The 72089-nt window shown below is 38.1% G+C and overlaps 2 protein-coding genes across 2 annotated transcripts; one reads left to right on the top strand and one right to left on the bottom strand.

Moving 5' to 3' along the window:
- The first annotated feature begins 20095 nt into the window (after positions 1-20095).
- Positions 20096-20515, top strand: LOC149841079 (uncharacterized). The gene has a single exon (XM_090005186.1). It carries the CDS (start codon positions 20096-20098, stop codon positions 20513-20515), a length of 420 nt encoding a protein of 139 aa, XP_089861312.1.
- Positions 20516-45541: 25026 nt separating this feature from the next.
- On the bottom strand, positions 45542-47026 carry LOC149841078 (zinc finger protein 8-like). The gene has a single exon (XM_090003578.1). The coding sequence runs from the start codon at positions 46630-46632 to the stop codon at positions 45757-45759; it is 876 nt and encodes a 291-aa protein (XP_089859704.1). The 5' UTR covers positions 46633-47026; the 3' UTR covers positions 45542-45756.
- Between the last annotated feature and the right edge of the window lie 25063 nt (positions 47027-72089).

Genomic DNA, 72089 nt, shown 5'->3' with positions numbered 1-72089 from the left:
ATGATATCATGAGCAGCTTGCAGTTATTATTGAATTGATGAATGGGAGAGTCAGTCATCAGAGTGTTAAGAAAAGTACCATGACATGGATCATGGATCTAGTCGACCAAGCTCAAGTCAAGGAAAGGAAAGCTATATACAGGAAAGAACTGTTGCAGCTGAAGGAAAGAGTTCATGCCAAGGAGGATTGCCATCTAGTGAAGATTAAGATAAGGCATGTGCAGCTAAGGATCAGCTAATTAAAAGTAATAATCGTAAACCTCCTATTATAGCTCCTCTAATCAAGAGTCCTACAAGGAAAGAAAGGAATATGTAAACAGTGTGGACTCTTCTCTATTTAAGTGATGAAATAAGCATCAACTAACAGAGAGGAAATGTGAGGTTTCTATCCGTTGACTTAGGTTCTACTCTAGAGCTGAAGCATGCTAAACATGTTGTCTTCCTTATTCTTGCATCGGTTTATGGTATCAGAGCTTCAGTGACCTGAGGACCATGTCTGGTTCAGTTCCATCATCCCCTAAGCAAACCAAATAGATCAACAACTCCGGCCATGCTTCAGGTCAGATGAATCCTTTCTTTTCCCTTCAATGTCACTGGAGGTCCAACAAGTGGCATGGAGTCATCCCCTGCCGGCATCAAATAATCTGAATTATTTTTTGACCACCAAGTTATCTGATAATAACTTCATACTTGCTCAAGAGTTACAATCTCAAAGAATTTATTGATGGCTCGTTACCATGCCCAAGATCAATCTTGCTTACATTCATTGGCAGCTAGCGTATATATGGACCAGTTACTGTTGAGTTGTCTGCTATCGTCACTCACAGAAACCGTCCACAGCCAGGTGGTCAGTCTGTCCTTGTCAAGTGCAGGAGCTAAAGAAAGGCGGCGATAGTATTTCCACTTATTTTTCATAAGGCCAAAGTTCTGGCACATCAACTTGCCCTTTCATCAAGACCCGTTTCAGAGGAAGATCTGATTATGAGCATCTTAGCCGGTTTACATGCTTCCGAGTATGGTTCTTCGAGAACAATAAATACTCATAGAGATCCTGTGTCGTTAGATGAGTTGTTTGGTCACATCACACATGAAGCTGAAATCAATGCTTCAGAACAGCCGCAAGTTGTCACTCCTTTTTTTTAATGAAAAATATGATTCTTTATTCATAGATGAGAAGAATTACAGCAGGGTATAACCGAGTGACGAGGTGTCATGCGGTCAAAATTAGAGGGACCGAAGGTCCATTAAGAGTTTTATATCAAAATCCGGCCACTTGAATGAGCATTTCACGGAGGGCAGCCTTGGCGACAATGCTATGGTGATGATATCCTTCCGCGTGCAATCTGCGATTCCTCTCCAATCATATGAGACGTACAAAGCAACGCAAGCAAAGGTGGCCTTTTGTCTTCGATCTTTGAAATGTGAAGCAATTCCATTGGGGGACAGTTCCTTGCGCAGCAGGATCAGGTTATTTGTCAAATGACATTACTATCATCTGACAATCCTGACCATTGAAAAAGATGATAAAGATCAGGGACACTGGGCTGACCAAGTTTCCCACTCAACTCAGACGGTGTTATGCCGTTATGTTTGAATTTTAAAAAACAACAAAAAAACATAAATGGAAATTCGATCAATCTCCCTCTCTCTCTCAACGTCACTTTCCTTCTCAGATCCAACCCCCTTTTGCATATGATTCCAGTGATCCAGTGACTTTTTAGGCAGACTAGAATGAGTAGGTGGTCCAAGCAGCAAGACAGAATCTCTCTCTCTCTCTCTCTCTCTCTCTCTCTCTTGCTGTGGAGAAAACACCATGGGTACTGAACCTAAGGGGGTTTCTTTTTTTCTTTTTTCCTTGTTGTATTGTGCAACCCTTGCATCTTCATTTCGATGGTGGAGTGATTGATCCATTCATCCTTGTGCAACCATAAGCCGGAGCACCAAGATTGACCGTGATCTTCATTCACCACCATGACGAGAAAGCACCAAAGCTGTGACGCCCTTGACCGCGCGCCAGAAGGAGATCATAACAGGAGCAATTGATGCCAGGTAAGCTAGAGAGCTCCCACCTGATGACTAGAAGCCAGAAAAGAATGATCATGCACACCTGTCAATCTAGGGTTTTTGGCTTCATTTGCAAGGGCTTCTTCATAATTTTTACTAATATCAATTTTCTTATTATTTGGTTTACTGTGACTTGTCTTATTTTCTTTATTTCTATATGGGGGACAACTTGGTTATTTTTCGTTCAAATTTTAATTGTAAAATACAGTGTCATTGCTCAATTGTTGCCTTTGTGCTACCCTCTCGATCTTGTTGAGGTTTTCTTATATTGTTTATTTTTCTTTATATTGCATATTTCCCAAATGTAAAATACATTTGTTTATTATGTTTAAGTTGGTAATTGTTGTTTTAAAGATTAATCTGATGATCTTATTTTTGGTTTTGAATGATATGTATTTTGGTCCAGTTGTGAGGTCTGATTTTTCGTCGGATTTTTCTCCTTTAAGAAAGATTGTGTTTATGTGTGCGTAGAAAATAGTTATTGATTTCACAGTTGTTAAAGTGGAGATCTCGACTTAAAAAGTGGATATTCATCTCTCCTTTACTGTGAAAATGTTACAATATACATACATCCATACTTGTATTCCATGATTTGTGGGATTCAAAAATACAAAAAAGAAAAAGCGTTGCATAATGGTGTTGATGAGATTATAAGATGTGATTTCTCCATATCACTCCTCCGTGAGTTTAGGAACTTGCATGAGTTTGGTAAACCTCCATCTTCATCCCCTTTTATAATTTTAGCTTCAAATGTTACCATCAAATCTTCAAAATTGTGCCAGCTTAACAAACAATCACATATCAACGATAAATCGTTAACATTCTCCCTAAAGGTGGAGCATGTGGAACCAACATGCCCAATTGACTAACTAATGTATTGATCTGATCCTTCCCAATGGCCTTGGTAAGAACATCTATTCTTTGAAGCTTGCTTGGATCGAACTGAGTACACATCATGTCGTTTTGAATTTTCTCTCGAATGAAGTGACAATCTAGCTTGATATGCTTAGTTAGCTCATGAAAAACAAGATTAGTTGTAATATGTAGAGCAAACTAATTATCACAATATAAGTGGGTTAACTAGAGATGAGGAATTCCAAGGTCTATAAGAAGATATTTGATCCATGTAATCTCACTTGCTGCAAATTGGTATTCTGCTTCTGCGAAAGAACGAGATATGGTAGCTTGCTTCTTAGTCTTCCACGAGATAGGATTGTTTCATAGAAAGGTATGAAATCTCGTAGTTGATCTTCTAGAAAATGGGCAGCTAGCCTAATCAGAATCTAAGTAGCATGATAGTTGAAGCGCAATGCTTGATCGAAGCAACATCCCTTTTCCAAGAGTCACAACAACAACAACAACTACGCCTTCATCCCAAAACAATTGGGGTCGGCGATATGAACCAACAAAGAAAATCATTCTGGGTCTTCCACATGAATCCTTCTCCTCCATTCATTTCTATCCAATGCCATGTCCTCGGTGAGGTTCAAAGCATTCATATCCTTTCCTATCACCTCCATCCATGTCTTCCTAGGCCTACCCCGACCTCTTTTAACTAATATATTTTCCCATTTCTCCATCCTTCTAACTGGAGCATCATTAGGCCTTCGTCGAATATGTCCAAACCACCGTAAACGATTCTCATCTTATTTTCAATGGGTGCAACGCCTACCTTCTTACGTATCTCCTCGTTTCGAAGCAACATCCCTTTTCCAAGAGTACTTTTAAAATATCTAAGAAGTCGTATGGCTGCATCCCAATGAAGTTGAAGGGGTTCATGCATAAATTGGCTCAAAATATTCATTGAATAAGTAATATCCCTCCAGAGCTCGCGTGCCTGCCCCGCCTCCCTCCTTCTCGATAGCAACCTCTTCACAGGCCCCCGTCTCTGCATTGTCGCAACCAACATCAGTGCTTCCTCAATGTCTCCAACAACACCCTCACCAGCGAGTCACAAGGAGAGAGTGTCGGGTGAGAGAGGCGCACTCGAGAAAGTCCCTGTTACTTTTGTAAAAGGAGGGAGGGTGGAATGAAAATATCACATGTATATGGATGCGGCGGATGCGCGAAACGCCATCTGCTGCGTTCAACGTTTGTTGAAAATCTCTGTTCCCAATGAGATTTTCGTCGTCCGAATCATGCTGAAACGACGCATCAAACATACCCTAAGAGGCACATATGAAGAATATGAAGAAGGATATTGCAACTTTTGGTTTTTCAAAAAAGAAAAAGAAAAAGAAAATGAAGGTTTTAAGGCTTACTTAGCTACATTTATGGTCAAAAGATATAATTTATAGCTCGTACTGGACTGCATAGTTAGTGGTCTCGCTTGATATATATCTATCTAACAAACAAACTGTAGATAATAAAAAAAGGAAAAAAAGAAAGACATGGGCGGACTAGCACTTATTTCTTATGGCTTTTTTTATAATGACTTGAGCATATGAATGGCTTTTATCTAATCATGGACACTAATGGCTTTAATTAATGTTGCCAATGAAGAAACTTCTTAAATTCTTTTACCACTTGCTTGAGTCTAAGCCTTGAAAGAACATATCGTACAATATCGGTCCTTTAATCCTTTGGATGGTAAGTTTTGTACTTTATATTTACATAAATGCTTCTAACTACTAACCTGAGAAAATTAAGTTTTGCATTCTTGAAAGATCGATCCTTACCCTAGGATCCATTTCAATACCTCAGTCTCAAATCTGAGGGGTGGGTCCCGTTTGGGAAACGAATCTATGATCCGACCCCTTTATGTGTGGGCAAAGATTGTTGTATTTCCCATCAAATGAGTTGTTTGAATGCTTCGGATCTGGGCATGAGCCCTACGGCACATAAGTGGTTCCTCACACAAGACACAACACTAGACCCACGGATCTCAAATCTGAGGTTCTCAAGAACACAGCCAAGGAAATCATTTGTATTGGAACCTTACAGGTGGGACCTTCACTGGATCCAGTTGTCCAGAACCAGATTCGTCTGGGAGGTACTGACATTGGGTTCGGACCTGAGTCTGACTTGTTCTACCATACAAAAAAACCATACCTGGATTGTATAAGTATTACATAAACCAGACCTGGCCCATATAAGGGAAAATAATATTCTGTCATTTTTACATTGAAAAATTACATATCTTAATAGGAAAATGGGATCGGATCTAGATCTATTATGAAATTTCATAAACCATACACAACTTTGTATACTAATCGCCCACTATGTGTCTGATTTGGATTCTTACGAACAATGCTGCAGATGACACTCATTTTTAACATAATATCATAACTGACCACGGAATAGAAAATATAATAAACATGGCCAATTTACAGTTTTCTTAATAGTTTTTCTCTTTTGTTTAGTCAAAATCATGGTGCCTAATATTTTCAGGCGACAACTTACATGGCACCTGATTTTTTCAGGCGACAACTTATACAAGTAGTTTGAGAAAGACACCTAATTTTTCAACAGTCAAAAAGTAAAAATCATAGTTTAAAAACTTGCATGACCCCATGACTCGGTTTACTCGGCCCAGATTGCCCAGTCACCGGGTCAAAAAATGTGTAACTTGGTTTTTACAAAACTCGACCGAGTCATGGGCTGAGTCGGGCAAGCCATGGGTGAATCATGCATATATATATTATATTTCATATGATAAAAATATTATGTATATTATATATAAAAACTGATTATACATGTATTAATAAAATTATACATTAAATATATTATAAAAATATCATATAATGTATATTATATATAATATATTGGTAAAATACTATAAAATATAGATAATATATACATATATTTTATATAAAATATAAAGTTAACATGACCCAGCCAAGTCACCGAGTTGACCGGGCCGAGTCACGAGTCACTCAAGGATGAGCCGAGTGACGAATCACCAGATTTTAAAACCCTGAGTAAAACCATCAAGAAAAAATCTAACTGGCCAAAGTTGCCATATTTTGATTCGAGAATTGGCCATGTTTGCCATATTGTTTTGATCTTGGCCAAAACACGGAATGATGCCAAAAGTTGGCGCTATATATGTACATCTTTGCCAGAAATTCTTAATCGAACCTCCTTTATTACCAAACCCAGATGCTATCGGTTCTTGTATGGGTCAGATTGGTTCATACCCAAAGCCATTGGCACCCCTACTTAATCAGGAAAAGGTTCAGGTGCAATGTGATTGCACACTGCTGCACCTGATCACCCACAGCAGATGGTGGTGATCATGTGCAGCATTACACGAAAAATGTGCAATCGCGTTGCACCTGATCTGCTCTCTACTTAATTATCGCCCTAATTATTTTGCTAGTAAGGAGGTTATGCTCAAGCTAGCCAAAGCGAAAAACAAACGACTAGCTTAAATTATTCTGCACAGTAGTGCGTAAAAGGCTAGACGATTTGTGGTAAATAAACAGTAAAAACTATTGTTTTTTATTTTGATATTCAAATACATTACCACTAGGAAAAAAGACAAGATTCAATGTGGGTGAAAAGTACTGATAAATGAATGAGTTCAGCTCAGTACAAGAGCAAGCATCTTTTAATGTCAGTCACTGCCCCTTTTTTTATCCTTTGTTTTGGGCCTCTTGGCTTTAACTACAGTATTTGTAAACAAAAAAAATACTAATTTTATAGTATGGTGATTAGTGATGGTGGGGAATAGGCAAATAAATCTTAGTGGAAGAAAATAAATATTTGTTTCTCTAATATATAATAGAAAATTATCTCCAACATTTAAGATCCATGCTCATTTTTTATGCATGTTTTTGGGCCTTTTTAGAAAAGTCATTGAGGGGCTGTGCCAATTTTTTTGTTACTCCACCTCCTGTTTTGAAACTTGATTACAGTGTGAAGGTAAAAAAAAACAGCCAAAATCTGTAATTGTGACCGTTCACGTTAGCGCTGTTGATTCTGCTCATTTAGAAAGTGAAACCATGTGGGGCCCTTGCACATGAGGGGGATTCAGAGGATCGTATCCTATGACATGGGATGCATCATAGCCATTCAACCTAATCCATTTGGATGGCTAGGATCATATGTACGAGAATACAGACGGCCAGGATATATGCATTCGGTTGGATGGCTAAGATTGACTATGATAAGCAACATCATGTCACAGGATAAGATCCTTTTTCGGATTTAGCTGGGCAGGTTTTGGGTGTCGTTTATCTTGAGGATGGATGGTACTATTGACCCGTTGAGGTTCCTTGGGCAGTATTCTGTCCAAGGCCTTTTAGAACGATCCACTCTCCATTGCCAGAGTTTGTGAATCAGATTTAACGAGACAAAAAAATAACAAGTACCCCCCAAACCTGATTTAATGATCAAACTCCAGCTTAAGGTCGTTCATGGTGTCTTGGACGTCATTCTGGAACCGAGAAGACCTGATCAGACCCGGATCCAATCTATATAGGTGCTGGTCGTAAAACCTGAACAAACAAACAAGCATCAAATGGGAGCCCATGAATAAACCCATTGTACACGGCACCACGTGGGCAAACAACCCCACAACTGACATGCTCAGAGGCTATACTACAGGCAGCTCAATTATAGAGAGAGAGAGAGAGAGAGAGAGAGAGAGAGAACATTCACCATTCAACATTACCAAAATACATCCAACAGAATATTGGATGGGAGAGACAAAAGAGAAACATAAGAGCAAGAGAGAGAGAGAGAGAGATGCCTGCCATGAAACTCTGCATTGAAGCTTTTGAATTAGCTTATATCAAATAGACACTACAAAAGAGACACGAGACGCCATTCTTGCGCAGTTTTTTCATTCAGAATAACACACAAGCTAGGACACGACACTGGACAAAGGCTGAGTATAGACGTAAGTTTTGAACAACCAAATTTTCTGTGGACACCTACAAATCACAACACGTACTTGGTAAGGTAAAGTAAACAGCGAGCAGCTAGCCTTTACATTCACCAATAATCACAGCATTGTTGCAATACCAGCAATGTCTCTCTCTTTAAGCAGCAGAAGTCAAGCAAGGCAAAAAAGGAGAGAGAGAGAGAGGGGGGGGGCAACCGGCAGAGGCAAGTCAGAGCAGGAAGACGAGGAGGAGGAGGAGGAAGAGAACGATGGCGATACCCCATACGGAGCCTCCTCCGCCGGAGGTAACTCGGTGGGCGAAGTGGGAGTCGGGAAGGAGGGAAAGCCAGTGCACCACCATAACTAGCAGCAGAGGGGAGACCATCACCAGCCTCTTCAACTGCTCCGCGGCGGCCACCACGATGGCATCATACACAACGTACCAGAAGAACCCCATCAATGTCACAAGAAGGAAGCCAAAGAAGAGCCGTTCATCCGTCGAATCTCGACTCGGGGGAGGCCCAGCAGCCTCCGAGTCGATGGCAACCATTACAGAGAGAGAGAGAGAGAGAGAGAGAGAGAGAGAGAGAGAGAGAGAGAGAGAACGCAGAGTGTGAGTAGGGAAGGATGGTGTGCTATAAAGAGGGGGGAGTAGATGATGACGACCGTGCAATTTTGTCGGATTATGTGACAATTGTGCCCCAGAAATTGGGCTTTTGATTAGCACACCAACTCTCTTTGACGAATATACCCCCTTTGTTTTCCAGAAAGGGCACTTTTTTTTTTTGCATTAAGCCTGGATCTGGATCTAGGCGTGGGTAAATCTAGGTCCGAATTCAGATGGCTTGCCTAGTCACCAGTACAGGTGTGTACAAATTTAAATTCCAAAGATTGATCAAAAAGATAAAAAAAAAACGTTGTATTTAAATTGTGCATATTTTTTTGTATCAGGGTCACAAATATCAGCCGTTTTTTTGAAATTCTTGTGATTTTTTATTGTGAGATTTTCTAAAACTGATAGAATGTAGAAAAAATTGTTTGATATTTTCAAGATATCGCCTATTTCCAAACATCTTGTTTTAATCATGAAATTAATGTTTTGAAAGGGATATATTTATTTTTTAATATTTTATTATATTTTTATATATTTTAGAATTTAAATATATGGATTTTTTCTGAGAAAAACAAAATTTAAATTTATTGATACCGAAAGTAATCCCGATAATGAGATCTGTGCTTATTGTTTGTATGATGAAATCACAAGCATAATATAACTTCTTGTGAAGGGTATTTTAGTCATAGAATTTTCTAGCAGGTACTCAGTCGCGATGCCATTACAAGATAACGATCCCATGGGAACGATTTCTTATACTCCATAATCGGTTGGAGGTATGGACTGCTTATCTAAAAAATCTACGGTCTGGATTCGAAAATATTTCAGTCATACATGCTTAACACGGATTGGTTTTAGTGTTGCAGCTTGACGGTTTCCAAGTTGCGCTCATTCCAAGTACATGACCACCCTGATTACGTAATCATCACTCTTTTCTTTATTATCGGATCATTGATAACGGTTGCAATTAATATTTAAAAAGAAAGACTCGGAAACTGATTTCTATTAGCTACAACTCGGATCGGATTTCGTCCCGGGAAGGTCACTAAGAGTCTCTCAGCAGCCTAGAGTAAACTGGCCCAATCCAATTCCACTATAGCCCACAGTAAAAAAGTTAAAAAACGGCAATCTATCGGCATTGAATCTGGTGATCTTGTAATTTTTTTTTCTTGTCTTTTTACATGTAAGTTTTGGCACAAAAAATTTACATTTAAAAAATATAATGTTGAGTTTAATCTTTACCACTCGCTCACTTTGCTCTTTCACTCTATCAGTCTCTTGTCAATTGTTCACTTCGGAGTGTCGGTCTGTTAAGTAGGATCCTATGAAGGACTTAGACTGATGAGGATGGCTCGAGAAAGTCAGTGTCGCATTTAGATAGCGACATGTCATGCTGAGAACCATAGTGACAAATATCGCGAGATTTATGAAAAAAACATAAATACCATGATTTAAACGCAATATTTATGTTTTAAATGGCTATTTATTGTGAAAAAATTATGTATTTTTATTTTTAAATAATTTTTATTAATATTTTCTTATAAAAAATAAATTATATATTTTTAATTTATTTTTTTATTGCCAAGATTTTGCCAAAAAATGTGGGATTTATGATTTTTTTTCAATTTCTCATGAGTTTTTAAAAAAATGAGAAATTACCGATAAAAACGTTTGTCACTATACTAAGAACTCCGAGGGATTGTGCTTTTGTGTCTGATTGTATCCAATCCAAAGCTACTCGCTTTCTAGATGATTCCCTTAGAAGAGAGGGGAAGAGTCTTGATAAGGGGATTGGATCCCTTCAAACCAGGAGAATGTGTGATGCTAGTATTTCATCACTTTAATTTATCTTAACGGTAATTAAATACCATTACTTTAAAATATATTTTTTATTACCTTAAATTCAATAACATTAGTTGAGAGTGAGAGAGCCATTTTTCATTATATTGACGATAAAATGTAAATATTACGATAAAGTCATTATATTTTCATTTAAATGCAAATATTAACCAACTCATTTGCGAGTCCTACCAAGCTGAGTCAAACAAATTTGGCAAATGAAGGAACTCATCTCGGCCGATTTGAGTTGCAAAATAAGAGTAAACCAGATCCATGGTGAGTCAAGTGGGCTCAAATATGTTGGGATGGGGAAGATGGTCAAGGTACTAAAGAACTGTGGTTTAGTATTGTGGGATCAGCCAAATCGGGCTAAGACAGTCAACCTACTAAAGACGATTGCAAAGGTGGGCTCTTCCCAACCCAACAACAGGATTGACAGACAGAAAGTAACTGGCCCATTATGGCCCAAATTAGAGCCCATGTCCCAGCATAGCCCCATTATGGCCCAAATAAATGAGCTGTGTGGACTCATACTATACAGCAAAATCGCAGTCCCAAACCTAGATCAGACAAACTTACATTGCCCAGTAGGGATGCCAAAAAATCATGAAAAGATAAAAAAAAACAATAAAAGGTACAACTCCAACTTTTTTGATATTTACATAGAGAAACTACTCTCAGGATCAGAGACCTAACCACACTGGCTTTTTCTGTCGTACTTATGGTTGCTGTCCTGATAGCTTAGAGCTCCAGCTACAAAGGTGGGCATTTGCATGTTGCGGAAAGTGAGCTGTTTCTGCAAAAACACATCACTCAGGAGTGCATTTTTTATGGGGCTTATAATGACAACACAAATGGTGGATGTGCCATTTCCAAGGAAAACCCTTAACGTGCATACCATTTTACACACTGGATGTGGGCTTTTCGTGAATCCGGTTTTCGTAGGGGGTTCGATTCCATTTATGTAGTAGATGAATCCATGGAAGGTGTTGCCCGATGTTAAGATAAATGAAGGATCATGATGACTGTTAGCATCAGCTGATTTCTATTCCACATAAACCGGGAAGTTCATGCATCTGCTTATGCAGCTAGCAACTGAACACCTCAAAAGTAGTTTACATATGAAGCTACCAGTGGCAATTTCTGTTCCACCCAAATCAAGAAGATCACACATGATGCTTGCAGCCGAACTCTTCAAATGATGCTGGCAGCCAAACTCCTCAAAGATGGTCCTCAGAAGGTCATGCTATACATGTGTAGTTGGTAGCCAAATGATCAGTTCCTATAATCTCGAGATTAGTTAACCCAACCTGTATTATCCTGTCTTCCACGTACCTGTATGTTCACTGAACTCATGTTATCCTATCTACCACCTGTATATAAATAAAAATTAGTCAAAAGTGATAAATAGTTATGGATGTACTTATCATGTATAACTATTCCCTTAATAAAAACAAACACTCATATCTCATGTATGTGTGACTATGAGTCTTTTTTTAATATAGTTGTTCCTTCTTTCATGGTATCAGAGCACCATTCTTCAACGAGCAAATCAATGACGTCTATTACATCAAATTTATTAGTCTCAATGACACCCACTACATCAGCAATTCAGTGGAATGCAGTGGCAAGTCTCATCTCAATTAAACTGAATCAAAATAACTATCTTCTCTAGCATTCACAGCTGGAGTTAGTCACGGTGAGTCAGGACCTTTTAGGTTTTGTTGATGAGTAGTCTTTTCAACTCATCAAATTTGTCACTGATAAGAAAGTAAGACAGATAGTCAATCCTGACTATCATATATGGTAAAAAGTCGATCAACTGACTCTGAGCTGGATCAAAGCTACCGTCTCTAAAGCAATCATTGGACAAATCATGAGATCTAAGTCTACCCATGATGCCTGTGTAGCACTGGAGAAAGCCTATGGTTTGCAGTCACCATTGTAAATCATGATATTAAAGAAAGCGCTAACCTTTATCAAGAAAGAATCAATGAACATGATGGCATATCTTGACAAAATTAGATTCCTATCTGATTCGTTGGCTGCCTCACATAATCCAGTTGATGACACGGATCTCATTCAGATAACACTTAACAGGCTGCCCGTTGAGTATGAAAGCTTTGTAATATCTGTTACAACTAATACTATCATTCATGAATTTGCTGATCTGTGTGATCTACTTATAAATCAAGAAAAGCGCATACTCCTCTTGCACTCCAAACTGTATGAATCTCCAAAATTAACTCAAACTGTCTTTTTGGCAATTCACAGTAGAGGCCAAGGACGTGGTTCATATATAGGCCGCTGAAATCAAGGAAGGAGAAATCGATACAATTTCTCCTTAAACAACACCTTCAATCAAGGTAACTCACATCAACGAGCACCTGTAACCTGTCAATACTGCAGCAAACGTGGTCACACTGTAAAAAATCGTTGAGACATCTTGAAAGCTTTTTCGGTTATATCCATGCAATAGAGTGAGGACGAATATTGGTACTCAGATATTGGTGATACTAATCATCTGATGATGAATGAGCAGAACCTTGCAAAAAAATCCCCATATCAAGAGAGTGAGTCCATCGATCATGATAGGAAACAATAAGACTCTTCTTATTTCTCATACATGAGACATGGTTATGTCAACTAGAGGATCTCAATTTGCTTTACAGAGTGTCCTTTATGTTCCGACCATTGTAAAGAACTTATTGTTTGTTGGTCAATTAACTATGGATAATGATTGTATTTTTTAATTCACTCCATCTCAATTTATTATTATGAATCGTCAGGCAAGATTCAACTTTTAAGACCGAAAATCAGTATGGGTCTATATCCAATCAAGGCAAACAATGATTCTTAATTGATGACAACATATGCGGGACAATGCAAATCCTTTGATACATGGCATCGGTGGCTTGGACATGCCAATAAGACAATTATGTCATTTCTTAAATTTAGCAATGTTATTTCCTTTAATAAGCAGAAGCAAACAAACCCGTGTGGTAATTGCCTCATTGAAAAGGCTCACAAATAGTCTTTTGGTCACTCCCAATCCAACAGTTCACAAGCTCTAAAACTTTTGCATGCAGATGTCTGAGGCCCGACGCCTGTGGATTCTCGGGATGGTTTTAGATACTATTTGCAATTAGTTGATGATTACTCAAGGTTCTGCTGATTATTTCACATAAAAAATAAATCTCAAGTGTTTGATAGTTTCAAAAACTTTAAGTCCATTGTTGAAAATCAAGTTGGCTTTGCTATTAAATCTTTTCAGTCTAACAATGGTGGAGAATTTACAACTTCTAAATTCGAAAGCTATCTTTGACAAAATGATATATTTCATCATTTTTCATGCTTGCATACGCCTGAACAAAATGCACTTGTCGAATATAAGCATAGGCACATTATTGAAACTGGTCTTAGCATGCTTAGTGGAACACATTTAGCCTCTACCTATTTACATCATCAACCAACTGCCAACTCTAGTCCTAAGACACCACACATCATATGAGCTTCTCTTCTACTACAAACCCAACTATACTCACCTGCGAGTATTTGGTTGCCTTTATTATCCCTTACTCACACCCTATAATAGGTCCAAATTTTAGCCTAAAATGATACCATGTCTTTTTCTTGGTTATGCATCATGTCATAAAGGTTATCTTTGTTTTCACCCTCCAACTGGTCGCACTTATATATCTCGACATGTCTATTTTGACAAATCCTCCTCCCACAGTTCTTAGTATACACCAACCTCGCCTCCCCCGTCACCTTCATGCTTAACTCAGTCGGGCATTTCCCTGTCAGTTGCACCTGGCACCTTCCCCTCATCTGTGCCATCCCCTTCCTTATCATCATCATCCGCAAGTCAGACACCCGAGTCCAGTCCTGACCTCCCTTCTGTGTCCCTTGTACTTGTCATGAATATTGGGCTTGATTCTCCTTCTTCTTTAAGACTTTTAGTCCCGTCGTTAAGCCTACTATTCGAGTTATTCTATCCATTATTGTCTCCTCTAACTGGGTTATGCATCAGCTTGACTTCAACAATGCTTTTCTCAATGAATTTCTTGGTGAAGATGTGTACATGAGCCAGCCTCCCAGATTCATAGATGTTAATTTTTCCAATCATGTCTCCAAAATCGACTGTGCTATCAACGGTCTCAAGCAAGCCCCACAGGCATGGTACCAATGCTTAAGCACATACTTACTTTCTCATGGATTTGTATCATTCTATCCAAACATCGATTTCAATACATATTTTTATCCTTTTATCCAAATATTGATGATTTTTTAAAGGATGCTATCTAGTTCTTATAGTACATGGTACATTTCTAAAAGGAAGATACACGTGTATATTATTGTTGGCCCATAATATTGATCCTTGTGATGAGATATTTTTTATAGCATTTGTTGTCCTTGATAAGAAGTCAAAGGATTCATGGGCATGGTTTTTGAATTATTTAATGAAAAAACTCATACGATTCAACAAATATAATGAGAGAATACAACTTACAACTATCTCAAATAGGCATGAAGGTCTAGAGTGTGTTGTCTCCCACACATCGACTACATGTTGTGTTGGATATTGCATGAAGCATTTGACGAAGAACTTTTATAAGAAATTTGGTTTACCACCCTGTGTACTTTGGTGAAGTGCAACTCGAGCAGCCACAAGATGACAATATAATTATTTTCTTCAAAAAATTTTGGGAACAAGATGAAGCCACATACAATTATGTTGTTACTGACGTGAAACTGGAATATTGGGCTAATGATTACTTAGCAAAAATATATGGGTACTTAACGTCTAATATAGCAAAGATCTACAACTCATGAATTCTTGCCATATGTAACAATCCACTAATTTCTCTTATTGAAAAACTTTGTCTCATGCTAATAAAGAGAGAAAAAATGTTTGAAATGAACTTAAAAGAATTTTCTGAAACTAAATCTCTATGATATTTAGAAGAAACAAGCAAAGGAAGCTAATAATGATTTTGAAAAATTAGAAATAAACAACCGTGAAGATATGTGTTTGATCACTATGTAAGATTGTAAATACATACAATGAATGATAAAGATCAATTTATTGTCCTTTTAGAAAATCTTTGAGAAGATTTTGAAAAATGTCATTTGAGTAACAAAATATTCAAGGGAAGAAGTAAAACCCATTGAGAAAACTTGCAAAACGCTCATAGAAGCTTGTTGAGGTTTTTTCTTGAACAATTTAAGTGCATTCCAAGAAAAATCTGAACTCTTTGATATCAAGAGCAACTCCAAAAAGCGGAGAAAGCAAAAAATAGAGGAGATTAAAAGGAAAACAACCCAAAATTTGGAGGAATGATGTAAGATTTCAGAAATTTGAAGAAAAGGAGAAAAATCCAAAAAACTAAGAGACCTACTTCACATTTGTTAAATTCTTCTCTTTTGGAAGATCACTAGGCTCTGCCGAGGAGGACTTCGGTGAGCAGTGAAGATCAGCGACCCGTGGGGGGGGGGACAATGATGGTGTTGATGTAGCTGGAACTTGCAGTTGGTCAATTTTCAAAAGTTGGCGAGTTGGGTCCATTGAGTAGCAACCTTCATTGAGCAAAAATATGGAAGAGAGGGGGGTTAGGTGAGAAAAATAGGGAAGAGAGGAAGAATGAGAGCTGAGAGAGAGAAAGAGCTGGTGGTTCGTACTGAGGGAGATTCCAAGGGTGGGAATGATTTGCTTCTTTTTTTTTTTTTGCTAAAAGAGACCAAAAAAGAAAACAATGTTCAAAAATTTGAACGCTTCACGTGACAATGGTTCGACCAACCCAAAACAAGAGGTCGATCAAATACATTTATGATATATATATATATATATATATATATATATATATATATATATATATATATATATATATATATATATATATATATAGAGAGAGAGAGAGAGAGAGAGAGAGAGAGAGAGAGAGAGAGAGAGAGAGAGAGAGAGAGAGAGAGAGAGAGAGCATATTAGGCCTCATTTCTCATTATATCCCATTCCACCCTGTAGGTTTTAAGTGTTTTATGATAGATCCGAACCATTAGATGTGTTTAGCATGATTGATTTAGTGAGAATCGACTCTTGAATCATGTTTTTTTAACAAAAACACATGATTTTATGAGCCAAGAAAAATTAAAACCTTCGTAGCCATTGATTTTGGATCACCAAAAAAATGTGTATATAGGTCACATGCCGGCAATTAAAAAGCTGGTTCCCACTAAACAAAACCTATAGATCACATCTACGGTGTTAGATGTGAGAAAAAAAATACTTAAAACAACAATTTTTGAAGGGGTCTAACGAGACCTAACGAAAAAGGAGCCTAAGAAATACATTATTCACATATATATATATATATATATATATATATATATATATATATATATATAATAGAAAGAGAGAGTGAGTGGTAGCTACTGCATAATTGCGCTAGCTGTCCATCACAGGGCATGATGGATGACAAAAAAAATACGAAAAAGGCAAAAACATGCTATTTTGCGCATTTTTGCCCCTTTAGCAGTTTTTGACCACCACTAAAGGTCCCAGCGGAAAATGGGACAATTAGTTGTGGTCGAAGACCGCTGAAACTCTAAAATATGCAAAAAACATGTTTTAGCATTTTTTAATAATTTTTGCGCTGGCCGTCCATCAAGCCCTGTGATAGACATCCAATGTGATCTCGTACTTAGCTGTGCACCTAAGGGTTGTGCAACTACCACTTTTCCTATATGTTGGGTTGCCCTCCTTTGTGGGATCCATTGGTTCGATACACATTCAGTATCGCTGCAAAATTCCAAGCACCATGCCTCATCTTCTTGAGGACGATTTGGAGTATTCGCTGGATAGCGATTTGTAGAAGTCCTCTCAACTGAATGATGATTCAGTTGTTTAGAGTTTGAGGTTCAGTGATTTGTCGATGATGATTTGTGGTGAGTGCCTTCAGCTGCATAGCGATTTGTGGTTAGCATTATGTACTTCAGCCAGATGATGATTTGTGGTATCACTGGATAACGATTTGTGATAAAGCACTTCAGGCGCATCGTAAGTTGTGCAAGATGTTTAGTCTTTCACATTTAATGTGGGTCTCATCCTCTATATAAGGGATGGATGAGAGAGAAGCTGTGTGTGTGAAAAACACTAGGAAGTGAGCGAAAAACAGGAAAGAGAGAAAAACTCTTTTAGGGCACCGAAGGGGTGCGGTGAGAACAAATCAAGAAGTGTTGTTGCACTTCTTTCAGGACAACTTCGTCAAGCTGGTTCTTCAGATCATTTATTCTTTGTTCTTCAGTGAGGTATATTCTCTTGTTCATTTCGTTACACCTTGCGTGTTTGTAAGGCTTATGCCTTTTGACCACTTTATAATCTTTGTAAGAAGATAATGGAAGTTGCTGACCTATTGGTCGCCGTGGACGTATCTCAGTAGAGAAGGAACCACGTAAATCGTTGTGTGTTGTTTTGTTTTCGTTGTTGGTTTGTTTTTTGGTTTTATTTCTTCCACTGTCAGCGTTGTATTGTTTCCATCGATTCACACTTGTGGGGAGACCCGGTACGCCCATTTTAACCCCAACACTATATATATATATATATGAGTAGAGCATAGCTGCACCATCGCGCGCTTGATGGACAGTCACATTCAAAAAAAAAAAAAACATCAAAAACAAGTTTTTCTGCTAAAAATACCATTTTGCGGCGTGGTTAGGGTCAACCCTAATCCACCCATATAAATAATAACTCTAACAAGGTTCGAGTTAGATATTTAACAAGTTAGATATGGAATAGCCAGCACCAGACCAGACATATTTTGTGAACTCCGCTTTCAAAAAGCAAAAAAGACTTTTCAAACGGGTTATTATCTTATTAATATGTTGGATCAGGTTGACGTGTGTTGAGCATGTACATACTGGACTAGTGTCGTCATTACATCATAATGACTGAAAAATATGTTTTGTGACACATTGTTTCAGGTTTTTGTGCAGATCAGGCTTCATAGATGTGATCTACAACCTCTATTTAGTAGGAAATGGGTTGTGGATCATATGATTGGGATGTGTAAATGGGTTTCTGACTGCTTAAAATGGTGCACAGTATTCTAAAATTTTACTGCTCTATAAACATGTTTCTATGCTGAAAAAATATATGATCCGAGATTGTTTTTTTTTTTAAGTTTAGCTGGGGTTAGGCAGACCCCTACCAGTTATACAATGATACCATTGGGATTCGAACTTGCAACGTCCCAACACAAGGTGACGTGAACTAGCTGCTCCTACCAGACAAGCTGAGCCCCCGTTGGTAAGATACTCCGTGGATTGGCTTGACAATGTGCATCTTCAATTCAATAAGGTTTTTGCAAATCTAAACCTTTGGTGTAGGTTAGAGGATATAAATACATCCCCAGTTGGATTTGGATTGGGATACAAACATGAGAACCATAATTTCTTGCAATATTTAGGCCTCATTAGTATATAATCCGGCCCCAATACTGTGCTATTTATGCAGATGGGACAAAGTTTGTTAGGTACTGCATGGGTCTGGCTGATAAGTCTTGGTTTCATACTTGGAGAATGGGTTATCAAAATCAACAAGTGGCAAAGAACTAAACAATGTCAATATGGAGTGAGAGGGATTGGCTTGGGTCCATTGGACATCAAAAGTTACATTGCAAGAGGCACTCCTCTCTTTCAAGGTTGAATGCTTAGTGAACATAAACATCAAAAGTTTGGAACACTAATTTCAAAACAAAAACAATTGCTACTAAACTAGGCCACTTGGGTTTGTACTTTCATCAATTACAAACCCAAGTGGTGTCATAAGCAACAAGAGAGTGTTTATGAAATGTGTGAAGTGGGTAAGAAGCAATAATTAAAGTCAGTAAAAAATGAGATAAGAAACTAAATACATTTTGTGCTCCATTTAAATTGCATCTTTTTAATCTTTTACTTGAAAATATCTATTGTAGGGGTCTCTCAAATATATATATTGGCTACTAATGAAGGTACGAAACTATTGAGTTCGATATTTGGTTTCATAATAAACCATAATTTGAAACCATGTACCTCCAATTCCAATTTCAAGTTTGATTTAACATCTGGAAAAACAAGCCTTTCATTTTTCTTCTCATAAAGTTTTGCAAAGCGTAAAAGAAGTGCATGGTTTCACGCTTCTGAAGCGAGCTTTTGATGTTTTTAAAAGCGTTGTGCAACTATGGTTATGCAAAGCATCCGAACAATCTCACAATCCTGGCATATTTTCCACTCAAGCAAAATCTTGGAAAATTTGAAGGGTTTCTGTCCTAGTATTATATTTATTTTGTTGTTGTAACAGGTGCCTAAATCTGGTAAGAGTGCAGATATCTTGGAGTCTATGAAACCCCAAATTTTATTAGATATATAACAAGTTTTAGTCACATTAAAAAATGCACTCGAAGTAGTTGCTGTCAACCACATCCTTGACAAAGCATAGATGCACCGCTGCCCTATGCACAAAGCATGGAATATTATGTAAAGGCTCCACCTTTTTTATCTGTTTCTCCCAAAAAAACAAAGCACTAGGAGTCAAATGGCCGGTGCCTTTTGTAAACTTGTCTACATGCTCCTTCTATAAAAACCTACTCCCCTACTCACAAAGAGCAGCAGAAATTTAAAGAGACCTCCCACTTCCCCTCCTCCAACCTTTGCCTTCAGTTCCTTCCTTAGAAGACTCCATCTCCCTTCCTATCAAAACTTGCAGCAACATACATGGCTTACTATCAACATAACAGGCCGTCAGGGTTCCTTGATGGCTCTCGCTCCTTCTCTGAGGCCCTCCCCCCTCTTCCCCCTCTTCCCCTTCTGTTCTTCTCCTTTATATTGGCTCTCTTTCTTTCTCTCTCTTGGTACATGAGCTACGAGTCGGTTTTCGAGGGCTTCATCGATCAGATCAAGTTGGTTCTCATGCTGTCTCCTCTGGTACTGCTGTTGGTCGTTCACTGGCTCTCTGGTGCAGAGAGGAGGAGGTTTGCTAGTTACCTGTTTCCGTTACCAGCAGAGAGGGACTCCATTCACCGGGCAGGTGGTTCTCCTTGGTGGGTTGCTGTGCTCTTGGTGGTGCTCATGTTCATGATCTCTTACCGATCGTCCTTCCATGAGCGTTGGTTTCCTCTGTTGACTAAGGGATGAGAGAGAGAGAGAGAGAGAGATCGTTTTTGTACAGAAGAAAGTTTGATGTAGATGGATATGATTCCTCAGCTAAAGTTTTATGAAGCCCTGTTTTTTCTAATAAATCTTTTTTCCGTTTGTATATATTTTTTTTCTGAATATTCATGTACAGTAGCGGCTTTAAACAGGACTGGTTTTTCTAATAAATCAACTTTTTCTATTTGTATCTTTTTTCTGAATATTCATGTACAGTAGCGGCTTTAAACAAGAGTCGGTTCTATGTGGTCGATCATGTTTGGATGGACAATTGTATCTCAAATGTAATTGCTTCATGATGTAACCGCTTGGGGTCTGCCTAACCTCAGCTGGTCAATAAAAAAAAATTTGTTTTGGTTTATCACTTGATTTTTGGTTTCTCTAGCCCGGTTGGGGCCGTACACTTGTCAATTGATTTTTGGTCTCTCTAAAAACAAATTCAAGAATGAAAAATAACTATTCTATGCATGTTTTAATTTCTTGTAAGCAATAGGGAATACATCTTTAAGCTCAAATTAAGCAAAATTGTGCAACTACCATTTTTGTAATCCCTTGGGAAAGTTTGGAGATTAAACTAGTTAGGACCAACCGAGTTCTCACATTTGAATACCAGTTATGAGGGCAGATCAGTTCATATTGAATATAACCGATTCCTCACCGCACGTCTCGCTTGATCGATATCTGCATGGATCTCAAATCTCACGGTTCCCAAGTGAGGTGTGCACTGGGTATTCAATAGGTCCTTATCGCTCTCATAAATATTCATGGCTGGCTCTCCTATAAGAGACATGGTAACATGTTCGGCCCTTTTGCATTTTTTTTTTGTGTGTGTAGGGGTGGGCACCTGGCCCGATGGGCCAAGCCCACCTAGCCCAGTACCATGAGCTGGGTTTGGGTCAAGGTTTTAGGTCCAGGCCAAAACCAGTCCATATAGGTAGGTCGGGCTGGGCTGCTCCGCAGACTACCTGGTCTGCCTGATGAGTCTGAGTTATTTATTAAATTTTAAATAATTTAAAAATTTAAAAAATAATCATTACATAATAACTTAGTAACTATTGTTTACTTAATTAGTTATATTAATTTTATGAAAAACTAGAAAGATAATTAGTTGGGTGCATGAGAAGTTGAAAACTTGTTAATTATTACTATTTACAAATGGATTTGGGCTAAGCCGGGTCAGACCCTGCTCGCTTTGGCTCAATGCAACCCCCGGCCCTTGTGAGTCCAGAAAGTGACAATTAAGTAGGGTGACATGCTTAGTGCAACAGCAGTAAAAAAACCCCCTGTTTTCATCATTTTTGCGACGAAAACCTTGTACTCTTGGATTTTGTGCCGACTCATTGTCGCCCACTGTATGAGATTGTTGATGATTGTGAAATGAAACGTTTTCCCTTTTCTCTCGAAAACAAATTAATTAATGCGAGAAAACTTTTTCACACTTTTGTATTTGCCACATCAAGTTACGAAATCGGATGGTGATATCCCATTCAAGTTAAAGCTTGAGCTGTCAATGAGTGGAAAAGTCGCATTTGCTTAAGAAAAAGGATGTAGTGTTTTGTTTTTTCTTCTCTGTTCCAGAGTCGGCAGGTTGGTGTGACTTGAGCTTTTTTTTTTTTTTATATGATTTAAATGTTTGAGAATGTTTCTAGGCGAGAGACATGCATATCTCCACTAATAACCATAAACCCCTCGCCTCGGGTACGCCATGCCCATCACTGAGTGGTCTCAGAGTAGGATCTCCGCATTGCTTATGCTCAAGGTTTTTGCTTTTTTTTTTTTTATAGGCAAGCTGGGGTTAGGCAGACCCTACCAGATATCTCTTAATCTCCATGTGGCAGAGGGATTCGAACCTGGGCCTTCAGCTTGACACAGGACCCCGCTTACCACATGAGATACCACCTCGGTGGTAAGGTTTTTGCTTTTACATATATCAGAGTTACCCGAGGCTTCTTTAGAAAGAAAATTCGCTTGACATAAGGCTCGTGATTCTTTCGCGCTTTGAAGTAAAAACCAAAAAATAAAAAATCACTTTTAAACATAAAAACTATCTGTCTTCTAAATCTAAAAATAAAATTTTTAATATTGTAAATAGAAAAAACACTTTCTACTTTGATGGGTGAAGGAACATCTCGTTCAAATCTAACCTCATGGATGTTTTTAGCATGGTTAAAGCAGTAATTTACGAACCCTTAAATCTTGTTTTTTTAAGGTAAAAATATTTTTTTTTTCATAATTGAAAATTCCGTGAACTGTAGGCAATTGATTTTTTCATCCTCAAGAAATCTAACATACATGTCAGAGAAACAAGTTTAAGGACTCGTTTATTTTTATTTTTTTTAGAAAGGCTAGCTGGGGTTAGGCAGACCCCCACCAATTGCACAACATACCATTGGGTTTTGACCTTGCAACGTCCCAACACAAGGTGACGTACCCTAACAACTCCTACCAAACAAGCGGAGCCCCCGTTGTGGTTTCTACTAAAGAACACACATTCTCTCTTATAAATGCTTATTTCATGTTAAAAAGATTTGTACATTTTACTAATATAATGAAAAGCAAATTGAGTTTTAATGTAACCACCAGCAGATGCCAGCTGCCTCCATATGTAAAGGTGTAAAGCTTTCTCCTTCAATGTTCAAATCACCTCCAGTTTTTACTGTAAATATAAAAAGTGCCCCTGTGGCACAACAGCAAAGTTTAATTCATATATAAGTGCCTAATGCATGGAAGATTTACATTTATCAGCCTCAGTTTTCTAATTTTTAAAGATAGGTGCTCATCTTTTTCAAAAATTACTCAAACGATTGCCTAACTTACTTTTCATATCACCATACTCTAATTTCCTGATCTTGTTTGGACGAAAGGGCATCAGAAAAACGGGAAAAGGGATCTGCAAGCATCAAGAAAACATGTTTTACAGTAGAAGACCATGGCCATTAATCATAGATTTGACAAAAAAGAGTACATTGATAATCAAATAAATTTACTGTAAATGAAAGGCCATAACCACCAATAAGGCCCCATTAAACTGGATCCAATGTAATCCAGATCCATCGGCTCAGAAAACCGATTGTAGCATTATCTAAACCTAAGGAAAAGAGAGGAGAGGGGAGATCATCTAATTGTAAAAGACTCTAATTACTGAAAGGGAAAGGGAACATCTTCCTCTGTTAACGTTGAGAGAGGTAAGAGAGAAACTTGGGATCGTGAGGGTAGGCTACATCAGCCGAACCACGTTAAGTCTTTGCTCACTGTGTGCATCTTATTTTCAATTTTGAGTTTTCTTATGATATTAGAGCAGTGTTGACATTTCAGTGGGGAGGGGGTTTACGTGAATGTGAAAGGTTCACATTCAATGTGCCATGTGAAGGGTTTAGCTACATAAATGCATGTATGTAACCCTCCACACTTCCTCACTATAAATTGAGGCATGGTTGTTGTTAGAGTATTGCACGGATCTAGATCCAACTCTAGATCTGATAACAATCCCAACAAACTCAGATCTAATTCCGATAATGATCAGGCTGCCATGCGTGATATCCCATCAAATGAGCAACAACATATATCTGATGATCATGTTGATCACGTGAATCTCAGCAAGGAGTATCCCTGTAATCTAGTGGATAAGGATAAACTTCTTGAGTTGTATAACTGTGAAACAGGTCGAACTGTAAAAGATAAAGATATAAAGGAACCTCCCTCTCGTGTTAACTGCTAAGAGAGTGTGAGAGTAATTTTACCGTGGACGTAGGCGTCCAGCCTAACCACGTTATACCGTGTTTTTTTTGCTTTTGGTTTCTGATATGGTATCAGAGCCGCTATAGGATCCAGTTGGTTTCTCTAGAGCTATTTTCTTCTCATCCTTGAGCTTTCTGTTTGGAGGTGGCTCTCTACTATCGTAATGGCGTCTTCTTCAGTGTCAGGAGGATCTAATCAACAAATAAGTGCCAGCATTCAAAACCACCTTTCTTCACCTTCGAATTTACAACATTTCTTAAATGTTAAGTTGAATGCTGAGAATTATCTGTTATGGGAGCCTCAATTCACTCCTATCTTGCTGTCATATGATCTCTATGGTCTGATCGATGGATCTAGACCATGTTCACAAAAGTTCAAATTGTCTGCAAATGGTAAAACTTAGGAGCTGAATCCTGATTATCTGCCTTGGATCAGACAAGACCAACTTCTGTTAAGCTGGATTATTTCATCAGAATTTGTTCATACTCAGATAGTTGGTTTGAAAACATCTTACGAAGTATGGAACAACTTGAAACAAACCTATGTTGCTCATTCACGTTCACGTGTGATGCAGCTGAAAGAACAGTTGCAGTCTCTGAAGAAGGGAAATAGAACAATTGATGAATATCTTCAACGGGCAAGAACCATATCCCAATAGCTTGCCATGGCGTCAAAACCTGTTGCTGATGATGACTTGATTTTATATATTTTGTGCAGCATGTCATCCTCCTATTCAGCCTTCAGGACCTCAATTACTACTAGAACCGACTCTGTTACTCTTAGTGAGCTTCATGTTCTACTTCTCATTCATGAATCACAACTTCAACTTGCTGAAAGTGATGAAGGACAAGATGATACTTTGATGTCTGTCAACTTTGCTCAACAGACTGATGGCAACAACAACAACTTCAAACAAAACAACAATAGAGGCATATATTAGAAGAACAATCAAGGTAGAGGTAATTTCAATCAAAATAATCGGCAGGGATACAATCAGAGCAAAAATCGTATCATATGTCAATATTGTGAGAAGTCGGGTCACTCTGCAAAGACGTGTTATCAGATTACACGACCCAAACAAAATCAAACTGCATCTCAACCTCAAGTATATCATGCTGCGTCTAATGACATGGATGATGGAAACTGGTATCCAAACTCAGGCGCGGCCCACCGTATAACCAACGATCTGAATAATTTATCGATCCATGATTCTTATGAAGGAAAGGACAATATTAAGACTGCTGGAGGCACATGTTTGAAGATATCTCATATTGGAAATTCGCAGTTTAAATTTTTAAATTCAAATATTGTTCTTAATGACATTTTGCATGCTCCAAAGGCTACACGAAATCTACTATCTGTCAATAAGTTCACCAGAGATAACAATGCAGTGTTTGAATTTCATCCTGAATTCTTTTGTGTTAAGGACCAGAAAATAGGTGAAAGAATAATGCACGGGAGGAGCCATGAGGGTCTCTACCGAGTAAGATTAAATAAGGGGAACAAGGAGGCATGCATTGGTGAAAGAGTTTCAGTGGATCAGTGGCATCAGCGTCTGGGACATCCTGCCTTCAAAGTTGTGCAGTGAGTTATTAATAGATTCGATTTACCTTTTGTTCAAAAACTTAAATTGGATAAGGTTTGTGATGCATGTCAAAAGGGAAAAAGCCATTCTTTGCCCTTTGACATAACACATGTTATTTCTTAGCATTTAGAACTTATATTTTCTGATGTTTGGGGCCCTGTGCCAGAAATAAGCTTAGACAGATATAGATATTATGTTATTTTTGTTGATGTATTTTTTAGATACACATGGATATACATATAAGGCTGATATTGCGAATGCTTTTCGAATTTTCAAAACAAAAGTTGAAAATATTTTTGAAAGGAAAATCAAATATTTTCAAAGTGACGGAGGAGGAGAATACAAAAGTCTTGAACCTTTTCTCCAAGAAAATGGAATTGAACATTGGATATCTTGTCCATATATACATGAGCAAAACGGTTCTGCAGAATGCAAACACCGTCACATAGTCGATATTGGGTTGTATTTCCTTGCCCAAGCTGGTGTACCAAGTAAATATTGAAGCTTTGCTTTCAGTACTGCCGTTTACCTTATAAATCGTCTACCCAGTGTTGTCAACAACCACAAATCACCTTATGAAAAACTTTTCAAACAACAACCAGAGTATAAATTCCTTTGAATTTTTGGTTATGTATGTTATCCTTGCCTACGTCCATATCGTAGTCATAAACTAGATTTCAAATCCTCATGTCATGTTTTTCTTGGATATAGCAACAAACATAAAGGGTATGTCTGTCTTGACATTAACTCATCAAAGATCATAATTTCTCGAAATGTGATCTTAATTTGATGAAAATAGGTTTCCCTTCCAAGAGATCAAACCCCTACATCCTAAAACCCAAGATCATCAACCTGTTATCATACCTTTTACTATTCAAGGTCAACCTGATCCACCTGTTTTGGAACCACAGTCATCCACTAAAATCTCTACTTTACCTGAATCTTCAATTGAAATCCAAACACCAAATGAATCCCAGCATGAACATACTGAAGCACCTCCCTCACCAGAAGTCCAAGCTCCTCCTCTTCAAAAACATCATATGGTCACCAGATCACAAGATGTAACTCGTATTTCAAAGGTCTATTCTTCCACCATACATCCTTTACCTGCAGCCCTTATATCAGATCTCCTTGTTGATCAAGAACCACTCACCTTCAAACAAGCCCATCAAAGTCCTCACTGAAAGAAGGCTATGGACCTAGAAATGCAAGCTCTTGTTCAAAACCAAACCTGGGTACTTGAGCCACCAAGCAAAAATCAGCATGTGATCGGCTATAAGTGGGTATTTAAGATAAAAAGACATTCTGATGGTAGTTTGGAAAGGTATAAAGCACGACTTGTTGCTAAGGGGTTTAATCAGGAAGAAGGAATAGACTATTTTGACACCTTTAGCCCTGTTATCAAACCAACTATCATAAGAATAGTTTTGTCTATAGCTATCAACAGACACTGAAAAATTAGACAACTTGATGTTAGTAATGCCTTTCTCCATAGAGAACTTCAAGAAACAGTTTACACGGTTCAACCACCAGAATATATTGATCCCTCTTATCCTCATCATGTTTGTAGATTGAAGAAGGCTTTGTATGGTCTTAATCAGGCACCCCGAGCTTGGTATCAACGACTAAACTGTTCTCTTCAACAAATGAGTTTCAAGAGCTCTACTACTGACACATCTCTATTTGTTTTACATCAAAGCAACTTTGCTATGTATATTCTGGTGTATGTGGACGACATCCTTATTACAGGGAATTCATAAATTTATATTCACAAAGTGATCAGCCACCTTCAGAATGAGTTTGCCCTTAAAGACCTTGGAGAACTAAATTATTTCCTTGGGGTTTCAGTTATACCTAATTCAGAGGGAGTTATTTTATCTCAACGAAAATATCTTGGAGATCTTCTTCAATGTGCCAATATGCTTGGAGCTAAGCCAATCTCTACTCCTATGTCATGCTCCAGTTATCTTCGATGAGATACAGGGACTCCTTTTTATGATCCTACTCTATATAGACAAATTGTTGGGGCACTTTAATATGCTACTATTACTAGAACATACCTATCTTTTGTTGTACATAAATGCTGCCAATTCATGCAAAGACCTACCTTTGACCATTGGCAGGCTGTCAAATGGGTGCTTCGATATATTAAAGGAACTTTACACTATGGTCTTCATATCCAAGCACCTTCTAATCAATGTCTCTATGCCTATAGTGATGCGGACTGGGCTGGTAATCTAGATGGCCGAAAGTCAACTAGTGGATATGCGATATTTCTTGGACCAAATCTTCTTTCTTGGAGTTCAAAGAAACAAAAACTGTGGCTCACTCTAGCTTTGAGGCAGAATACCGCAACTTTGTCGAGTTGATTTGGATTCAGTATCTTTTACAAGAACTTCACATTTCCTTTCAAACTCCTTCTATATTATGATGTGATAATGTTAGTGCCATTTATATGTTAGCACACCCTGTTTTACATCAACGAAGCAAACATGTGGAAATTGATATCCACTTTGTTCAAGACCGAATTGCTAAAAATCAGTTGCAAGTTCATCACATTGCATCTGCTGATCAAATTGTTGACATCCTCATAAAACTGTTGCCAGCTCACCATTTTTTAGATCTTTGTACTAAACTCAAGGTTCTCCTCGAACCCTCGAGTTTGAGGGGGGATGTTAGAGTATTGCACGGATCAAGATCCAACTCTAGATCTAATAACAATCCCAACAAACTCAGATCTAATTTCGATAATGATCAGGCTGCCATGCGTGATATCCCATCAAATGAGCAACAACAGATATCCGATGATCATGTGAATCTCAGCAAGAAGTATCCTTGTAATCTAGTGGATAAAGATAAACTTCTTGAGTTGTATAACTGTGAAACAAGTCGCACTGTAAAAGATGAACATATAAAGAAACCTCCCTCTCGTGTTAACTGCTAAGAGAGTGTGAGAGTAATTTTACCGTGGATGTAGGCTTCTAGCCGAACCACGTTATAATGTGTTTTCTTTTTGCTTTTGGTTTCTGATAGTTGCTTAATGAGAGCAACCAAGGTGTCCTCTTTCTATCATTTGGGTTCAGGGTCTTGCTCACCATCGACTTGACGGCCTGGGCTTATCGTGAGCATCAATAGGTTGAAGAAAACGTCGTGCACCTAAATCAATGCTCGTCTCATCCATGATGTCTACCGGTACATATTTTTTGCTTTTACATTCCGGTTACTATTTCTATGAACAACAATATTGGGTTATGGGCTCACACCTTGCATTCACTGTATGTGTGGGTAAGTCGGCATTCATGTGAAACTCAATAAGATTTGTATCGATGAACATTTCTATTGTTGACTCCCCCTTCAATTTTTGAAAAGTCGAAAGGCGACGAAGAAAGACTTGATCGGCGCACCACCGCCTGCGAGTTGGCAACTATTTTTTCCCTCCTGTGAAGGCGGCGATGGTCGTCGATGCTGGAATCCCTGTTTTTGCCATATTTTTAGTACCCCCTTGCTTCAACTACAACCATCTTGCAACAACGGCTGCTGGTTGTAGGCAGTTGTCATCGGCAGAAGAAAGTTGCTGATCGATGGCAGACGGTCATCAGTGATGACAGACGGTCGTTGTCAGCATTGGATGCCATCCCTGGCCGCATTTGGGACACGCAGCCAGAGGTAGGCGCAGTAGCTACTGCGACACAATGATCGACGGTGGAGGTCACCATTGGTTGCCGTGGCCAGCCACCGATAACGGAAGTAGTCGGTAGATAAAAAAATATTTTTTCGATGTTTTTCTATTTTGGAAGATGGTGGGGCATGCCAGAGGCTGACAATGGCTGGCTATAAAAGGCCAACTGACAATCGTTCTTAGACGTGCCGGTCACTGTAATGGTTGCCGGCCGGAGGCGACAACAGTCGATGACGTATATGTAAAAAAACAAAAACAAAATCAAAATCCCCCTTCTCCTTTGTCATGCTTTTTAGTTTTTTCCCCTCTTCTGTCGTTGGACGGTGGTGGACGACGTAGGTCGCCGACGCCATCGTCTGACTGTCGCCACCGACAGCTTCAGCTGGCCGCCGGTGGCGACGATAGATAAATATAAAAAAAAACAGAAACCCTTACCTTCGCCAGTGCCATCGACGACGGAGGGACCTATCGCCGTGAGGTGGTCGCTGTCGTCGGTACTAGTGGCCATCATCTGAAATGGGGGGCAGCCGCAAACGTCAACAGAAACAAAAGGTGGGGGGCGAGTTTATCAGGCACCATCGGTGGGAAGCAGATCAGGTCATGCTGAAAATGAGTGTTTTTTCTCATGCGGACATCGTGGCCGTCTGATTGCATTTTGGATGAATGCCACGTGGTTTTGTTGACTTTTGAGCTTTTTAAAATGCAAATCGGATGGCCACGATGTCAGCAGGAGCAAAAACGCTCATGTTCAGCATGACCTGATCTGCTCCCCCATTGGTGTGCCTTTCAGTTTATGAGAAAACCGAACATTTTCGGTTTCTCAAAAATCAAAACCCGCTTTTTTTTATAAAAAAATGAATGACCTGGTCTGGGCGGGTCAGGTCTAGATCCGGACCCGATCCTGGAGACTGGACCAGACCCGAACCTTAGGATTGAACTAGACCCAGATTCATTTGAGCTTCCGGGTCTAGGTCAGACCCGACCTGGATGGGATCAGACCCAGACCCATTTGAGATATCGGGTCTGGGTCTAACCTGATCCATACGCAATTATGGATCTGGATCTGTCTTGAATCTTTTATAGATTGGGTCCAAGTCTAAATCGGGTTGTGTTCTTGGATTCGACCCGTATCTTATTTCGACCGGGTCTAGATATGAATCATGTCATGAATCTGGATCTGAATCAGATCTGGATCTGAATCAGATCTGGATCCAAGTGAGTCTGGATTATGGGATCCAACTCGGGACCCAATAATAACTGGGCCTGGATCCAAACAAGAGGGATCTGACCCAAGATTCATTAGAACTGATTCTAGATCCAGATTGAATTAGATCAGGTCCGAAATAAGGTCCATATACTATTTAAACTCATTTAAAGCTGAATCAGTTATGTAGTCGATACAGGGCATTCTGAGACCGGTTAGGGGCCATTTTTGAGCGCTTCCTATAAGTTTTTCACTGATTTCTGAATGTAAAAACTCTATTTTCATGAACCTATGAAGGAACAAGGATGTTCTTATTCGATTTTAGGGGTTTATGAGTTTTTTGTACATGTTTCAGACTGTTTCGACTGTTCAAAATCGATTCAGGTCCTTAGTTGACCGATTTGGGGCCGTTTCAGCAGTTCAGCTCATTTTTAGATCGATTCCAACTTGAGGACCCCAAGTTTTACTCATAAAGAGCATGTTTCAGTTATTTTTTTATGCTTTATAGGTGTATTATCATGGAGGCGTGACCTTTTACATATATTTGATATTATTTAAGTTATGCATGATATTTAAGCATGAATTATGACTTAATTTATGACATTTATGATGTGTTTTTATCAAAATTTATTTGTATATATAAGTTGAAGCAAGAATTTATATTTGTTTATGATATAATATATGTTTCGTTATGAATATACATGCATTATCATATGTGCATGAACATGCTCTATAATACGAATATGTTTATGGTAAAAGATCTCAATTAACTGACTCATGCAATCACTAAAGTGATTTGAGTTGTGTTAATTGAAGATTCTGTGAACCGTGTTAAGATTCAGTATTATGATTATGTGTGACTTATGAAATAATGATTTTACCCAAAGGTAGGGCATTTGTTCAAAATTCATACAGGGTGTAATAGTAGATGTATATACTAGCTTTTCTTTCATATCATCATATTTCATCATATTTTATTTTATTTTATTTTATTTTCAAATTTCCAATTTTTATAAAAATTCTCTCATAAAACCCTGATTTCAAGGTCATCAAGGGTATTTTGGTCATTTTTATTTCAATTTCGAATTTCCAACTTTATTTTCGAATTTTATTACTTATTTCTTATGTTTATATCAAAGGGGGTATGAATCAGGGTTTACATTTGGATAATATTCGATAATTTCTAATATTTTTGGATAAATTCAGATAAACCTACATTTCTGTGCTAACATGTTTTCTAGTTTTGCAGAAACATCCAAGAAGAAGACTTTATTTATTTTTCTTTTATTTCAATTCCATATAAAGTTGTAATAATTTGAAATAAGAGTTATTTTTCAGCTTAGAATAGGACTGCATTGCATATAGTTTAATTGTTGCAATTTTGAATATCTGATGTATGATGCATATGCACATTTTCCAAAATCACTATGGTTGACACGAATGACACGTGCACAAGCTCTTAGGGAGTTCACGAATTTGGTGGAATTCTTATTTATGGCCATAGTCAGAATACGAAGAAAACCAAGATTTGTGATCTTCGTATTAGCCATATTCAACCTACACTTTTAGGCTAACTTCAAACATGCACTGCATTTCTCAAAGTTTCAAAAGGATTTTCAAATTTCTCAATGAAATATCTTTCAAATTCATACTCATTCATCCAATTTGCATTATTTTCAAACTCTTTTCTCAATTCCATTTCAGAGAAATTGATTTTCTCAAGAATTTCCAAGTCTTTCTCAGGATTTGATTTTCTTAGGACTCTGAATTTTCAAATGAGATTTCAAAGTATTTCCCAAGTTCAAAATCATGATTTTCCAAGATTTCCACATTCTCAATTTCATTTTCAAATCCCAGAATCGATTTTTCCAAAGTTTCTTGAAGTATTTCAGAAGTTGGTTTCTTAAAATTCTCAAATCCATTTTCCATTTCAAAAATCATTTTCCAATGAAGTTCCTGATTTTCTCAGAATTCTCAAATCTATTTCCTCATAAAAGAAATCCAAATCTCAAAATTGATTTCCTTAAAGTTTAAGTTTTCCTGAGAATCCATTTTCCATTCAGAAGTCATTTTCGAATGCAATTCCTAATTTTGAATGAAATTCAATGGTTTTCTCAAGTATTTCTCAAGCATTTTCCAAGCACATTTCAATTTTCCAAAGCAAACATCATATTTCTCAAACTTGTATCTTTTCAAAATTTCATAGCACAAACCTGATTCTTTGTGCACTCTAGGAAAATAGAGCATGATTTAGATAATTTAACTTAGTCAAAGCACACCTTTGATCCTTGGTTCGATTACCCCTGGTAAAAGCGCCATGAACGGTTGAACCTCGTACCGACAGGCGGATCTCATTTCACAAAATTTTCCCGTAAATTTTCAAAACGGAGATGAGTAATTTTCAAAACCATTTTCAAAACTTTGGTCGAGTTTGACTCATAGAATCCTTTCTCTCACTCTCGCAGAGGGAGGAGAAATTTTTTGCGATGATAACAGTTGGCCTTCTCTTGGACAATCACTTTTACTTAAGTTCACTCCTCTAGCAACAGAAGTCCCAATGGGTTTCGAGTCATGCATTCTATATTTCTTCAAAATATTGTCAATATATCTTTTTTGACTCAAACTGAGAATTCTTAATTCTCAATTTCTAGTAATTTTGATTCAAAGACTGTATGAGGCTTCACCCATATCTTTCATTTCGAAGTTGGTATACAACTAACTTTTTGTGTTAACTAACATATCATTATCATTTTCAGTCAACAATATATTATCAACATAAAGAGATAAAATGCAAAAGCGACTCCCTCTTTTTCATACATATACACAGTGGTCTAATTGATTGGCTTCATATCCAATCTTAGTTATTGCTTTATGAAAAGCCAAATACCACTGTCTTGGTGACTGCTTAAGTTCGTACAAGGATTTTTTCAACTTGTATATTTTGTCACAGTCTATGACATATCCCTCTGGCTGAAACAAATAAATGGTTTCTTTTAAGTCACCATTCAAGAAGGCAGTTTTTACATCCATTTGCCATACATCCAAGTCATAATGAGCTGCTATGAATAATATTATCCTGATGGATACAAACTTAGCAACTGGTGAGTAGGTTTCAATGTAATCAACACCTTGCCTTTGAGAAAAACCGTTAGCTACCAGTCTTGCTTTAAATTTGTCTATTGACCCATCAACCTTGTACTTCTTTTTAAGAACCCATTTATAACCAACTGGTTTCCTTCCTTCAAAAAGATCAGTTAATTCTCAGACTTGATTCTTTTCAATGGATTCTATTTCTTCATCCATAGCCATTTTTCATTCTAATGCTTCATGTGATTTAATAGTATCGGAATATGATAGATTGTCAGTCATTTCATCTAGATCTACTGAATAGCACAACTCTTCAGTTAGATATACATAATAATTATCTAGATAGGATGGAGAAGCTCTAGTCCTCTTATGACTGCTTAAATTTTGAGAAGTAGAGGAGCCTCGATCAGTTGGTTCATTGCCTCACTGATCCACGATTGGTTCATTGTCAAACTATTTATCTTGATAATCAAGATCATCTAGTAAATCAAAGGGATCCTCAATAGGATCACTGGATTCATTGTTAAGTCCTTCTAGTAACTCAACATCTCTACTCTCAATCAGTCTCAACCTTTCATGGTATAATCTATAGCCTTTTGATCCTTTAGGATATCTGATAAAAACACCTCTAACAGATCTATTGTCCAACTTATCCATAGTTGGATCCAAGATCTTAGCAAGTGCTACAGATCCCTATCTCCTAAGATGGTTTAAATCTAGTTTCACACCAGTCCATATTTCATACGGAGTTGTTGGGACAACTTTGTAGGGCACTCTATTTAAGGTATACATTGTTGTATTTATATCTTTACCCCAAAAAAATTTGGGTAATTGTGCTCCTGCCAACATGGTCCTAACCATGTTCAAGAGGGTTTTATTGCACCTCTCCGTAACACCCTTTTGTTGTGGTGTTTTTCGCATGGTTCTTTGCCTGTTAATGCCAAGATCTTTACAGAATTCACATAACTCATTTGAGGTCATTTCTTCTGTCTGACCTAATTATTTCAATATATCTTCCAAGTTGCCTTTTAACTTCACTTTTAAATTCTTTAAATTTCTCAAGAGATTCTGATTTATGTTTAGTCAGGTATAGGTAACCATATTTTGAGGAATCATCAATAAATATTATAAAATATAACATTCTGCTGTAAGTTTGGACTCTGAATGGTCCACAAATATCAGTATGAATTATTTCTAATAATTCTTTAGCACATAAAACATTTGGTGGAAAGGGTTTTCTAGCCATCTTTCCATATATACAAGTTTTACATTTTTCAAAATGTGATTCATTAAATGTAGGAATTATTCCTTGTTGTGCTAAATTTGTCATTTTTTTATGCTTATATGTCCAAGTCTTTTATGTTATGCATTTACATCAATGTTAAAGGCACAATCAATATAAGCAGAAACTGATTCTTTATTATCACACAACTTAAACATACAATGTTCTTTGACAAAGGTTCCTTCAGATAGAACTCTACTATGTTTCTCTATTGTGACTTTCTCAGGTATGAATCTGACTTCAAACCTTTTTCCAGTCAACGCTAGGACAGATACTAAGTTCCTCCTCATCAAAGGTATATAAAGAACTTCATTAAGAAGAATACTTATTCCACCTACATTAAGTCTATAAGACCCGATTCTATGTACATCATAGTAGGTGTTATTTCTCATGTACACCTTGTGTTTTCCTGGACCTAGTTCTTTCATGTTTACAAATTCATCTGTGGTCTTGGCTATGTGTCGGGTTGCTCCAAAATCAATCCACCATCCTGAGAGTTCCTCATTTGCAAAGAGGCATTCCGACATCACGTAGAAAACTACTTTATTACTAGGTCTTCTTTTGTTGTTATGCTTCCCATATTGTCCATTGCTCCTATTGAAGGTCTTTGTCCTACAGTTCCTCGGGATGTGTCTCATCTTTCCACATTTGAAGCACTTTACTTGAGATCCATTTCTCTAAGGCATTCTAAAGTTGGTTCTCTGTCCTTTATTGAACCTGTTGTTTCCTTTTCCTTTAAAGTTATTATTGTTTCTTTTAAAGGGTACTTGATTGTTGAACGAGACATTTTGGGCCATCATGAGTTTTGACTTTTTATCCTTGACCATGTGTTCTTGTTCTATCATCAGTTGGAGAGGTAACTCATTAAGGTTTAGACTTTTAGTATTACCATTGTCTAAGATACAGGCAAACTATTCAAAATTGTTAAGATTTGCATCCTGTCAAGTATCACGTTTCTAGCTATTGCTAAGTCTTTTGCCATGACTAGCACATGGTTTACATGATCTACTACGTTGTCTGACTCTTTCATCTTATATGGGTTGTATTGTTCTAATAGAAGTTGAACATGTAATTCGGATGTAGTGTTATATTTAGACCCAATTGCTTCCAACATTTCATTAGTTGTTTTATAGTCTTCAAAAACTTTAATAAGGTCATCATCCATATATGTTAGTATAATTGTTTTAGCCATAAGATAACCTCTTAGATACTTTTCATATTTTTTTTTCTCCTCCTTTGACCCTTTTTCTCTAGGATTTTCTATTTGTTTGTGTAGTACATATTCCATTCTCTCAAGTATAAGAGTTAAAGGTATTCTCCTTTTCCAGACTGAAAAGTTTGTTCTATTTAACTTATCAGTTTTGACAAGTTCAGAGGCACACACACGGATAGTCATCCTTTTTGGTTTTGTATATTTTATTTTAATTTATAGCAATTTATTTATTTATTATTATTATTTATTTATTTTTTAAGAAAAAAATAGTAAAACATGAATCAGTTTCAGCCTATAAAATGTTACACTAAAAAAAATAAGAATCAATAAATAAAAATAAGAGGTCTTTAGCCAGAATTCTGAAGAAATATTAAGACTAACACAAAAAACCCTATTTCTGAAAAAAATTGAACCTTCTTGGGCTTTAAAATGGAATTTCAGGAAAAAACATAAATTTTCAAAAAATTTCACAGCACGCAAACCTCTTTTAGCAATTTTAAAAAAAAAGTATGAAGGTTAAATTTTTAAAGATTATAACTGCATTTTTAAATAACCCACAAAATGGAAGGGTAGTAAGGTATTTTTGCACCACCAGGGTATAAATGCCCTAAAGTCGACTGATTTTGTTTTTAGTTTCATTTCTCTCTCTTCTCTCGAACATATGCTAGAGAAGTTGAACTCCTCTGTCGAGTTTTCGGCCAGAGGTTCCTACGAAAAGTCCCGTCGAGTGTTTGGGTCGGTACTCCCGGGTTAGATCTATCTCTGAAAAAAAACCCAAGCCAAAACGGTAGCTGAACGTCCGACTTCCAGTGTTTTCCTTTTTCTAGGGTTTCTCAGACAGGATTTTCCGGTATTCTGTTTGTTTTGTTTGCCTTTTCAGGGACGCCGATGGATATCTTCCCTATCGGTCACGATTCTAGGCAAGGAGAGAGAGGGAGAACAACAAAAAAGTCGGTCAAAGACTGGGGCCACTGATAAAGTAGCAGCGGTCGCTAAAAAAATATTCTGGCGAATAGACTAACAAAGGATCATTTTCTCTTTTTTTTTTTTTTTCCGATTTCTGTTTATATTTAGGGTTTCAAGGAGGAGGAATTATGGCAAGATAAACAAGAGAAAAAGAAAGCTAAGTTCCTTATTTTTTAATGTTTCCTCTTTGTGTAATTTTTTATTATTATTTAGACTCGTATTCTTACTATAGGTTGCTACAGATGCAGCAAAAAATAGGCTACTCACCATAGGTATGATTACTACTGCATGCTTTCAGATATATAGGCGCAACACAGAAGGGTCTCTGCTCTTAGAGTCCCTCAAGCGGAAATGCATTCAAGTAGGTACAAAATAAAACAAAATCTTGTGTCTATGTAGATTGCAGTCACAGAAAACATAGGGCTTCCTGAAGCCCGACTAACCTGTCATGCTTTTCCTTGCAGGTTTCGATAGACAGAAGAAGAAGAAGGATGCAACAGACTCCAAAGATTTCAACCTGACTCTGATACCACTGTTGGATGACACAATAGGAGCTCTGATATTGTATCCTCCAAAATCAATGCAGTAGAAAAGAGAGCAGATCAAGAAGGAGAAGAAGATAGGTTAGAATTTTTGAAGGTTTGCTTCGAGAGTCTTACTTTGTGTTTTCAAACATATATTCGACTGCTGAGCATATCTCAATTTATAGATTGCATCTCTCGATTTCCCTTTGGCTCAACCGTTGGCGATAAGCTCAGCGAGAGATTTTAGGGATGGGCAAAACCAAAACCGATAGAGATAAAGATTTCATTTGAAAATCGGTTTTGAAAACTGCCCAAGCATATCCATGAACAGACCCTGTTCGTGGATATGCCGAGATGTGCGGATAATGGCCACACACCCCCAACATATTCTTTCTAGAAGAAGAAAGAACAATGGGTTCCTTTAAACAACTAATTTAATAGTGAGTACTTTTAGACTGCTAATTCGCTTTACTGCTAAGGGTATCTCTGCAAATGATAGGCCATCGTTAATTGGTTTGTATTTTTATGTGACTCACTTCCATTATTTGCTTTAAGGCTTGAAATTCCCTCGGAACAAAACCTCTATAACTCGCAGCCTTTATTGTTTTATAACCTAATGAGTTGTACTTTTTCCTTTTTTCTTTTTTGTTTATTATACGGATAAACCACAACCGGGATCGAAGGCTTGGCTGTGCTGGTCTTAACCTACCGTACTTGTGGTCAATCTTCCAGATGCATAACATTTCATGCCCCCCCTCCCTTTTGAAACTGGTGTTCTCAAGGGGACTCGAAATCGGGGTAGAGAGAGACCTCCCAATCCACGAGCTGGACAACTAATACTGTGCATAATAAGCTATAGAAGTGCTGAAAAAAATGCTGATCATATATAACATGGTAACCAAATACAGTATGCGCCATGTGAGCCATGATGATGAGAGTGATAGTGACAATCAAGCTGGATTAAAATGGGCAATATGGCATCTCTTTTTAAATCTTGGCAGAGCAGTTGATTCATACTCAACCAACTCGGTAGTTTATCAGGTTCCTTATTAGCAATTTCTGCAAGGTGAAACTTTTCATTTGATGTGTCCTAAAGTATAATATTTAAGTAATCGAAGGATTTACCTCAGCATGCTGGAGGATCCAATGGCATCTAAAGTGTCAATTAGTTTCATCACTAATTTATGCAAATGATAATTTTGGATAAATGTCCTTGTTAGCTTGGTGTCCTAAATGAAAAAAAAAGAGGTACTGATGACGGTGCAGTAAAGCTTGCACTTGTCACTAGCTTCATTATTCTACTTTAGACAATCTAAGCATCTGTCTGGGAGCATTAAATGGTTGTGTGCTCGGGTTTCCCCATATCCACAGCTGATTGGGAGTAGTGTGGTATGGCTTCTCCATAATTTCCTGTTCTGGCAGTTTAATTTGGGGATGGACTTGGTAATTGTAACACTACCGCTGCCTTGAATTGAGATGAAAATTTTCATGTGTTGCTAAAATATATTTTCTCAAAATGTAGTATCAAAGAATGAAGTTGCCAAAAACATCTTCTGAATGGCATTGAAATGTGGTTTTGGTGCTGCCAATTCCATTGTCAATGCAGTGTTTTGACAATACCACTGGTTCTAAACATCAGAGAGCATGAAAGAACTAGGGGAAACCACATCGCACCTCAGATTCAAGGCTCTCATATAAACTACATTTCAACACCAATGCACAGGAGGATGTTTTGACAACCCCATTCTCAACACTATATTTTAAAAACAGATTTTGCCAAAGCCATATTTTGGCAACACATGAAAACAGTGCTTCCAGTAAATATTGCAGGGGCTACCAAACAGAGCTTTAAATGTGATTGGAGTAGTTGTTAAGTCTTGTATAATCGCATAAACTCCAAGAATGTATAGCATACCCAGGAACATTAAATTAGAAGGTAATGGTGGGCATGGGGGCCAAAAATCGATGGCCTTAGGCCTAGATATTAATTATGTACTTGGTCAATCTGTAATATACAAAATAGAAAAGAAAAAATGAATTGCTAGTAGTAGAAAACAAATGGGTACGATGCCACTTGTACTGCAATCAATTTGCAGCTATAATTCACGAAAAGCATAAATGTTAAAAAGAATCCGATGGTTGTAACTTGAATACTGACTGACCAAAACTGCCACCACTTTTTGTACGTGGTACAGTTACTCCAATCTAGCCCTCATAATTCAACTGAGAACAGTTGGCTTTATATATATATATATATATATATATATATATATATATATATATATATATATATATATATATATATATATATATATATGTGTGTGTGTGTGTGTGTGAGAGAGAGAGAGTAATGCGCTCCTTTGCCACCTTCTCATTCTGCCCACTCAAAAATCACCATTTTTGGCATTTTTTTATCACATCTAACACCATAGATGTGATCTATAGATTTTTTTAGTGGGAACAGGATTTTGGATCACCGGAATCTGACCTGGTTCTTAGGGTTATATAAAATCAATGGCTATGAAGCTAACAGTTTTTTTCGGTTCATAAAAACATGTTTTTTCATCAAAAAACATGATCCAAGAGTCAGATTCCTACTGCAACGAGCATGCTAAACACATCTAACAGTTCAGATCTATTGTACAACACTTCAAAACTTTGGGGCAAAATGAAAAATGGGACTCTCTCTCTCTCTCTCTCTATATATATATATATATATATATATATATATATATATATATATATATATATATGAGAATGGGGATAGTCCACCTCTTGCCCTCTCCTTCAAAATCTATATGTTAGATATATTTTTTGGCATTTGATCTCGAGCCAAGATCAGGTGCGATCACGTGGCACATTTTGAAGTGTGCCATTGCACCTTATGCCCTTCATCTTTGACCGACAGTCTGCCAGTGGTGGGGCCTAAAAGCAGATGGAGGGCAGCCAAGTGCAAGTACATTCAAAGTGTGCGATGTGATGGGACATGATCCTGGGCTTTGTGATCTTAATGTTGAGAACATATGATTAGACTCTTTAATCAAAGTTTTTCAATGTGTAAGCAAGATTTTATAAAATAAAAAAATTTCACAAATTTTAGAACCCTTGATTCTTTAGATGCTTGTAAAATCCTATCTATACATCAAATCAGCATGCTCCAAAAGGTCTTTTCATATATTTCAACCATGGAGATCACATCCATATGATCATATTTACTAAAAAACACAACGTTATGAAGGGGAGGTCAGTGGTAGACCACTCCTATCTGTACATCAAAACAGCATGCTCTAAAGGTCTCTTCATATATTTTCAACCATGGAGATCACATCCATATGATCATATTTACTAAAAAATACAACGTTTTGAAGGGGATATATATATATAAAGTGAGTGGCACCTTTTCATTAGGTCACTTGTTAGAACCCTAAAAAAAACAAACCATGGCTGCATGTTTTTTTTTACTTGATTTAAACTAGTATACGAATTTATCACAGTTTACACAATAGAAAACTGTATAAGATTAGGCTCTTTTAGTTATCACAAATTACTCAATAGAAAGCATATATTTGGTCATGTTTTTTTAATGCTCAAATGTGTATTTTAGTGAGATAAAACTTTAGTGGCTGATATTGCAAAATATTTAATTTTTTCTTAGAAATCAATTCAATTTATAAGATGCTTTCATAAAAAATTATCATAAACACATTGACCAGTTCAAATCAAGCAAAAAACACCTGTAGCTATAATTTTTGAAGGAGACCCTAATGAGAGAGCTAACAAAAAGGTTGCAGGATGATCATAGTTAGGTCTGGTAAATAAGCTGAACAAACCAAAGTGAGGATGTTCATGCTAAGCTCATTTTTGTGGCAAACCGAGCTCATGGTGAGCCCAAGTTAAATGAGCTGAGCATGAGCTAGTTCATTTATAATAAAAATATACTTTTCAAAATTGAAAACAATAAAGTTCAATCATACTTTAAACCTATTGTTCAGTGAAGCGCAAACTGACCCATTTACAAAATAAATACATTGTTTCAAACCTACAAATTAATAATAGGATTAGGATTCTAAACTTTTTCTATGAAGCCAAATACTTCAAATATCCATGTTTTGTGATATAAATTTATGTAAAATATATTTATTAGTAGTTAACAAGCCTATACGAGCCAAGCCAAGTCGAATACGACCTAATGCCACGTTCAGCTTGCCAAGCCTATTTTATGAGTTTACGAGCCACAAGCTAATCCACAGGTGGTTAATGTCATATATAAATATATAGTGATTGGTAGCTGCACAACCCTTAGGCGAGCAGCTATCAATGGAATGATCGTGGCCGTTCATCACAAGGTGAGATGGATGACCACTGTCCAAAAAACGCGAAAAAGATGCTACAATGCATTGTTTGTGCATTTTAGCACCTTTAGCAGTGCTTTAAAGCGTCACTAAACATCTTTTTACAAAAGACATACACATCCCATAGGCTTGAATAGTGTCATTTTAAAGCGTCACTAAAGGTCCCAGCTCACATAACTAGGACCTTTAGTGGCGTTTTAAAAGCATTACTAATGCTTAAAACTTGCATTTTGCTAAGCTTTTTGTGTGCTTAAATCATCACATGTTTGTTCCAAAGTAACTGCACACCTAAGGGTTGCGCAGCTATATATATATATATAATCTTAGGTAAATATTCATATGTGGGCTTCAATGTTATAATTTTAATGTTAAAGAACAATTGCTTGTTTCGCTGGAAAAAGAGCTAACCTCAAAATGATAAATTTAGTGGTACAATTGGACATCACCTTCTGCGCTAAACTAGTCTGGCCAAACCAAGATATTTCTTGGATTGGGGAACGATTTATTTGCAGCTGAGTAATTCTGATTTATGTACCTTTTGACCTGTGCTCATAGTATGTGTATCTGATCTAGTATAGAGTCTATAGACGACTCCTCATCGTTTATGCTGTCTTCTGTATATTAATAAAGTCTTCTTTTATCCTCAAAAAACAACTTTGCATTTAGTGTTAACTTCCACCGACTCCATGTACTTGTCTAATGACATTTCCAACCTGTTACGGTTAAAAGATGAGAGATGGAAATGTCGGCATCATTCATAATGGCCAATTCTTTAATCCTTTAAGTCTGCACATACAAACTCTACACGCAGCTGCTTCCACCTTTCTGTCCTTTGTGTCATGAAAGCATTAACTTATCCTGGCATCACTTCCAGTCCATTATCCCTTTCTTTGTTACTACCCATTAACATTAACAAAAAGTTCATCATGTAGCATATATATCATTGAGAGCATTTATAATATTAACTGGAAATATGTGAATTGGAGTATGAACCCAGATTTTCATGAGATTTTTTTTCTTTAAATTTCACTGTTTCATGTGATCTAGATGTTTGGTTTTATAGAAACATACTCTTAGATTGTTCGATTAAAATGCATAAAAAGGATCTTTTAAGCCTTAAAAATCAATGGCACAAAATTTTTGTAAATATTCAAGCATCCAAAAATCATATTTTTTATTAAAAATGCATAATCCAACAGTCGATTCCTAGTAAATGGACAATGTTGAAAGCATTTGCAGAGTTGGATTTGTAAAAAAAGTCTCAAAATGCCTAGTTCGCACTACGGTTCACATATTTCAGTTAACATATTTTATTGACCTTATATATGGTCACAAGAATATGCTAACTAGAAATATGTGAATTGGAGTATGAACCTCAATTTTCATGTTTTTATTTTTTTCTTAAATTTTACTGTGCATATGTGATCTAAATGTTGGTTTTTATAGAAACAGGCTCTTGGATCATCTGATTATGATGCATAAAAAGGATCTTTTAAGGCTTGAAAATTAACGACTCAATATTTTCGTAAATATTCAAGTATCAAAAAATTATATTTTTCATCAAAAATACATGATCCAATAGATGATTCCTAGCAAATGGACCATGCAGAATGCATATGTAGGGTTGGATTTACAAAACAATTGTCAGAAATGCCTAGTTCACAATCTAGTTCACATATTTCATGTTAACATATTCTAGTGACCCTACATATGGGCCACTAGAATATATTGAATAGAATTATCTGAAATGGAGTATGAACCAAGATTTTCATCATACACGTGATCTAGATTCTTGATCTTATAAAAACAGGCTCTTGAATCATTCAAGCACGATCTATAAGAAGGATTTTTTAAAGCATGAAAATCAATTGCTCAATTTTTATATATTCAGGCATCCAAAAATCACATCTTTTCATTAAAAATACATGATCCAACAGTCGATGGCCTATATATATATAGTTTGTAGGTCATAAACACTTGTCTCATAAACCATCTTAAATGACTTAAAAGCATATGAACTAGTGTTTACTTCATCTTAACTTAGGGATGCTAGTCTTAATCTACTTAGTAGAAGACATGCTTTAAATGATGCACTTTTCACGTTTAGATGTGTTTATATAAGAATAAAAAGTCAAGGGCACCTATCAAACTAAAATTCGATGATGAAAAAAAAACAAACTTTATGAAGAGCACATTTTATTTTAGTAAATAAACAAGGATAAATACACCTACAAGTTTAGATTAAGCAGAAAATACATGTAACCTATTTCACAGTGATTTGTGGACTCGAGGAGATTCAGACTCGACTTGAAAGTTCAATTTTTTTTCTTTCAGACAGTTTTTTTTAATTTTAATTAATAAAAACTATTTTTATTTTTGAACATTAAAAAATGACTTTTATTAAAATTAAATTTAAAAGTTATAAAATATTATTAAAATATTAAAATAATATCATACATATCGATACTTGTGTCAGTGGCATGTCACTGTGACATAGCATGTTGTAACTATGGTTTTTAAAAGTGTCTAGGACATTTAAGACACAAATTATTGGCTACTAATCTCTCTCTCTCTCTCTCTCTCTCTCTCTCTCTCTCTCTCTCTATATATATATATATATATATATATATGGTGGTTTTGTACCATGATATCATACAGTGGTACAAACTTTTGTTTGCATATATCTGTCCACTAAATGGCAAATCTAACCAAATGGATGTGTTCAGAATGATTTATTTCAGACGGTTTTATCATGTTTAATATGTTCTAATATTTCAGTTTTGAGGCAGTAAAAATCAACAGCTCATAATTTATGAAAAATAAGGGTGGTTTAAAAATGGCATAAAACATCATATTTTAGTTAACCCTGACACATGAAAGTAATAATTTGCATATGCTAAACATGATCAACTGGTTAGGTTTTGCGTTTGGAGCTTGGATCTATGTAAATGAAGTGTATATAACTATAAGCTATGGTCGTACAGTATATATATAAATAGGGAGAAAGAGAGAGAGAGGGGACATGTGCCTAACCATGGATGGAGCTGTACTTGTCCTTTCTCATCCGCGTCTGAGTTTAGATAACGAAGAATATTTTTGTTACCAAAACTACATGAGCACTAGATCCCATGGTGAACAACTACGTGGTGGTTTTGGAAGGGGTCAATGCAATAAAACCGAATCATGAACAATAAATCAGCAACGCGGCCTAATAAGGGCACGCTTTTATGGGTGAAGTTCACGAAATTCCCATATTTAGCAAATCGCAAACCATCAAACCAGAAACAATAAAGAAAGAAGTAGATGCGATGCAGGAATTAAAATCACACAAGAAAACTGGTTTGCTTTCGTTAGAAAAGATGAGATTGGCAGACCAAAAAAAGCAAAAGAAACTCGTAGTTTGTTAATTCAGTTCTCAAATAGCGAGGTGGAGGAGTACGTACACCCTCTTCCCCTTCTCACCAACACGTGTCTCTTGCCATGAGAGAGAGAGAGAGGAACAAGTGCAGAGGTGAAGGTTAAGAAAAGAAAACAATGTGTGATCAATTGGGTGAAATTGAGAGGCAGATTCTTACATCTTAACCAAGAAAGAGACGTTACAGATGTAGATCAAGACTCACATTGTCCTTCCCCGATGATGTGTGCTCGGTCTGGCGCCCGAGCCTAGGCTCTTGAGCTGGGCCGGAGTCCTCTGATGCGAACAACTGCAGAGGGAGGGGTGTGTGGTGAAACCCTTCATGGGTATGACTGTGTTGAACCAAGGGGAATCTCCAAAGGGGCTGCAGAGGGCTCCCATTAATCGTTTGAGGCATGTTGGGCAGCCATGAATAGGAAGAAGGCTCGAACCCACCTAAGACGGCGCGGTTTATGCCCGGGTAACGTTCGTGTTGGTGATAATTCATGAGGCCATACACTGGACCCAGGTTTGAACCAACCGAGCCGGTGTGCGCCATGGCCGACTGCAGGTGCACCCTCTTCGCGTGCTGCCTCTCTCTCTTGTGTGCATTCTGATGTCCTCCTAATGCCTGCGAAGTGGGGAAATTCCTACAGCAATAATGGCACTCGAATTTCCTACTCCCACTAGCACCACTATTGCCAGCAGCAGCACCAACACCACGATTAGCAGTACTGCTATTATTATTGTTAGTATTATTACTACTGTTATTTCCATCCTCCAACTCTTTGTTATTCTCTTCACAAACAGTCTCATCCGAACCTTCCTCCTCTACAGAACTGCCATGGCTCGGCTTCTTCTCACTGAATTCTATACCGAACAGCCGAATGGCCTTTTCTTTCTTGTTGCTGCTGCTACTGTTGTTGTTGTTGCTATTGTCGTCAGCCAAGACCCCAGATCGGATAAAGGGTAGCTGAGAAAACGAATCTACAGAAGCCGGGATGCCACCAGGCCCGGCGCCGATGCTGGAAGATTGGAAATTCATGTGGGTGTTCTCAGCAAAAGAGATGCCGGCCATGAGAAGTCGTGACGGAGTCTCTGAGATTGAAAGACAAGACGGGGATACAAGAAGACGAGTAGTAGTAGTACGTGGAGGTATCAAGGAGCATTCTTTTTGGTATCAGCTGAGTGAAGAGGGTTCCTCGACATTTCTGACCCTTCTGTGCAACCGTTCTGACATATTAGCATTCCTTATCAAAGTACCCTTTCTTTCATCATCCATGCCTCAACAGAGAGAGAGTCTCTTTAGGAAAAGAATGACCCATCAGTCGAACAAAGATATAGGGGGGAGAGAGAGAGAGAGAAGGCGGTGATTGATCATTCAGATTAAGATAAATATAGATAAAAAGACGGGCTTTGAGAGAGGTACACTGATGGCATCAAAGGGAGTCGTGGTGGTGGTGTTTGCATTCAAGGGTACTCGCTTTCGGGTCTTTGGCCTCTTTTACATCCATCTGTACCTGTTCAGACTTTGAGTTGCAGTGGCCACCTGCTGCCTTTCTTGTGGTCCAGACTACTCAATGGACCCACCAATAACACCAAAGGGAGTGAATAATCACCTTCCAACACAAAGTACGTTTGGCCACTCCTCGTCCCCTCCTTTTTACAGACATAACCTTTGCTTTATTCATAATTTACGAAAACAAATTGTTTATATCGGGTTATTATCACGTAAATATCACAATAAAAACATGATATTTTCAAAACATCGGCGGTATTTGTCGCATAAACCGACAGTATGAATATCGGTATCGGCCATGTATCGTTTGGCCAATGATACAGGTGAATCGGCCAATAGCGATACTCGTGAACCGTTTTGAATTGGCCAAAAAACATAAATTAAAAAATATTACATGTCAATCAGAACGTGACACATGTCAAAGTGATTAAAATAATAATAAATAATATTAAAAAATAATTGTAAGTATTTTTTATATTTATTAAAAATAACTGAGTCAGGAGTGAAGCATATTGACTTGTTGCCCGATACACATCGATACTGACAACATTGACTGAAACCTGCCTCAGTGCATAGCCCGTCCCCCGCACAGACCCACCATTGGATCAGGTATAGGACCGTATGGACTGACATGACTTGGTAGGCCACACTTGCTCCAGCCTTTATTTAACTAAAACTGAAAACGTAGATCAGGAGGATCAAAAAGTTTGACCAATCATTTCTTCTTCTATTGTTTATTTGAATTAAGAAAGAGTTCGCCCAGTTGACAATAAAGATTGGGTGTTTGCTGGCCTGCATCCCTAACCAAAGACCAAGCAGTGAGTTGGTGTTATGTTAACAGGGATAAGGGTCAGGTCATCAGCTTCATTTACTATACTAATATCTTTTATCCTGTCAGATTTATCGAGTTCGTTCCATGTTCATATGGATCAAGAAGGGGAACACGAACCTTGTGATATGTTGGAAATCTCTTATGATAATCATCAGATTTTGATGCTCAATGGCACGGGGATTATATTGCCCTGCCTTTTCATGAACTACAGGATTCTCATTGAATGAGAAGCAGCAGTTAGTGTGGTAAATAGGGTAAATGGTCAAAGAATGGGAAAAGTACCATTGGGTTGTGGTCATTGCACAAAGGTTCCATCTCACATTTTTTTGTGTTAAGAGAAGTAAATTATATTAAAATGGTTCCATCTCACATTGATTATAGCTTCTTTAAATATAATAAGAATGGCCATATCCTCAATAGATAGATACCTTAAGATTTAGCCTTTATCAAGAAGACACTGATTAGTGGCACCTGCTCATTAGTATATTCTTCTTCTTTAAAAAACAAAAGTAATAAATGATAAACTGATAGGATCATGAACTCGGTTGATTATCCTGATAAAGCATCTCATTAAGATCTCTCATAATAAACCCTTGCACGGTTATCCGATTGGTTAGGGCAAGCGTTGGGATGTAATGAAGGCAGAAGCCTTGGACATCACGAGTTCGATTCCTTCTGAATGCAAACCTGAAACAGGTATGAAGCAGCACTATGGGGGCTAATCCACTCTTCCAGGTTTACTAACCTAGCGGATTGCTGATCATCATAGAAAAGGGTCCTCATATCAAGATTAGGAAGCCGACAACAACCTAAAAGGCTAAGACCAGGGGCCAAGGGTACATTAGTCCAACAGCAAGGAGACCCCTCGAAAGGACTTGATGACAATTATAACAAAAGGCTGGATGGATGTATTAGTCATTGTCAGGGGAGAAGGCAACTTGGTGTTATCCCATTTTTATTACTTTTCGCTGTTCTCAAGGTTTTATTTCAATAAAAGAAAAAGTGGAAAAAAATGCGGTAGGTGCAGTGATGCCCTTTCCTTTTTCATTTTTTCCTTCATCATAAAAGAGAAAAAAAAATAATAGAACTTTTCTTTTCAGTTATTGCATTTTTAGATGGTGAGTGTAATTTGGGTCTGTGGGGATTTGCATGAGTTTTAGTTGATATAGTAATTTAATGATTTTTGAGGGGTCTGAGTGGCCACCTCTGGAACACAAATTGCTTTATCGGTGCATGCTTCACCCGTTTTGCCATTATTCCCCCCTAACTGTACACATACATCTCCATAATTCTACGAGTTGATACTCATAGACAAGTCGCTTTCCGCCCCCATCTACCACAAGCCCCTCCCCCCTTTGGCTTGTATGACATATATGGAGTAGGACATGTTGCCTTTACCATCCTAAAATGACCTCCTTACCATGCCATTAAATCATCTACCCCACACATCCAACACGTAGAAACAGCCTTCTGCCTTCACAACAACTACTACTCATTCAAGCAAACTCTACCTTCATAATTAAAGGCAAATGGGGACCATTTCCTAAAGTCCGATCAGACCTGGCTTTAGGAGTGTCCCCTTCTTACCTCTCCTAGAAGCTGTCAGCATCTCACAAAACCCTAATTCCCCACTTGGAGACGCTAGCCTGAATATGGCACCATTCGTTTCATTTTATTTAGCTCACTCGTTCATTCATTCCTCATGCATCTTAATTGTCCCTTCACGTGGGTGGTCGTGTCAATCCACATTTTCTTGCAGGACTAGGTGGCTTGACACCGAAGTTTGTAGTAGAGTCGGCTTCGTGCTAGCGAGAGTAGATCAGGTCATATATATATATATATATATATATATATATATAAATAAATGATCAATGACTATATTTAACTCTTTGCTACACACCTCACTTGGGAATTATCAGATATCAAAGTGGACCCATGCACATTTGACACAGGAGCGAGTTGTTAGGGTTCATTTGGATCCATCTTAAATATTTGTGTTTTTTCTTTAATTATTTTAGTTTGATATTGGTTTTTAGATCTTGTTCAGATTTTAGTTGAGTTTCGGATCCATCTCAGATCCGTATTAGGATTAGGGTTTTTCTTGAGTTTGATATATATATATATAGTGTGTGTGTGTGTGTGCGTGTGGAGAGGAGGGAGAGAGCTAGATGAATAATTATAAGTGATTTTAGTTTATTTTCTTGCAATTTTCTGTTATTTTTCATATTTTTCTAGTTTCTTTATTTTCGTAGCTACGATAAGGTATCAATTATTGCAGGGTTCAGGAGCGATCCTCCTGCCCTTTGTGTCAAATTGGTATCCGAGCTTTGATTGCTCTCCTCAATCTTCACTTTTTTGCAAAGTTTGATGGAGAATCCTAGCATGATAAAGAGGATAGTTTGCTTAGATATATTTGATCGAACATTTTGAGAGAACAATTCAATCAGATTAAATATTCGTCAAAGGATCTCAACTTGTGGCACAGGCTATGATTGTCACGGGCCTATTTCCTTCAATGGGCCAGCGCGGCGCGACGGTCCTTCCCACCGCCGCAAGCCTACTTGTCAGCTCGCTTGCCAATCGCGGAAGCGTGTAATTAAAGTGCAAAAGAGCAAGAGAGAATAGAGGGAGAGAAATTGCAATCACAAGAAGCAATCACGAGGGTGAACAAAAGAAAGCTCAACGCATTTACTTCATTCACAATTTTGCCCGAAGGCTATTACAGTTCAAGTATACGGGCTGCCCCTTCGGGGTATTGATTCACCTGAACCGGGCAGCTTACATCAGACTCAACAAAAGCAAAACAGACTCTAAGCGCAACTGTACATTGTAAGTCGCAAGGGAACATGCTCCCCCCTTCAAATCATGCACTGTCCTCGGTGCCATCTGTTTCGTGGTAAACCCTGACTTCAGTCGGGTAGCGGTTGTTCATTCGAAATGTAGGCTCTCACGTTGGTTCCGATGTTTCCTCCCACTGCACCAAGTATTTCTTCGTTTGTCCCAAGTAGTTGACCTTGTGGCGAAGGATCTGACTGAGGTGTTTCTCGGCCCGTTGTGCTGCTGGGGCCCTCTGCATGATGGGAGCGCGTTGTGGCACACTGTGTTCTGGGTCTCCATCATCTGGATGGAACTGCTTGAGGTTGCACACGTGGAACACCGGGTGCACCTTGAAGTCTGGGGGCAACTCCAGCTTGTATGCCAGCTTGCCCACCTTATTTGTGATGGTGAAGGGTCCTTCATACTTTCTGAGTAGTCCGCGGTGCCGCCCGCGGAAGATGCCTGTGCGACCAGGATATAACTTCACCAACACTTGGTCCCCAACTTGGAACCCTGCGGGCCGACGATGTTTGTCCGCCCACTTCTTCATTCTCTTTGCCGCTTTGTGTAAGAATGCCTTCGCTAACTCATTTTGCTCGTGTCAGTCGCGAACAAACTGATAGGCGAATGATGGCCTTCACTTTTCTTGTGTGGCAAGAGTGTGCGGGGTCAGTGGCTGCTGCCCTGTGGCTATCTCGAACGGACTGTGGCATGAAGACTCGCTCTTCTGCAGATTATAACAAAACTGTGTCACATCAAGGAACTTCACCCAATTTTTTTTATTGGCACTAACAAAGTGCCTAAGGTACTGCTCCAGTATCCCATTGATCCGCTCTGTCTGCCCATCTGTCTACAGATGGAAGCTTGTTGAAAACAACAACTCAGAGCCAAGTAGCCGAAATACTTCACGCCAGAACTTGCCCGTGAAGCGAGCATCGCGATCACTCACAATGCTCTTTGGTATGCCCCAATGCTTCACCACATGCTTTACGAACAACTCCGCAGTCTTCTCTGCAGGGCACTCTTTGGAAGTTGGGATGAACGTGGCATACTTTGAGAAACAATCCACCACAACCAAAATAGAACCGAGGCCCTCTACCTTCGACAGACTAACAATAAAGTCCATGAAGATGCTATCCCAAGGACGTTCTGGAATTGGTAGAGGCTCAAGGAGACCGGCAGCCTTCTGGTTTGTCTCCTTATCTTGCTGGCAGATGAGGCATGTCCGCACATACCCCTCAACGTCGTCTCTCATCTGCGGCCAATAGTAGCCGCACTCAAGGAGTGCTAAGGTCTGCTCCTGACCAGGATGGTCGGCCCATAGTGTATCATGGCACTCCTTGAGTAGCTCTCAGCGAAGGCTTCCCCACCGTGGTACAAAGATGCATCCTCCTTTTGTTAGGAGGAGGCCATCCTGTAGCCAAAATCGCTGAGTCTTCCCTGCCTGCGCTAGAAAAACAAGGTGTTGTGCAGTCGGATTCTGCTGCATACCCTCGCGGATGCGGCTCAACAATGCACCCTCCAAATGCACTTCAAAAGACTCCGCGGGCGCAGCTGCCAGTTCAGCCCTACGGCTCAGAGCATCCGCCACAACATTGGTTTTTCCAACCTTGTACTCCAAGGCAAAGTCGAACTCAGCCAAAAACATCTGCCATCGAGCTTGTTTAGACGTCAACTTCTTTTGTGTCTGAAAATAGCTCATGACCACATTATCCGTCTTGACGACGAACTCAGCACCCAAAAGGTAGTGCCGCTAGGTCCTGAGGCAATACATAATGGCAGTCATCTCACGTTCGTGCACTGTGTAACGCCTCTCTGCATCCTTCAGCTTGCGACTCTCATATGTGATCAGATGACGATCTTGCATAATAACTCCGCCAATGGCAAAGTCTGAGGCATCAATGTGGACTTCAAAGGGTCTCGAATGATCAGGCAGTCACAGCACTGGCTCCCTCACTAAGACTTTCTTCAAGCCATCGAAGGCATCTTGGCATGCTCCTGTCCAGAGTCATACCCGATTCTTCTTTAACAAATCTATGAGGGGCGCAACAATGAAGGAATAACCTTCGATGAAACACCGATAATAGTTTGCCAAACCGAGGAATGACCGCAATTCTGACACTTTGCTTGGCGGAACCCATTCCTGGATGGCCTTTATCTTTTGCCCATTCATACGCAGCACACCACGCCCCACAACGTGGCCAAGGAAGCTGATCTCCTCCTGCCCGAAGAGACACTTCTCTCGTTTGACACAGAGGTCATTCTCCTTCAGCACCTGAAACACTGTTCGCAAGTGCTCGACATGTTCCTCTATGCTGTTGTTGTAGATCACGATATCATCCAGGTAGACTACCACAAACTTGTCTAAGTAAGGGTAGAAGATCTGGTTCATTAAAGTCGTGAACGTGGCTGGAGCATTTGTCAACCCGAATGACATTACTAGAAATTCGTAAGCACCATAGCGGGTGACGCAAGTTATTTTCGGCTCATCACCTTAGGCAATCCTCACCTGCCAGTAACCCGATCGCAGATCTAGCTTGGAAAAGATATGGGCACTGCCTAGCTGATCGAACAAGTCCGCTATCAATGACAATGGGTACTTGTTCTTCACCATGACCTTGTTCAAGGCACGGTAATCCACACATAACCGTTTAGAGTCATCATGTTTCATTTGGAAAAGGACCGGGGCACCAAATGGGGCTTTTGATGGACGAACAATGTCTGCGTCCAACATCTCGTCTAGCTGCCTACGTAGCTCCTTCAGCTCAGCTGACCCTATACGGTATGGAACCATTGCAGGAGGCTTCGCTCCCGGGGTCAACTCAATCTTGTGGTCGACCTCGCGTCTTGGCGGAAGACGGTTTGGCAATTTCGGGGGCATCACCCCCCGAAACTCCTTCAATAGTGGGGCTAGGGTCGGCGACACTGTTGCTTCTACCTTCCCTTCATCTGCACGCACTGCAACTAAGAATGTTTGCTCCCCATGCTTGACACCCTTCTTCAGTTGCATTGCCAATAACACAGAAGACTTGCCTTTCTGCGTAAGGCACTGCACTGTGTGTGACAGGTCTGACCCCATGATCGTCAATGTGTTAAACTTTGGCAGCATCATAACATTCTGGCTTCGCAGAAACTCCATACCCAGAATCACCTTGAAATCGTCCAGGGGCACAACAGAGAAGTTGGTTTTGCCAACCCAACTCCCCACTTGAATAGCCACATCTCTTGCTTCACCAAGGATGGGCTTGGCCTCAGAGTTTACTGTTTTAATAGTCCTCTGCTTTGGCCCAGTTTTCAATCCCAACCGCTCTGCCTCTTCCCGCGAGACAAAGTTGTGTGTGGCCCCCAAGTCTACCATTGCTGAAGTAGACTTTTCAATCATAATGACTTCTACGTACATAAGTTCCTTACTGACCTGCATGTTCTTAGCTGCGCAACTTCTAGCTGCGTTAATCGATCACATGGCCCCCATCCTTGGTTGCATGGTCTCAATGTCACTGCATTCAGTATCGCTACATTCTTCCCATGCATCATTGGCTTGCCCGTCGTCCTTTACAAGGCGCTTTGGGCACTGCCTGGCGATATGTCTATCGTCGCAGAACCAACATGTCACAACCGCACCCTTGTTGTTGTTGCTATGCTTTGTGAAGTTCTGTTTCTTTTTGGATTAATGACGTGTCGATGCCTCACCTTTATCATTGTGTTGCTCATCCTTCTTGCCTCCGTGGTCAGGCTTCTTCCCAACTTTGGTTGATGGGGTGAAAGGCTTGCGCTGAGTGTCAACTAAGTGCTCAGCTGCCACATATGCATCTTCCAAAATACGGGGGTTGCTCCTTTCCACTTCAGACTGTGCCCATGGCTGAAGTCCCACAATGAACCAGTTGAGCATGTCATCTTCTGGCATGTTAGGTATCTCCAGCATAAGCTTCTGGAACGTTCTGACATAGTCTTGCAACGAACCAGTATGTTTGAGCTCACGAACCATCCGATAAGCCTGCCTCTGCGCATTTCTTGGCATGAAGTAGTTGCGCAACTCCATTTTGAAGTCATCAAAGGTGTCTATCACACATTGACCCCTCTCCATGTCATTGCGCTTCCGCCTCCACCAAGCGATAGCATCCCCATCAAGTAAGGCCGCTGCAGCCTTGATCCTTAGATCTTCGAGGGTCACATTCTGGATATCCAAGTAGTCTTCTACTTGGAACAAAAAGTTCTCAATGGCCTTGCTGTCGCAAGAACCATTGAATTTTGCGGGTCTTGGTACATCAATCCTTGATGGTTTCTCACCATTTCCGCCATTTAGGGTCACCGTCCGCTGCAACGTACGGTTCTTCAACTGAAGCTCCCCTACTTCAGTCTGCAAGTCGACCACTATAGTCGTCAACGAAGTGACCTGCCCATTAATAAGGTTACCTGCTCTTGCAGGCTCGCCACCACATCATTCAGTCCATTGAATGATTCACATGCGCGTGAAATCACTTCATCATGCAAAGTCACCTCTTCCACCAGCTTGTTAACAGTTGCAGCCAACTCTTCTTGGCCCCGAGGTGAACCCATCTCCTCAGCTTCAGCAACTGCCTTGCCTTTGGTGTTGCGGAAGTTTTGATAAGGCGCCACGATGTCTTGCTCACAAATCACAGTCTGTCGGCGTGTCTGTCGACACCGACTCCGGAGTCCCTTCCCCAGCACAAGAACGAGCTCTGGTACCACTTGTCACGGGCCTATTTCCTTCAATGGGCCAGCGCGGCGCGACGGTCCTTCCCACCGCCGCAAGCCTACTTGTCAGCTCGCTTGCCGATCGCGGAAGCGTGTAATCAGAGTGCAAAAGAGAATAGAGGGAGAGAAATTGCAATCACAAGAAGCAATCACAATGAGGGTGAACAAAAGAAAGCTCAACGCATTTACTTCATTCACAATTTTGCCCGCAGGCTATTACAGTTCAAGTATACGGGTTTCCCCTTCGGGGTATTGATTCACCTGAACCGAGCAGCTTACATCAGACTCAACAAAAGCAAAACAGACTCTAAGCGCAACTGTACATTGTAAGTCGCAAGGGAACAATGATAATAATATGAACTATCACTCTCAATGGAAGGAGTTGGTGGCCAGAGGGACAGACACCAGCTACCGCATGCTGGTGACCACCCGCCAGCCAGGAATAGCCAGCAAGATAGCCATCCACCGGCCGGGGGTCTCCCTTGAGACCTAATAAAGCCATCAAGGGAGGGTGGGTGTTGCCCACCACCGACCCGTCTTCTATGCAAACAGCCCACCAGGCCGTCAGCAGGTTGGTCCTAGTCTGGTGACCTTCCACCAGATAGGGCATGCTGGCAAGACCCTCTCCTATTGGCAACTAGCCACCAAACCGTCGGGTGATGCAAGTGGGTGGGAGGCTTGTGTGCGCTAACATGGGTGGCCATAGGCCACTCGATGAGTCCCAGGGCAAAACCAGATCACTCTCAAACCTGTTCAGTCCTGGTGCACTTCATGAGGTCAATTATGGGGGTTTTGGCCCGATTCCTATTGATCCAAGTGTGGTTCTGACCCCAAGTTCTCAAACCTACCCTAGTGAGACCAGGTATGTTTCTGGTTTTCACCTGGATCAAGCTTAAATCCAATCTTTTGATCCAAACACTATTGTACGATTGAAGACAAACATAGCTTGATTAGACCTAGCTAGACGATGCTCCAACTTGGATTTGGACTAGGTTAAAACCATACCCAACAACTTTGGGAACCTAGATCGGTTCTAGACCAAACATATTATTATTTAAACTCAATCCAAGCTTTGTCCTGCTCATTTTAAGGTTTGATGACTCATACTTTACCTGATCTGGTCATGATCCAACCTTATCTTTCTGGAACCCATTATCCAAATCACCCATACCCAAACATTGATCCATACTTAAACCATATCCAAATTCAACTGTACCCTTACCAAGGCCAGCTCATTCCCACTTTAAACGACCCACCTAAGCCTACCTAGCCAAACCCCAACTCTCTTGTTGGACCTTTTCATACCCAAAGTTTCCTTATGCACCCGGATCTACAATTTGATCATCAAGAGATCCAACTCAAAGATCATGCACATATTAAAAAGGACTACTTGCAATCAAAGTAACCTCTAGTTGAACACAATCAAGAACGAGAGATCAAGCATGCCTACGACTACAAAATTAAAGTAGAGCTTCTAGAGTTTCATGGTCTATTTTATGCGAAGATATTCTATGATTGGGTCTATACAATGTGGTTCTTTTTTTTAGTATCACTATGTTTCGGTATGGTTTTGTTAACAGCAATACAACTTTGAGGTTCAGCCCTGGTATGGCGGGATGAGTTACAGAAAGATCGAAAGAACCAAGGTTTGGGACAAGTTTGAATATAGGAGAAGATGTTGCGTTTGATGTACACCAAGTTCGTTCCTTCAAATCATGCTCCAAAAGCCTTAAAGCCGTACATCCAAAAAAACATACTTCTAGTTTTGCACTCAAAGTTGCCTAAACCCATGTAAGAGAAACCCAATTAACATCCAATCCAGATAAACATCTAATAGAACTTACCCAAGATATTCCTAAAGACCCATATCCAATTAAAGGTTATGGGTGCGAACACGCAAAGTACAACCCAATATGGTTACCAGAGTAATAATTGGGTGTGATTCAAGTGAGAAGTGAGCGTTTAAAAAATGCCTTAATATGGGAAGTATTAAACATTTAGGAACCATAAGATGAAATGATTAAGTGTTGGATAAAGTGAGTAAGAGCTAACTAAACAAAAAAAGTAGATAAAAACTATGTTTTTACTTAAAATACATATTTAAGCTTTTTGCTTGAAAATACAAAATTGCATACAATTTTAACATAACAATTTGTAGAAAGAAAAACTAATTTTTATAACATAATAAGTGTGTTTCCAACATTAATGAAAAGTTATCCTTCATAATTTGTTTGTTGTTACAATATCGGCTATATATAACCTACATAACACGATATATCACCACTCAATCCAAATCCCAGAAATTTCCAAAAAACAGGTATTGTGATAATATCACGATATGTGTTGAGTAAAAATCAAGTTTTTTACCTGCAGTGTTTTTCTATTCTTTTGAAGATCTAACCTTTCGAATTAATGATGAAGATAATCAACACTAGCGGTTTTTGAGGGTTTTAATTTAGAAAGATAAAGGAGTATGATTCACCAATCCAGATTGTTGATTCTCTTCATACCTTGTAGTTTTGAAGAATCCAAACATACAATGTGTGTGTGTGTGTGTGTTAACTTGCAATTGCATTGAATTTTGTCATATGTTTGTTTATTTTGAGTAAGAATTGAATATTATTGCTAATGAACTGATTTAGTGCCCGAATTTGATATTTTCTTTATATGTTTAATAACAACTTGTTTGCTGATAAATTAACAATATATAGGTTGATATGTGATATGAATGGAAAACGCTGAACTGCTGATGTATTAATTAATTTGTGACCGTGATTTTTTTTAATAACAAGGGGAAAACTGCCTTATTCACCAAGTTCATGGTGTAAAACACAAGGACCCTTTTTTTTTGAAAGGCAAGCTCGGGTTAGGCAGACCCCCTACCAGTTATACAACTACACCATTGGGTTTTGAACCTGCAACGTCCCAACACAAGGTGACGTGCACTAGCTGCTCCTACCAGACAAGCGGAGCCCCCTGTTGGTAAACACAAGGTCACTCTTGCCCGTACGGGATTACACCTAAGACGTGCATACCATGAGTTTTGAACTCTCATATTGGAGAAAGAAAGCTTCCTATATATTTTTAAGTTTACAAGCCATAAAAAGGGTACCTGATTTTTGAGTTGGATCGTAACAAACGTGTGCTTGAACCAAGGTACAAAAAGATGGTGATCTATTATTAATCTCTTTTCTTTTTTTTTAAAGGCAAGCTGGGGTTAGGCAGACCCCTACCAGTTATACAACGATACCATTAGGATTTGAACTTGCAACGTCCCAACACAATATGACCTGCACTAGCTTCTCCTACCAGACAAGAGGAGCCCCCGTTGGTATCTATTATTAATCTCTTGATGGCATGCAATACTATGGAATGGTCATGTTGTCTGATGAGAACCAGGACCACACTGACACCTTCATGCTAACCAACCATTCCTTCTCATGGCCAATGAAAGCATGCATTAGTCTTAGCATCTTGCAATTATAAAAGTAAGTTAAAAACAACAAAAAAATGAAAAGTAATGGTTCAAACAATTGACAGACCTTTTCATTTCAACCCCCACACTCGATTTCTATGAAATTGATAGCAATTAAGGGGTGCACAACGATTTGATCTCTCGATCTAAGTCCCTTAACCGTATCTTTCATTGATAACTTGGGAAACTGTGACAGTGACACTAATTAATGGTTTTTTTTAAGGCAACCTGAGGTATAGCCCCTGTGGAATTCAAACCCGAGACCCCTCAATTATGATAATGCAACCTAACCATCCAGCTATCTCATTCAACCCCCTCAAGGTAGGGGTGGCAATTTCTGACACGACCCGCCGACCCGCCAACCCGCCTCTTAGGCGGGTTCGGGTTGGGCTTAAGACAACCCGTTTAATAAACGGGTCAACCCGCGTAACCCGTTTATTAAACAGGTCGGGTTCGGGTTGGGGTTATGCCAACCTGGCTGACCCGTTTAATAAACGGGTTAGGCGGGTGGGTCAACCCGCCAACCCGTCTGCCCGACCCGTCAACCCGCCAACCCGACCCGCCAACCTGACCCGCAAACCTGAAAACCCGCCGACCCAACCCATTTATTAAATGGGTTGGCGGGTCATGTCGGGTTACCCGCTTATTAAACGGGTCGGGTTCGTGTTTGCCACAGCCGACCCGTTTAATAAACGGGTCGGGTTCGGGTTGAGGTATGCTGACACGCCAACCCGCCAACCCGACCGGATTGCCACCCCTACCTCAAGGTGAGGGATTTTTTGTGAGTTAGAGTCATTCTACACAATGGAGCAGCGCATACGATGTGGAGATTGATAAGCTAATTTGGTTGGATATGCAATCTCACAGTTGGTAACTGCCATAGACAGTAGGTATTAGCACTTTGAATCGGCTATCTTTTATGAAAAAGGCCATTATGTACGCTTGATATGGTTCGAACCATAGTCACAAGATTTTGAAACGGCAAAAAAAATAGCAGCCAAGTTCTCGTAATAAATTGAATCTTTTGTTTTTCTCGCATTTTTATTGGAAAAGTATCAGCAAAATTAAATAAATTAAAATTTTAAAAATGTATATAAATAAAAAAAATGGGGTTTCTTTGAGATATAGCAAATAAAAATGTAAATATCATGATAGAATCATGATATTTTAAAAAACAAAAGTATCGCGATATTTTTTTAAATATATCAATATTTTGAATGTTTTAAATGGCTGAAAAAACTTTAGTGACATTTGTCAGTCTGGTTTGAACTAATGGATCTAACAGTTATAAAGTGCTCAATCCAAGAGGAGGTTCCTTGATTCATGAAAAATTATTGTGTCTTGAATTCTTAGCCTACCTTGCTTGATGACTTGATCCGACAAATTTGAAAATAAACTTTGAACAGGTCTGTCTTATTTTGTAATTTTTTCATATACCTTATTAAGATTATTATTTTTTATTTTGGAGAGACTGCCTCCTTTTTTTTTGACATAGAAAGCTGGGATTAGGCAGACCCCCATCAGTCATACAACTCATACCATTGGGTTTTGAACTGGTAATGTCCCAACACCAGATCTGCTGTGGGGCCACAGGAAGTGTGGCAGAACCAGCCTGCCCGAGTTTTGCTAAGTACTTGGATTAGCTCTCAGTGAATTGGTGTTCTAGGGCTTTATTCTTCTGTTGTTGATAGTAGATTTCTTGCTCTCTTTTCCCCCCTATGACATAGGCCAAAGGCCCAACCACGTAAATCTGGTTTTTTCTTTTCTCTCTCCTCTCCATTTTTCTTCTCAATATTGTGTGTGTGTGGGCGTGTGTTTCCTTTTTGCTTTGCTTTGTTTTGATTATTTCACTACAAAAAGACCGAAAGCCAAATCAGGTTATCCGTGTGTTACCACAACTATGGTTGCAATTGTGTGCTTGGACCACTTGTAATATTAGCTTCGTTTGGAAATTAAAGGCATGACTCACACAAGTAGTTGAGCACAATAAAGAATGCTACGAAATGTTGAGTATGGTTACTGAGGTAGCTGAGGTTCTAACGAGAAAAGTTTACCCTTTAAATGCACTGAGAAAAGTTACACAACTTCATCTTCCTGAATGGTGGACATGTACTAAATGGTGGCTCATTTGGAAGGAAAGAAAGACTGTTATATTCAATGCCGCTAAGCCTGTTGCAGACCGAGCCGCTCTAGCCATTGTGCAGGACGTACTCAATGTAATCCGCATGGCTCAAGGAGAGATTTTTGTTACACCCTCTAGATACTCTAAAGTAGAAGGATAGAAAGAGGGACTCTAAGGTAGGTTCGGATTTATAATAGACGAATATTACAATTTGAGCTCAACAGACTCAAGATGATCGAACATGCTACTTTTGGACTGTGGGACCTGTGGTATACGTGTTGGGAGTGTTGAACCCTGTTGGACACGGTGGAGGAAAGGTATGAGGTTTTTTGTGGTTGCAGCTAGGGTGAAACAATGAGAAACAAGGTTAAATGATTAATCGGGTAGGTGCGGTTTGGGCTCGAAAGGGTTTAGGTCAAGAACTTAAAGGACTTCGTTCAGGGGTTCTAGGGTGACTTAGGAATGTGTGTAAGTGTAACACTCCATAATTTTAACCTAAAAATTTAGTCATTTTTTTTATGCAAATGATGCAAGGCCTTATCTATGGCATTGCTTCAACCGGTCTAACCACTAGGAGGTTAGCTTATGCGCAAACACTAATGTTTAATAGCTCATTAGACTTAATTTTAAGAAAAAGACAACCAAGGACAAAACTCTTTCATCAAAAAAATCAATATACAATGAAAACATTTATTTTAGTTTTTGGTTAAAAATTTTGAGCAGGTTACAGATATTTGAACACAACATAGGACTAATCCAAATCTCGATTTGGACTTGGGTTCAAGCCCAACTCGTAATTTGGTTCCAACTAAAGAATCATAATCCGACTCATAAAGGATACCATACAGTTCATGAACTAGATTTTAATCCATTCGTTAAGCAAGTGTAACTGTATGACTCCAGAATAAAATTGAAAGTCTTAATAACATCAAAATAAACTTAACAGTCTTAGTAACCTAGATAAATTCTAAATCAAAACTCAAGATCTAAAATGACCAGTTCTTGGCACTACCTGTTGTATTCCGCCATCGCTCCAACGCAACTACTCATTACCTGAATGATTAATATATAGGGTCAGACTCATCGAGTCTCGATAAGTACACAATAATATTGCATACTTGTACAAAATTAATAATACACAAAATTCTACATTCATTTAAAAAATATGCATATCATTATAATATTCATAATGCATGAGTTGAGCAATTATAACAAATAGTTATGCCTCAATTTGTAAAATAAACACATAATCTTGATTAAGCGTATGAATCATCAGTTGCTTGAGTTCAATAATAAGTTCAATATAGATGCATGCTATAACAGTTTTAACTGAAGTCAATCCATAATCTCATATGTGGCTTTCTCAACATATTTTATAATTTTATTTAATGGCATGCAACATCTTTCAAAATATGCAAATATCTATACTTGAGTGTTTGCATTATTAGGACATGTTTTTGATACATGTTTAACATAAAACAAATTTGCTCAAGTATAAGGCCTTTGTTTCTCTTGCTTACCAATCCTATCGAGTACTTATGAAATAAAATATCAAGACAAAGGAGACTACTCAGGGTCCATTATGCTATGTATTTTAATTTCTTGATTGACTTATTAAATCGAATCCCAAAGCAACACAAAACATGATGCATCCAATACTACTATAGTAGTCGTGAGACATACTACCTAAGACTCATTGGTAGTCTAGGCCCCTTACGACCCAAGGACTAAAGACTAAGTGAAATGCCTCACTCTTACAAAAACATATAACGTGGTCACTCGAGGGTTGTACCACTTACACTCTACAAGGTAGACCAAGGATTTTCGGTAACATATACCCTTTCAAGTTATACCCAAAATCTAAGGATATCTAATAACATATATCATGTTAAGGTATACCTAGAATCCACCAAATATAGTTATCTTTATTAAGGGCAATAGGTCAAAACTGATTTTATATGCACAAAAATATAGCTCACACATACACACACACACACACACACACACACATATATATATATATATATATATCAAAACTTCTGTCCACACAAACACACCACTAAAACAAATTTTTTGTGCACATAAATACACCATCAAAACAGATTTTTCTATACACATAAAAATAGAATTTTATGTGCATATAAGCACACAATTAAAATAGAATTTTCTATTCACATAAGCACGCCATTAAAACAAAATTTTTGTTGTACATTAGCACACCATTATAACAAAAATTTTTGTGCATATTAGTACAACAGAATTTTTTGTGCATGTAAACACCCCATTAAAATAAAATTTTCTATGCACATAGGCATACCATAAAAAAAAAAAATCTGTGTATATAAGCACCCCATTAAAACAGAATTTTTTGTGCACACAAGCACGCCATTAAAACAGAATTTTTTTGTGCACATAAGCACAATATTAAAACATAATTTTATGTATATATAAGCATACCATTAAAATAGAATCTTTTATACACATAAGCACACCATTAAAACAAAAATTTTTATGCACATAAGCACACCATTAAAATAAAACTTTTTGTGCATATAATGCCATCATTAAAACCGAATTTTATGTACATATCAGAACACCATTAAAATAAAAGTTTTTGTGCACATAAGCACACCATTAAACCATAATTTTTCTGTATACATAAGCATATCATTAAAATAAAATATTTTGTACACAAAACACCATCATTAAAACAGAATTTTTTGTGTACATAAGCAAACCATTAAAATAAAAAAATTTATGCACGTAACCATCATTAACACAGAAGATGCACAAAACACTTTCATCAACACAGAATTTTTTGTGCATAAGACACCATTATCAAAACAGAATTTTCTATGTACAAAACATCATCATCAACATAATTTTTTGTATATAAAACACCATCATTAATACAAAAAATTTTATGCATAAAATATCATCATCAACACAAAATTTTCTGCGTATAAAACACCTTCATCAACACAAAATATCCTGTGCATAAAACACTATCATCATGACAGAATTTTTTGTGCACAAAACACCATGAACATAAGATTTTATATGTTTAAAACACCATCATCAACATAGAATTTTGTATACATGCACACCATGCTAAATTCAGTTTTGCATGAAATACAAGTCCAACACAAATACAAATTCTATATTTACAAAAAACTCAAATCCAACACCAGTATAATTTTATATTTGCATTAAACATAAATTCAACACACACACACACACACACACACACACACACACACATATATATATATATATATATATATATATATATATTCCAGATTTGTGAAAAACTCAAATCCAACACCAATATAAATTTCATATTTGAGTATCCTAGAACTATACTCACACTCATGGTTAGAGTATGCCCTACCTCACAAAAAATTATTCAAATCAAGATCTCCAAAAATCGTTGGAATGGAGAGTCCTAAAAAATCATTGGAATGGAGTTCTTGAAATTGCCTCCTACCCACGGCTGCACCACAAAGGCATCAATGGTTTCTCCCAAGGTTGAGAGAGAGAAAGAGAGATGGAGGGTGAGGCGTGAAAGATAGGAAGAGTAAATGAGAGGTGTTAAAGAAAGAGAGAGATGAGAGAGGCGTTAAAGAGAGAAAGGGAGATGACAAAAATGAGAAGGGATGAGAGATAAATATAGGGAGAGGGGTATGAAAGAGGGGGGGATGGAATGAAAGTGGCGGCTAGAGAAGGGAGAGAGCGATGCTTCCACACAAAACCCTTGACCTTTCATATTGAGTTGCCCTAGGTATGGCCCCACATCTCATTACTTCCGACTTGAGACCCTCCCCACTTGGATCATTTTTTCAAAAGAATCCATAAATCCAAATCCAAATAGGGCATCCCACATAAATTTCTATTTATTTTATTTTCTAAAAAAACGTATTGAATTCTCTATTCTTTTGGGCATGGTCTTAATGGGTTCAATTACTATATTAGACCCAAATTAGTTTCAAATGGGTATTCAAACCCATTCAAAAATTCAAATACAAATTAAAATTTTGAACCATATTTGAGACCAAATTTTATTTTTATTTATTAAATAATCATAAACAATTTGTAGGTATTACATCATTCGCTTCTTAAAAGAATTTTGTCTTCAAAATTCGATACAAGAACTACTCAAATAAACTGGGATATTTTAGCCTCATACTAGCTTTATGTTCTTATGTACATTCCTCAATACTATGGTATTGCCAATGCACTTTTACTAGAGGAATAGTCTTCGATCTCAACACATATTCCCTTTGGTTCATAATCTTCATTGGCTTCTCTTTCATAGTTAAGTCTTCTCGAATATCCACGTCCTCACACTAAATGGCATGTGATGGATTGTTGATGTATTTCCTTAGCATAGATATGTAGAAGACATTATGAATCTATGTATACTAAGGAGGTAGCGTCACATGGTACGCTGCTTTGCCAATCCGTTCCAAAATTTTAAAAAGATCAACAAATCTAGAACTCATTTTTTCTTTCTTTCAGAATTGGAACACACTCTTGGTATGAGATACCTTAATAAAGATAAAATCTCTCACAACAAAAGTGAGTTTTCTACGTTGTTGGTCTATATAGCTTTTCTGCCAACTCTGCGCCATATACAACATTTTCTGAATCATCTACACCTACTGAGTATAATGATATAGTACAATTGATGAATCCATTGTTTACTCACCAACCTTATCCCAATATACTAATGATCGACTGGGCCATCTGTATAAAGCATCATAAGAAGTCATCGAAACAAAATTATATTTTTCTTGTTATGTGCACCATCACAACACATGACATACTTCTTATTGGCATTTCAAACACAAGCCGCATCTCATAACATGCTACTGCATTTTATATCATTATGTTGCATATCGACATCATGCTGAGTATGAACATGATAACAATATATTAACATCATGACAACATATCAATTTTAAGCTTAACATTGTTACCATATATTAATAACATGAAAGCATATTAACATCATGCTTAACATCATGATGACACATTAATATCATGCTTCTCATTAATTCATCACATGCATGATATTAACACAGATTTTTTTATGCATATAAATTTTGCACAATTATGATATTTAAAATATATTTTTGTGCACACAGGCCCTGCACAAACCATTTACTAAAAATTAAATTTTTTGTGCACCAAAACATAACACAAACATATATATAATCAGAATTTCTGTGTATATAAATGCACCATCAAAACAAATTTTTTTGTACACATAAGCATACTATTAAAATAGAATTATTTGTGCACATAAGCACACCATTAAAATAGATTTTTTTATGCACATGCATACACTATTAAAGCAAAAAAAATTGTACACATAAGCACACTATTAAAACAAAATTTTCTAAGCACACCATTAAAAGAGAATTTTTTGTATACATAAACACACCATTAAAATAAAAAAAAATTATACACATAAACACATCATTAAAACAAAATTGTTTGTGTACATAAGTACACCATTAAAACAGAATTTTTTTTGCACATAAGCATATCATTAAAACATATTTTTTTGTGCTGATAAGCATGCCAATAAAATAGAAATTTATGTGTAGATAAGCACACCATTAAAATATAATTTTCTGCACACATAATATCATCATTAAAACAAAAAATTTTATGCATATAAGCATACCATTAAAACAAAAAAATTTGTGCGCATAAGCACACTATTAAAACAATTTTTTTGTGCACATAAGCATACCATTAAAACAAAAAATTTTGTGCACATAACACCATCATTAAAAAAGAATTTTCTGTGCACATAAGTATACCATTAAAATAGAATTTTCTGTGTACATAAGCATACCATTAACATAATATTTTATGTGTGCATAAGCACACCATTAAAATAAATTTTTTGTGAATATAACACCATCATTAAAACAGATTTTTTTTTGCACATAATCACACCATTAAAATAGAATTTTCTATGCACAAAACACCTTTATCAACACAACTTGTTATGCATAAAACAACATCATCAACACAACTTTTTTTGTGCACAAAACACCTTCATCAACACATAATTTTCTGTGCATAAAATACTATCATCAACATAGAATTTTTTTTGCATAAAACACCTTCATCAACAAAGAATTTTTTATGTATAAAATACTCTCATCAATAGAGATTTTTTTTGTGCATTAAACACCATCATCAACACAGAATTTTCTATGCACAAACACCATGCAAAATTCAGTTTTGCATGAAGCACAAGTCCAACACAAATACAAATTTCACATTTGTGCAAAGCGTAAATCCAACACCAATATAATCTCATATTTTTATGAAACAAAAATTCAACGCACATATAAATTTTAGATTTATGAAAAATCCAAATTCAACACCAATATAAATTTTATATTTAATTATCCTAGAACTATACTCACACTAAGGTTAGAGTGTGCCCTACCTCACAAAAATTGTTAGAATCAAGCTCTTTAAAAATAATTAGAATAAAGAGTTATAAAAAATCATTGGAATGGGGTTCTTGAAATCGCCTTCTGCCCACGGCTGCACCACCAAGGCATCAATGGTGTCTTCCAAAGTCAAGAGAGAGATGAAGGAGAGAAAAAATTTAGAGTAAATGATAGAGGCGTTAAAGAATAAGAGAGATGAGAGAGTGAGAGGGGCGTTAAAGAGAGAGGAAGGGAGATGATAAAAAATGAGAGGGGATGAGAGACAAATATAAGGAGAGGGGCATGAAAGAGAGGGGAAGATGGAATGAGAGTGGTGGCTAGAGAAGGGAGAGAGGTATGCTTCCACACAAAACCCTCCTCTTTTCATTTTGGATTTCCCTAGACGTGGGTTACTCATCCCATTACTTTCCACTTGAGACCACCCCACTTGGATCCTCTTTTCAAGGGGATCCACAAATCAAAATCTAAATGGGACGCACTACAAGAAAATTGTTAATTAGCGACAGAAATTTATGACAGATTATTTTCATCGCAAATTTGCGATGGATTAGCTAGAGAAAACTAGTCATCTCTAAAATTAGAATTAGTTACGGAATTAGCGATGAAAAAAATTTGTATCAAAATCCATCGCTAATTAGTGACAGAAACATTTCGTCGCAACTTCGCGATAGATGAGCTACATAATTGTTTCATCGCTATTCTGTCGCTAATTAGCGATGGATTTTGATACATAATTTTTTTGTCGCTAATTAGCGACAGATTTGATATAGGATTTTTTCGTCGCTAATTTCGTAACTAATTCCAGTAAAACCATAATGCAAGCCCTTGTTTTTGTTTTATATCCTCCTTTTTCACTATTTGCAGCCATCCCCAAACTTTTTTCACCTCTCTCTTCCCTCACTCTACCTCTGTCGCTGACTTGCGCCACCATCGGAGACCCAGCGAGGCCGCCGTCCTCCTTCGGTACGTCGAGGATCAGTTGCCTTCTCCCTTCTACTCTCCTTTTCCTCTCTCCCCAGTTTTCTTAAGGGGTCATCTCGACCGAAAGCCACCAGCAGAGCCTCTCTCCCTTCGAGGTGTTCTCGGGTTCAAGAACCACCATCAGTCGCCCATCCGGTCAACAATGGTCTTATTCCTCCCCGTTCGGGCATCCATCGAAGACCCATCACCGTCGTGACTTCCTCCTTCCTCTTTTCTTCTTCCCCTTTATATAGGGACATTGCCTCAAATCGGAGCGTGGGGTGCATCTCCCACGTCCCTATATAAAGAGAGAACCCAGGAGGCCGCCAGACTATCTACCTCCCGTCATCGTCCAACGTCTCTGGCCGAACCCTCAGTTTCTCTGGCATCTCTCTATGTGCCTTTCGATCATTCATTGTAGCATGAGATGCCCTAATTCTTTTCATTCGTCGGCCTCTGTTCGCTGAGATTCTGGCGGAGTGGAGGTGGAGATGGAGCATCGGGGATGGGGAAAAGACCAGAGTTTGTCCGATCTTCCGTTTCCAAGCAAAAGATCGGCCCCAAGAAGACTGAGATGCAGCCTCTCCTGGCATTCGATAGCAATGCTGTCACCGTGGCCGGTGGGAAGGAGAAGAAGAAGACGGGAGCTCGACTCTGAATGAGGTTCGACCGAACGGGGCAGTCAAAACTCATCCAGTGCGACAAGAGCACGATCATAAGGCGTGTGGCTATTCCAGTGAGGGATTTGAGGATCATAGGCCCCATCTTCTCGCATTCTTCCAATATTCTTGGTAGTCCCTTCCGCTTTGGTCTTGTTTTCCTTTGAAATTTGAGAAAATACGCATTCTTTAGGTCGGATTGTTCTGTTGTAGGCTAACGTTTGTAGAGTTTGGTGATTTATATCGCTAGCGAGTTTGTGTCTGACCGAGATTTTTTAGGACAGAGACTATCTCAATTCATGTGAAAATTTGAAAACCCTAGACAACTTGAGATAGAGACATATAGAAAGTTTGATTGATGATCATGTGTGGTTGTATCTGTAGAAACATCTGAAAGATTCTAGAAATGGACATGAGGCATTTTAATTTTTCTTTTGATGTCTGAGAGAGTTGTTTCTCTTTGGATTTATAACTGCAAAGTCTACTTTTTATATGAATTAACAATTTACATGTTACCAAGAATTTTTTCTTTTGGTTCTTCTTAATTGTTTATGGTATTTTACTTGTGACTGAATATTTTTGTCATTTGTGAATTTTCACATCGTGTTTCCGGTGATCCTTCTCTGCTCTAAATAGATTGCTTTTATAAAGAGATTGTACAGGTGGACATATCCAAGGACCATGCATCAAAATAAGCTTTCGATTTGTGATAATCTTCTTCGGCTTTGCATATGCAAGTGTAATGAAGAAAATACAGGTAACCAATTTTCATAGTCTAATTGTTTAAAGTAGTTTAAAACCCTTTTTTATTTTATTAAATGGTGAATATAACACTCCAAGGTTAGCTTAATTAAGATTAAATGCAACTCATGTACTGGGCCCACTGACAACTGAAAGTGCAAATCCATTTACATACATCAATGCTTTTTAGGTCCATGGAACCTGTTATATACTTTCCTTCTCAATCTTCTTGTGAGCAATTTCATAAAACATGGAAAATTTGTTTCTTTTTCAGGTGCTTTCATGTGCATTTTAGTTCATCAGTTGTTGATCATGTAAATGATCCTCTGCTAAATATGATTCAGACAATTCTGTTTCCAGTCACAGCTTTTTCAGTGTTCATTTTTTAGGTTCAACTTATGTTTGGATTTTTCTAGTGACTCCTTATAGATTCATGATGTATAGTTAGATAGATCATTTTGTTAGAATGGCTGGACCAGTTACCAGGTTATGGTGATATCAATGGAACCATGTCAGGGTGCTTTGTATAATTGTTATCGAAGTTGAAACCAAGTAAATGTCAAAGGACTATATATATCATCTAGTTTCAACTCATCCAAGTTGAAACAACTTTTGCTTAAATAAAAATGTTGTGGTATTTTCTGTTATTTTACTTTGAAATGATCTGTATTAAGATGAGAGTGATCTATGCAATATAAACAATTTTCATCTGTCAACTATATTTTGTTGGCTTTGACAAATTTGAGTTAATGATAATCTGCATCAATCTATCATTTGTAAGCTGATGAGGTGTCTTGCTGCCCTTTCCATGTGATGGTAGTTAAGTGCTAGGTAAGTAAGTCCATCCTCTATATTGGAGTCTTAAGTTCTTTGTCTAACTTCGGATAGAATTTCCATCCCTTGGTAATAGAAAGACTTGTGTAATCCTTTATGCTTTTAGTTAGTACACGCAGAAGGAAATTCTCTCTCTCTCTCTCTCTCTCTCTCTCTCTCTCTCTCTCTCTCTCTCTCTCTCTCTATATATATATATATATATATATATATATATATATATATATATATATATATATATATATATATATGTGTGTGTGTGTGTGTGTGTGTGTGTGTGTGTGTGTGTGTGTGTGTGTACTGAATGCTTATTGAAGAGAATTTGTAGAACAGAGAGAGAGAGAGAATATTTTATTTTCTTGGTTTCAAGGTGTTTTTCTTAGCACGATGGAAACTTGAGAAGAAATTTTTAATTTCACATTGTTGATTCACATTGTTGCATCATGGACATGTTTTTATGGGATCTGATTGCTCGGAGGTTGCTTGTACTATTCTTAGATTAGTGTGCTGATAGAATTCTTGTTGTAAACACTCATACAGATCCTGACACTCTGGTATGGAGCTCATGAGGTCCTTCTGGGTGCTACTCACTACTGAACTCCAGTAGACATGGTATGTCGGTTGCGTCTTTGGTAATTGTTGAAGGACAATTAGAACTTACAAGCGACATTGTTATTCCCAATTTTCATTAACCTGAATTCTTCCAATTACATGTTTATTACTATGTCACATGGGTGCGGGTGGGGGTGCGGCACTTTCAAAAACTTGGGTGCGGGGAGCGACAATATATATATATATATATATATATATATATATATATATATATATATATATATATATATATATATATATATATATATATATAAAATTTATGTAGGGGAGGGGTCGAACGCCCTCTTTGTGCAGGGGAGGGGTCGAGCTGATGAGTTGTGGAGCCTGATTTAGAGTTTTTGCCATTGCAGAAAGGAGGGTCCGAGGGCTCCCCCCTGGCACGGGTCCTTGGGTGCGATCAATGCACCCAGGGTCAGGTTGACCACACCGAGTGCCGCACCCGCATCGCGTCGCGTCGAGCACTCTTTCCAGGAGACTCTGAACTTCAACATCTATTGCACATATCCAGGTTCTACTAGCTCACCTTTAACTTTATTAGTTTTTCGTTCTATATGAACTACTGTATTGCTTCAAATGGTCAGCTAGAAATTATTTCCTTTGGTTGTAGGTTGCTGGGAACTCCAAATGAAGAGGCGTGGCTTGGTGTAAGTGCACTAAAAAACTGGCATGAGTACCCATAATGGAAGCCAAAGAGTTTATTAACAACAGTTCTTGATCGTGACCCTGTTGGCTTGGATCTTCTCTGGGTATTATATGCCCCATTCCATTTTTT

Source organism: Nuphar pumila, chromosome 4 (genome assembly GCF_984573655.1).
Source record: "Nuphar pumila chromosome 4, dmNupPumi1.hap1.1, whole genome shotgun sequence".
NCBI lineage: Eukaryota > Viridiplantae > Streptophyta > Magnoliopsida > Nymphaeales > Nymphaeaceae > Nuphar > Nuphar pumila.
The sequence above is the reverse complement of the archived record's forward strand: the minus strand, read 5'-3'. Positions and strand labels throughout refer to the sequence as shown.

Bases quoted from the DNA above. Each gene is read 5' to 3' on its own strand.
- LOC149841078 (XM_090003578.1), bottom strand. From the start codon at position 46,632: ATGGCCGGCATCTCTTTTGCTGAGAACACCCACATGAATTTCCAATCT.
- LOC149841079 (XM_090005186.1), top strand. From the start codon at position 20,096: ATGGCTTACTATCAACATAACAGGCCGTCAGGGTTCCTTGATGGCTCT.